Source organism: Hemitrygon akajei, chromosome 5, assembly GCF_048418815.1.
Source record: "Hemitrygon akajei chromosome 5, sHemAka1.3, whole genome shotgun sequence".
Taxonomy (NCBI): Eukaryota; Metazoa; Chordata; class Chondrichthyes; order Myliobatiformes; family Dasyatidae; genus Hemitrygon; species Hemitrygon akajei.
The window spans coordinates 55,318,093-55,390,181 of record NC_133128.1 but is presented as its reverse complement, the minus strand read 5'-3'; the positions used below and the strand labels follow the sequence as shown (position 1 = coordinate 55,390,181).

The following is a 72,089-nucleotide window of genomic DNA, read 5'->3' as shown; positions in this document are numbered from 1 at the left end:
TTGTCTCTTGGAGAAGGAATTGTGTATTGAGTACTGTACTATTCATTGAAACCTCTCGGGACAACCAGAGTGGTCTGGTTGAGGGATTGCATCATCCCAACCTGATTGACATCTGAGACCCCGTGAGTAAAGATAAAAGAGGGGTCTGGGGAACACCCCTTTAGACGCATCAGGAGAAACACTAGAAATCCCGTGACAGCGTTTTATAGCGAAAGCCGGTGGGAGCTCGTGTGTGTCCTCCCTTGCCGGGGTGGCGGGCTCACCACGGAAGAACGGTTTAGCTAAAGGAGAGGTCACACTTGAATGGCCACGGCAACGAGACACCTGACGGATCGAAATCATAAAGGAGAGCCGGCAAGTTTTTCTCTCTCTCTCTCTCTCTCCAACAATTGTAACAGCGACAATCAAAAGATGGCAGCTTGTGGAACTGCAGTGAACTTTATATTTCCATCGGACAATACATTATCCCCTAGACAATGATAGAGCTTATTTCTTATTGATTATTATTATACCCGCACTTTTAGGTTTAGTATTGACGACGTATATTATCTGTATATTTGCATTGATATTATTTTTGTGTATTTTTACTAATAAATACTGTTTAAAAATAGTATCATCAGACTTCAACAGACATCTCTATCTTTGCTGGTAAGTCACCCAGTTACGGGGTTCGTAACAACGTGGGGCCTCATCTCGAGATTTGATACCAAATTGGAGGGCCAGTAAATCGGGCTTTTAAGTCCAAACTTGGATCTGGTTGTGTGGGTAACCAGACGGGAAACCAGCAAAGATGGACATAGACGAATTTATAAAAAATCCAACTCTGGAGGCACTAGAGGCTGCCACAAAGTCAGAATTGATAAATATTGCGAAAGGACTAAATCTCGCAGAGGTGAGGTTGTCAATGAAAAAGCGGGAGGGGCGGAGGGCCATAACTCAGTATTATATTGTGAAGAATGTGTTTTTGGCTGAGGTATTGGAAAATATCCCTGAAAAGGTACCAGCTAGTGGGACGGCTCAGTTAGAGTTGGAAAAATTAAGGTTGGAACATGAAATTAAGTTAAAACAGCTGGAAGCAACTGAAAAGGAGAAGGAAAGAGCCAAAAAGCAAAGGGAGTATGAGCTCCAGCTAAAGGAGTTAGAGGTGAAAAGGGAGAAGGAAAGAGCTGAAAAGGAGCAGGAAAGAGCTGAAAAGCAGAGGGAGCATGAAATTAAGTTAAAACAGCTGGAAGCAGCTGAAAAAGAGAAGGAAAGAGCTGAAAAGGAGAGGGAGTATGAAGAGAAGGAGAAACAGAGGAAACATGAGCTGGACATGGAGAAGTTCAGGCAAGAGTGAAGAGCTCAAGGGCCAGACCGAGAGGAGAGATTTAATGTTAGTAGGGAGTTTAGGTTAGTACCTCCGTTCGAGGAGACGGATGTTGATGGTTATTTCTTGCATTTTGAAAAGGTGGCAGTGAGTCAGAAGTGGGCCCAGAGATCAGTGGGTGGCGTTGTTACAAAGTGTGTTAAAAGGGAAGGCACAACGGGCATATGTGGCATTGTGGAGGAGGAGGAGTCTGAGAATTATGAGAAAGTAAAGGAGGCCATTCTTCGGGCCTACAAATTGGTACCTGAGGCCTATAGACAAAAGTTCAGAAATTTAAAGAAAGGGTGGAATCAGACGTATGCAGAGTTTGCCTATGAGAAGGGTGTGCTCTTGGATCGTTGGTGTGCAGCAGAAATGGTGGAAGAAGATTTTCGGCATTTAAGGGAGTTAATTCTGATTGAGGAATTTAAAGGTTGTGTTTCAGATGATATCCGGATGTATTTGAAAGAGAAGCCGAATAAGTCCATATCCGAATTTGCCAGGTTCGCAGATGAATATGCCCTAACCCACAAGACAAAGTTTTCCTCGAATAAAAGTTACCAGAGAGACCGTGGGAACGGTAGAGAAAGCCCGCGGCTGAGGCAGAGATCCCGCCGGGAGCTAGTGGTAAAATTAAGGAGGAGGAAAGGCAAGATGGCAGGAGGGGTCCTGGATTGACCTGTTTTAATTGTGGAAGGGTGGGTCATATTGCATCTAAGTGCTTTGCTCCGAGGAAGGAGACAGGAAAAGGGAAAGCAGCAGTCCCTACAGGGTGTATTGTGGTGTTCAGTAAATCGACGAGAAAGCCCCAGGTAGATAGAATATGAGAGGGGCCTGAGAAATTTATTTCAGAAGGAACCGTGTCTGTGAAAGAGGGAGACACACCAGTTCCAGTGCGGATCTGGAGAGACACTGGAGCTGAGCTGTCATTGATTCGCAGTAAGGTACTAGATTTTGGTCCCAAGACTGGAGAGGTAGCTTTGAGAGGCATAGGAAAAGGGACAAAAGCGGTGCCTTTGCATAGGATCATTATAAATTGTGAGCTGGTATCTGGATCAGTTGAAATAGGGGTATGATCAGAATTTCCGAGAACTGACATAGACATCCTTCTGGGTAACGATTTAGCTGGTGGTGAAGTTTGGTCGGCCATGGAGCTGACGAGCCAGCCTGTGAGTGTTGAGGACCCGCCCCTAGGTTCCAAGATCTATCCCGCATGCGCGATCACTCGCAGCATGTCGAGAAAGGCATCTGAGAAAGAGACCAGTTTAATTCACGCCAGTATCAATTTGGCTGAGATGTTTTTACCGACCCTGTACCAAGAGGGGTTAGAGGGTGGTGAAACGGAGAATAGGGAGGTGAAAGAGAGTAAGGGAGAGGAGGAAGACCTACCCTTAGCCAGGAGGAAATTTATGGAGGCACGGAGTAAAAATAAGAAACAGATAAGGCTGTTAGAAGGTCCAGGGTTGGACATAGATGATCCGTCTGGCTTGACATAACTATTTGAAGAAGTTGAAAATTTTAAAGGTGTTCCCGATAATGAAATGAGGGCAGTCCTAGATGAAAAGGATGCCATTACCTTGAAGGAGTCTGCTGGGTTGGCAGATGAGGTTGTTTCAGCCCGCAGGGTTGAGTTTACTCCGGAAGGGAGTTGCCCAGAGAGTAATTGGGAGGATCAGGGGAACTTAGAATTTGAAAAGTGGATGGGTATTGAAAGCCTGGAAGAGGCAGATGTCCCATTTGAGTGTGTTCAAGATGTGGATGCACGTGGTATTGAGCCTAGTAATGAAACTCAGGGAAAGTCTGAGGTATTTGATTTAGTTAAAAAGGAATGCAGTCCTTGTGGGTCAGATGGACTTGGTTCAGTGGAGAAAGGGTTAACCTTGGTACTAGTGGGAAGTGAGAATTCCCAGTTGTTTGTGTTCGAAGGCATGTTAAACGTTAGTGAGGAGATAAAAGGTGGTGAGGTGAATATTATTATTGAAGGGAAAGGGAAAAGTGTAGTTCTTAAATTGAATGAAGAAAATTTTAAGTCTGGATTGGTGTCAGAAGCAGTAACCAGGCTGAAGGGACAATGGCTTGTTAACACGGTGCCTGTGAATTAATTACAGTTTGATTTGGAATGTAAAGGTGCCCCACGCGCTATTGTTATTCAAGAGTGTGCTGTGAAGAGACAGAATTTGAAATGTTGTTTGGACAAAGAGAGATCGCTTGCAGATATTAAACTGACAACTAATAGAATGAAGGGTCCTGAAGATAAAACTAATGACTTGCTTAAAAATGAAGAATTGTGTGACGTTCAGAAAATGGGCTACGTTTGGAAAACATTGTTGATAAAATAACTCCTATGAAAGGAGCATGCAAAAGCCTATTCCACACTAGGAAGCAAGCTGACCACGTGGGAGTTAACTGAAAAAGGGGCGAGGGTTGACGGGATGCCACTTTAAATAACAGGATCCGGTTTTAATGGATTTCGACAAAGCATGTAACTAATAAAGACAACCCCATGGAAGGTTGACTGTTAAGTTTGAAAGTAAAATAAAGATTAGCATTTGCATGAACTTTTGTAATATACACGAAAGCTAAGATCACAACTCTTTAGTTTTGTTTGCTGAAGAAAAGGAATAAAAATAAGTGGTTATTAAATTGGAGTCTGATGCTACAGGAATTTATTAAGGTGCAAGATATTAAGATATTAAAGGAAGTGACAATGTAATCGCTAACTGTTTAGATGCTGGATTGATTGTATAACTGTATTACTCTGTAGTGAAAAAAAACTCTTTTGTATTGTGTTAGATTCTGAAATTCTGTAAGACTCTGTATTAATTAATTTTTACCTGTGGCAAAAATCCTTAGAAGGAAGGGGGTGTTACGAAGGTGAAGCAACTCTGAGGGGCCGAAGGGTACAAAGTCACCCCTTCCTTTTTGAGAATCACAAGATCGCTATTATTTCGGGTCTGAGACCCAGGAAATGAAAGGGATACACATCATGAGAGAGAGAGACACACACAGAATACACAAGGTTTGGAATGTCTCCTGACATCCACGGAACGGAACCACTGACTACTGCTATTGTCTCTTGGAGAAGGAATTGTGTACTGAGTACTGTACTATTCATTGAAACCCCTCAGGGGACAACCAGAGTGGTCTGGTTGAGGGATTGCATCATCTCAACCTGATTGACATCTGAGACCCCGTGAGTAAGGAAAAAAGAGGGGTCTGGGGAACAACCCTTTTAGACGCACCAGGAGAAATGCTAGAAATCCCGTGACAGCGTTATTCTCCCTCTACACCAATGACTGCACCTCCTCCAACCCCTATGTGAAGCTTTTGAAGTTTGCAGATGACACTATCGTCATCGGACTCATCCAGAATAGTGATGAGTCTGCATATCGACAGCAGGTGGACCAACTGGCGGTCTGGTGCAGTCGGAACAATCTGGAGCTGAACACGCTCAAGACAAAGGAGATGATAGTGGATTTCAGGAGACATCCCTCCGCTACGTCTCCCCTCACAGTCCTCAGCAGCCCTGTGTCCACTGTGGAGAACTTCAGGTTCCTGGGAACCACCATCTCTCAGGATCTGAAGTGGGAGCAAAACATCAGCTCCATCCTGAAGAAGGCCCAGCAGCGGATGTATTTCCTGCGGCTCTTGAGGAAATACGGTCTGCCTCAGGAATTGCTGCTGCAGTTCTGCACTGCAGTCATTGAGTCTGTCCTGTGCACCTCCATCATTGTGTGGTTTAGAGCCGCCACCAAGCAGGATAGAACCAGACTACAGCGCACAGTGAGGACTGCCGAGTACATCATTGGAGCCTCCCTGCCCTCTATTGTGGACCTGTACTCTTCCAGGTTGAAGAAGAGGGCGGGGAACATCATAAAGGACATCTCCCATCCTGCGCACGGACTGTTTGATCTGCTTCCGTCTGGTAGGCACTTCAGATCCCTCCAGACTAAGACTAATAGGCACTGGAGAAGTTTTTTCCCTACTGCGGTCACTTTGCTGAACAGTTAACTGCCGGTTAATATATAAATTAACCGATAAATATAAATGAAAATATAGATTATACATACAGGTAGTGCAATCCAAGTAATAGTTAGCTAACTATTACTTGGATTGCACTACCTGTATGTATAATCTATATTTTCATTTATATTTATCATTATTATTGTTATGAGCAGAGAGACAACATCTGCCGGAAGTAAATTCCTTGTATGTGCATAGGTACTTGGCAATTAAAGTCTGATTCTGATTCTGATTCTCTCTCTCTCTCCCCCCAACAATTGTAACACAGCGACAACCAAAAGACGGCAGCTTGTGGAACTGCAGTGAACTTTATATTTCCGTCGGACAATACATTATCCCCTAGACAACGATAGAGCTTATTTCTTATTGATTATTATTATACCCGCACTTTTAGGTTTAGTATTGATGACGTATATTATCTGTATATTTGCATTGATATTATTTTTGTGTATTTTTACTAATAAATACTGTTAAAAATAGTATCATCAGACTTCAACGGAGGTCTCTATCTTTGCTGGTAAGTCACCCAGTTACGGGGTTCGTAACATTTGAAACTGTAAAAGATGGAAATAAAAAAGTAATCTTACTTAAAATATTAAAGAAATGTGTCTTATTTAACTTTATGCCTTTTGAAAATCAGGTCACCTTTTACTCACTTAGCTATTCACAGTAACAGAAATTTTTGACTGGGGTGCCCAAACTTTTGCATGGCACTGTATATTGTAATCCTCTTGAAATGAATGCTAACATTGCATTTGTCTTCCTCACCACCAACACAACCTGCAAGTGAACCATTAGTGAATCCTGCATGAGGATTCTTATGTTCTTTTGCATCTCTGATGTTTGAATTTTTGCCCCGTTAAGAAAATAGTCTACACCCTTATTCCTTCTACCAAAGTGCATGACCATACACTTCCCTACACTAAATTTCATCTGCCACTTCCACTTCTTTACCCTGTTATGAAACCAGTAACTGGTTTCACTTACCAGCAAAGATAGATATGTCAGTTGAAGTCCAATGGTACTATTTTCAAAAGTTTTATTAATAAAGGGGCACAAAAATTAAGGTTAATACAAACATTCAGATAACATGCGTCAATACTCAATCTAAAACGCAGGTACATTAATAATCACTCAGAAATAAGCTCTTTCGTTGTCTAGGGTATAATACTGAGTCCAATTGGAAATATAAAGAGTCACTCTGAAGTCTGCAGGCTTTTCCCTTTTTGGTTTCACGTGTTGGAGAGAGAGAGAGATAAACGGAAAAACTTGCCCAAAACATCCGTGGAATCAGGGGAGCGATCTTCCCCGTTGTTAGTTAAAAGCGATCTTCCGTTGGTTCTAGCCACAAACCCCGCATTCGGAATTTAACGCACGTGGCTTCCTTCAAAATGGCTTCCCGTTCCCACGGGAAGCGGTATCGTGCTTCTTGGTGTCTCCTTGGTGCGTCTGAGGGTCGTCCTCTTTCAGACCCTTCTTTATACTGCCTCACGGGATCTCAGGTGTCAATCAGGTTGCAGGTGATGCAATCTCTCTCTCAACCAGCCCACTTTGCCCGAGGGCTTTACAATGTCCCTGCGAGTTGGCACGTCTGCAGTTCCCAGGTGTCTCCTGAGAACAATGCCACAGTCTCCAGCTTTTGTCCCAGTGGAATGCGGTACCCAGCACGTCGCTGTCTTTCCATTTCCTGTGTCCATTCGGCCTGTCTCTCTCTCTCTCTTGCTCTCTCTCTCGGGTCATTGACCCCCCTTTCACTAGGGCTCTTGCAATTCTCACAAAGGAGGGGGCTGGTATCATAACAACCCATTCTCCCAATCTGCCTAAATCTTTCTGCAGACTTCCTCAACACAACCTTCCCCTCCACCTATTTTCATACAGTCTGCAAACCTGGCCACAAAGCCATCAATTCCAACATCCAAATCATTGGCATATGACATCCAGTACACTCCGAGATGAGAAGCCAAAGACTCATGGTTTTTTTAAAATCAAGTTTGCCACAGCTCTGTGGAAATCACTGGATTAGGACTAATTAGGAATATTTAGGATTATTAGTGAAATTGTATTTTTGTACATGTTTCCTTTTATTAGAAAGCTGAGGAAGATCAAGCCTCTTCTCAACAGCTTTGTTTTCAGATGAGATCCGGGTATGTGTTTGATTATTGTGAGTGAAAACTATATACAGAATTCTGTGTGTGTAAAACAAAGCAACTTGGTCTATGGCACATAGGTAAGAAATAGGGATTTTTTTTGAGTTGAGTAAAGAGTTGCCAAAAGTCAGCACACACTATAGTTTCTTGCTTCGATTAACATGGCAGTTTCTAAAATAATTAACTTGTCTCAGTTTTTCTAACATGTCCTGAAAGCTAAGCAAATGTTAGAAAGTAATGTCGTTTTCCTTTCTGCAGTGTTAAAATCCTCTATGATACGTATATCAAACAAATTGAGATTGTGTTATCACAACCAAAGTGTGGTCATAATTGCAACCAACACAAGGTAAAATTTGATTGAGTAAGCATCTTTACAATTTGGTCCACTGTAAAGTAGTAATATATAAAGAAAATTATGTAAAACATTTTAAATTAATGTAAATGTTTACTAATTATGTTGAAGCATTTAAAATTGTTGCCGCCTTTTTCCTCTGATTCTGACCGTCTTACAGACTTATAGTGGGTGTTAGAAGAATAGCGGGTAACTGTTCACGACTTAGATAAGAAGGATGAATAAACAATGACAGTTATGCAAAAGGATACATGTATGGACAAGGCTGTCTATAACAGAAGATGGATATGAAAGGGAATTTAAAGACCACATTAATGGAAATAAAGCTACTCATGGGTTCCAAGGTAAAAACCCATAACGTATGTGCCAAGAAACACAGAACCCACTCACTTCCCACTTTAACAATTTGGCCCAAAGTGATTACTAACTAAAGATATATAAAGAACATTATAGCCATCTGGGGGAGCTAATTATGAAATGATATCATGCATTTCATATTCATCTTAGATGGAGCAAACCCAACCAGATTAAACATTCTGACTTTTTGAAATCCCCATTGTTTCCATTTTAATTACTCCCCTTTCTTAGTTTTGCATTTATCAGCTAGATTATCAGTACATTTTATGGGCTTTGTCTAAAATGTGAACTAACCAATATTATTTAGAATGCAATTATTAGGCTGGGCCAAATGCTAAATAAAATTAAGTTATAACAAAACTAAATGCAATTGAATGAATACTAATTAATTAAAAGATTGCTCAAATTTGACATTTTATCCAGCCCAAAATAATGCTTAATACAGGTAGTCCCCAAGTTACAAACGTCCAACTTACAAACAACTCGTACTTACGAACCGAGGAAGGAGAACACTGTCTGCCATTTTAAGTCAGATTGTGACACTGTCCGCCACTTTAAGTTGTTGCCGTTGACACTCAGTTGAGTGTGTAACTTTGTATTTGGCTTAAATTTTTCTTAGCAAGATTCACCCTGACCCTGCCCCCCCCCCCCCCAGGCCTTTTCCAGTCGGCTGGTGGCGCAGTGAGATCAGCGCCAGGCTCGAGAATAGAGGTTCCCAAGTTCAATCCAGTGACAGACCGCTCCCGAGCATGCCGGGTTGATGTCGAGCTCGCAACTCGTAAAATAAACAACACTGGCACCTCCAGTTTAAATTCCCACGCGGACTATTGAGGAGGATCAAATACCCAAACCCAGCCCAGCCCTCACATATCCCATTTAACCTGTCTCAGTGCGGTGGACTTTAGGAGCTGGGGAATTCAGTGCGGTGGTCCTTAGGACCCAGCGGACCTCGAGAGTTGGCGGAGCTCAGGACCCACCGCCCGCAGTGTTTCTGTTCAGTTGACGAGAAGTGATCACGATTGAAAATAAAGTGGAAATAATAATGCATTTGGAAAGAGATGAAACGTCATTAGAAAAGTGTTAGGCTACAGTCAGTCAACAATCAGAACAATTTTAAAGGATAAAGTGAGAATAATGGAGCATGTGGAAGGCCCTGCCCCGATGAAAGTTACAATTATTACTAAGCAATGAAGTGGTTTAATTATTGGAATACTTATGTTTCTTAAGTGTTTTATCCATGAAAATTATCAAATTACTTGACTACGACATACTTGAAAAGCGAGAAATAGATTTAAATCAGTCTATTGAATTCAGAAGACATAATACATCTGAAGATTGGAAAATGATTTCAAATGGCATGACAATTAAACCATGAGCAACAATTAAGGTGCTACATTTTGGTAGGAATAATCCAAATAGGACATACATGGTAAATGGTAGGGCATTGAGGAATGCAGTAGAACAGAGTGATCTAGGAATAATGGTGCATAGTTCCCTGAAGGTGGAATCTCATGTGAATAGGGTGGTGAAGAAAGCTTTTGGTATGCTGGCCTTTATAAATCAGAGCATTGAGTATAGGAGTTGGGATGTAATGTTAAAATTGTACAAGGCATTGGTAAGGCCAAATTTGGAGTATTGCGTACAGTTCTGGTCACTGAATTATAGGAAAGATGTCAACAAAATAGAGAGAGTACAGAAAAGATTTACTAGAATGTTACCTACGTTTCAGCATCTAAGTTACAGAGAAAGGTTGAACAAGTTAGGTCTTTATTCTTTGGAGTGTAGAAGGTTGAGGGGGGACTTGATAGAGGTATTTAAAATTATGAGGGGGATAGATAGAGTTGACATGGATAAGCTTTTTCCATTGACAGTAGGGAAGATTCAAACAAGAGGACGTGAGTTGAGAGTTAAGGGACAAAAGTTTAGGCGTAACACGAGGGGGAACTTCTTTACTCAGAGAGTGGTAGCTGTGTGGAATAAGCTTCCAGTAGAAGTGGTAGAGGCAGGTTCGGTATTGTCATTTAAAGCAAAATTAGATAGGTATATGGACAGGAAAAGAATGGAGGGTTAAGGGCTGAGTGCGGGTCAGTGGGATTAGGTGAGAGTAAGCGTTCAGCACGGACTAGAAGTGCTGAGATGGCCTGTTTCTGTGCTGAAACTGTTATATGGTTATATGATTATTAAAGCATGAATACATAAATTCAGGCTAAAATGAACAGAAAAAGTGATCCAGCCTTGGCTACCAAGAAAAATTAGAGATAGTATTAGTTTTTTAAAAAATTGTATGTCTGTGAATTCATAAAATTTTGAAAGTCAACAAATGGGATCTACCGTAGGTATTGAAAAGAAAAAGTACTGTAGAATGCAAGCGTAGTGTGAAATGTAAAACAGGCTGGAGGATTTCTGCAGATAAGTGGAAAGGTTAGTGTGGTCCTACAGAAACTGGTGCTAGAGCAGCAGATGTTGACAATTTGTAGTAATAATATAGTTCTGAGGAACCAAGTGTACTTTATCCAGGTTTGCTGATAATGCAAAGCTAGGTGGCAGTATGAACTGTGCAAAAGGTTCAGTGAATTATCAGTTAATAAATGAGCAATGGCACAGCAGAATAAAAATAATGTAACAAAATGTGTTGGCCATTTTGTTAGAGGAAAACCAGAAACTGTGAGAATTTTAAAGCGAAGCTATTTGTGAATAATGTGAATGACATTTGAGTTACATCTGTTTCAATGCAAGGAGTATTGTAGATAAGGGAGATGAGGTAAGAGCATGGATCATCATATGGAATTATGACATTATAGCCATTAGTGAGACTTGTTGCGGGAGGGGCAGAATCTGCAGCTCAGTATTCCAGAGTTCCTTTGTTTTAATCATGATAGGACAGGAGGGATTAAAGGTAAAAGGGTGGCATTAATTGTCAGGAAAAATGTTGATGGCAGTACTCAGACAGGACACATTGGAGAGCTCATCTACTAAGGCTATATGGGTAGAGTTAAGAAATAAGAAAGGGATGATCACATTAATGAGATTGTATCATTGAACACCCGATACGTAACAGGATTTAGAAGAATAAATATGTAGAGAGATTGCAGACTGTTGCAAGCAACATGAAGTTGTGATTGTAGGTGATTTTAACTTCACATATATTGTCTGGAACTTCCATGCTCTAAAAGGACTGGATAAGAGTGAGTTGGTCAAGTATGTTCAGGAAAATTTCCTTAATCAATGTATGGAAGTCCCAACCAGAAAGAGGGTGTGATACTGGATCTCCTATTATGGAACAAGACAGGGAAGTTGACAGAAGTGTGTGTAGCTAATACTTTGGATCTACTGATCATAATTACATCAGGCAAGGTAGGTTTAGGTTTCAATTTTTCCTGCTAGTTGAGGAAAGGGGGAAGTATAAGTGTGAGGCAACTTGTTGTTCTCGGATGTGGGAGGTCCTGGCATCTCCTAGCCTCCCGGACGTCCACGTCTATGCCAGGTGTGCTTAGCTGCAGTTCCTAAGGGACCGTGTTAGGGAACTGGAGCTGCAGCTCGATGACCTTCGTCTGGTCAGGGAGAGTGAGGAGTTGATAGAGAGGAGTTACAGGCAGGTGGTCACACCGGGGCCACGGGAGGCAGACAAAAGGGTCACAGGAGGGGGAAGGGGAAGAGTCAGGTACTAGAGAGTACCCCTGTGGCTGTACCCCTTGACAATCAGTACTCCTGTTTGAGTACTGTTGGGAGACAGCCTGCCTGGGGGAAGCAACAGTGGCCATGCCTCCAGCACAGAGTCCGGCCCTGTAGCTCAGAAGGGTAGGGAAAGGAAGAGGAAGGCTGTAGTAATAGGGGACTCAATAGTTACGGGGTCAGATAGGTGATTCTGTGGACGCAGTCAGGAGACCCAGATGGTAGTTTGCCTCCCTGGTGCCAGGGTCCGGGATGTTTCTGATAGCGTCCAAGATATCCTGAAGTGGGAGGGTGAGGAGCCAGAGGTTGTGGTGCATATAGGTATCAATGACATAGGTAGAAAAAGAGAAGAGGTCCTGAAAGGAGAATATAGGGAGTTAGGAAGGGAGTTGAGAAGAAGGACCACAAAGGTAGTAATCTCAGGATTACTGCCTGTGCCACGCGACAGTGAGAGTAGGAATGGGGTGGAGGATAAATGCGTGGCTGAGGGATTGGAGCAGGGGGCAGGGATTCAAGTTTCTGGATCATTGGGACCCCTTTTGGGGCAGGTGTGACCTGTACAAAAAGGACGGGTTGCACCTGAATCCTAGGGGGACCAATATCCTGGCAGGGAGATTTGCGAAGGCTACTGGACAGACTTTAAACTAGAATGGTTGGGGGGTGGGAATCAAATTGAAGAGACTAGGGGAGAGGAGGTTGGCTCACAAATAGAGAAAGCTAGTAGACAGTGTGTGAGGGAGGATAGGCAGGTGACAGAGAAGGGGAGCGCTCAGACCGAAGATGTAGGGGAGAAGGAAGAAAAAGATAATAAAGTTTTTTGCACCATTAAGGATAAACAGAGTAAGAGGTGGAAAGTTTCTTAAATGCATCTATTTTAATGCTAGGATCATTGTAAGAAAGGTGGATGAGCTTAGAGCATGAATTGATACCTGGAAATATGATGTTGTAGCTATTAGTGAAACATGGTTGCAGGAGGGGTATGATTGGCAACTAAATATTCCTGGATTTCATTGCTTCAGGTGTGATAGAATAGGAGGGGCAAGAGGGGGAGTGGTTGCATTACTTGTCAGAGAAAATATTACAGTGGTGCTTTGGCAGGATAGATTAGAGGCCTCGTCTAGGGAGACTATTTGGGTGGAATTGAGGAATGGGAAAGGTGTAGTAAAGCTTATAGGGGTGTATTATAGACCATCTAATGGGGAGTGAGAATTAGAGGAGCAAATTTGTAAGGAGATTGCAGATATTTGTAGTAAGCACAAGGTTGTGGTTGTGGGAGATTTTAATTTTCCACACATAGACTGGGAAGCCCATTCTGTAAAAGGGCTGGATGGTTTGGAGTTTGGAAAATGTGTGCAGGATAGTTTTTTCCAGCAATACATAAAGGTACCAACTAGAGAAGGGGCAGTGTTGGATCTCCTGTTAGGAAATGAGATAGGTCAGGTGTCGGAGGTATGTGTTGGGAAGCACTTCAGTTCCAGTGATCACAATTCCCTTAGTTTCAATAAAATTATGGAGAAGGATAGGACTGGACCCAGGGTTGAACTTTTTGATTGGAGATAGGCTAGTTTTGAGGAGATGTGAAAGGATTTAGAAGGAGTGGATTGGGACAATTTGTTTTATGGGAAGGATGTAATAGAGAAATGGAGATCATTTGAAGGTGAAATTTTGAGGGTACAGAATCTTTATGTTCCTGTTAGGTTGAAAGGAAAGTTTAAAAGTTTGAGAGAGCCATAGTTTTCAAGGGATATTGGAAACTTGGTTCGGAAAAAGAGGGATGTCTACATAAATATAGACAGCATTGAGTAAATGAGGTGCTCAAGGAATACAAAGAATGTAAAAAGAATCTTAAGAAATTAGAAAAGCTAAAAGAAGATATGAGGTTGCTTTGGCAAGTAAGATGAAAATAAATCCAAAGGGTTTCTACAGTTATATTAATAGCAAAAGGATAGTGAGGGATAACATTGGTCCCTTAGAGAAACAGAGTGGACAGCTATGTGCGGAGCCAAAAGAGATGGGGGAGATTTTGAACAATTTCTTTTCTTCAGTATTCACTAAGAAGGAGGATATTGAATTGTGTAAGGTAAGGGAAACAAGTAGGGTAGTTATGGAAACTATGATGATTAAAGAAGAGGAAGTACTGGTGCTTTTAAAGAATATAAAAGTGGATAAGTCTCCGGGTCCTGACTGGATATTCACAAGGACCTTGAGGGAAGTTAGTGTAGAAATAGCAGGGGCTCTGACAGAAATATTTCAAATGTCATTAGAAACGGGGATGGTGCCAGAGGATTGGTGTATTGCTCATGTGGTTCCATTGTTTAAAAAGGGTTCTAAGAGTAAACCTAGCAATTATTGGCCTGTAAGTTTGACGTCAGTGGTAGATAAATTAATGGAAAGTATTCTCAGAGATGGTATATATAATTATCTGGATAGACAGGGTCTGATTAGGAACAGTTAACATGGCTTTGTGTGTGGAAGGTCATGTTTGACAAATCTTATTGAATTTTTTGAAGAGGTTACTAGGAAAATTGACGAGGGTAAAGCAGTGGATGTTTTCTATATGGACTTCAGTAAGGCCTTTGACAAGGTTCCACATGGAAGGTTAGTTAGGAAGGTTCAATCGTTAGGTATTAATATTGAAGTAGTAAAATGGATTCAACAGTGGCTGGATGGGAGATGCCAGAGAATAGTGGGGGATAACTGTTTGTCAGTTTGGAGGCCGGTGATTAGTGGTGTGCCTCAGGGATCTGTACTGGGTCCAATGTTAATGATCTGGATGATGGGGTGGTAAATTATATTAGTAAGTATGCAGATGATACTAAGATAGGTGACGTTGTGGATAATGAAGTAGGTTTTCAAAGCTTGCAGAGAGATTTAGGCCAGTTAGAAGAGTGGGCTGAAAGATGGCAGATGGAATTTAATGTTGATAAGTGTGAGGTGCTACACTTTGGTAGGACTAATCAAAATGGGACGTACATGGTAAATGGTAGGGCATTGAGAAATACAGTAGAACAAAGTGATCTAGGAATAATGGTGCATAGTTCTCTGAAGGTGGAATCTCATGTGGATAGGGTGGTGAAGAAAGCTTTTGGTATGCTGGCCTTTATAAATCAGAGCATTGAGTATAGGAGTTGGGATGTAATGTTAAAATTGTACAAGGCATTGGTGAGGCCAAATTTGGAGTATTGTGTACAGGTCTGGGCACCGAATTATAGGAAAGATGCCAACAAAATAGAGAGAGTACAGAGGAGATTTACTAGAATGTTACCTAGGTTTCAGCATCTAAGTTACAGAGAAAGGTTGAACAAATTAGGTCTTTATTCTTTGGAGCATAGTAGGTTGAGGAGGGCTTGATAGAGGTATTTAAAATTATGAGGGGGATAGATAGAGTTGACGTGGAGAGGCTTTTTCCATTGAGAGTAGGGGAGATTCAAACAAGAGGACATGAGTTGAGAGTTAAGGGACAAAAGTTTAGGCATAACATGAGGGGGAGCTTCTTTACTCAGAGTGGTAGCTGTGTGGAACGAGCTTCCAGTAGAAGTGGTACAGACAGGTTCGATTTTGTCATTTAAAAAAAATTTGAATAGGTATATATACAGGAAAGGAATGGAGGGTTATGGGCTGAGTGCAGGTAGGTGGGACTAGGTGAGAGTAAGCATTCGGCACAGACTAGTAGGGCCGAGATGGCCTGTTTCTGTGCTGTAATTGTTATATGGTTATATGTTATAGTTTCAAGATAATTATGGAGAAGGATAGGCTTGATCCTTGGGGTGAGATTCTAGATTGGACAAAGGTCTATTTTGATGGCATCAGAAATGATATGGCAAATGTGGATTGGAATAGATTGTTTTCTGGCAAATGCATGCTTAGTAAGAGTGAGACTTCCAAAAGAGAACTTTTGGAAGTACAGAGTGTGTATGTTTCTGTAAGAATAAATGGTAAGGCTAATTGGTGCAGGGAACCTTGGGCTTTGAGAGATATTGAGGTCCCAGTTAAGAAAAAGAAGGAAGTACATAGCAGATATAAGCAGCAAGGAACAAACAAAGTACTTGAGGACTATAAGAAATTAAGAAAACACAAGAGGGAAATCAGGAGGGCTAAAGAAAGACAAGGTGATGGAGAAACAGATATATCTACTAAGAGGAAAAGGATAACAAGGGACAACATTGGTCTCCCTGACGATCAGCATGGCAATCTATGTATGGAGAAGGAAGACGTAGGGGAGGTCTTAAATGGATTTTTCACATCTGTATCCACTTGGGCGATGGACCTAGAGTCTATATAACTGAAACAAAACAACAGTGGATCTTATGGATTACAGAGGAAGAGGCGATTGTGTCTTAACATCAATTAGCATGGATAAGTCCCTAAAGCCAGACAATGAGTACTCTCTAACCTTGTGGGTTACTACTGCAGAAATTGCAGGGGCCCTAGCAGAGGAATGTAAAATATTCTAAGACACAGATAAGGTGATGGAGGGTTGGAAGAGTTGTTGCATTGTTTAAGAACAGCTCTAAGAGTATGTCAGGAAATCATAGGCCACTGAGTCTGATGTCAGTAGTGCATACATTATTGGGCAGTATTCAAAGACACTGCATATATAAGTAGTTGGATAGACAGGGACTGACCACAGCACCAGTCGTGAACACCAATAAGCCAATCTCAAGAGAGTTGGAGGAGCACGTATAGGACTGCTTTAAATTAGCAGATTTGACAATGTTCAGGAATTCATCTCAAGTCTGAATGAATATGCCAGAGTAGTCATCAACTTCATCAAGTCCTGTGTGGATAAAGTATCATTGAGAACATACCAGACACACCCAAACAAAAAGCTGTTGATGAACCAGGAGATTCGTAATCTGCTGAGGGCAAAACTATGGTATTCAAGACCAGTGATCTAGGCCTATGCAAGAAGTCCAGGTCCTACCTATGGAAGGTTATTTTAAGAGCAGAAGACAATTCCAATTGAGGTTAGAGATGGAATCAGGCACACAGCAGCTCTGGCAGGGTTTGCAGGCCATTATTTCCTGCAAAGTGAAGCCTAATATCATGAATGGTTGTGATGCTTTAAGAATAGCTCAATGCCTTTCAGATACACTTTCAAGGGGAGAATGAAGCCGCATCTGTGTGAATCTGTGCAGCATCTGGTGACCCTGTGATCTCTGTCTCAGAGGCTGACATTAGAACATATTTCAAGAGGTTGAACCCTCACAAGCCATAAGGCCCAGATGACGTACATTGAAGGGCAGTGGAAATCTGTGCAAATCCGCTGGTGGGAGTTTTCAAGGGCATACATAGAGCATAGAAATTTACAGCACATTACAGGCCCTTTGGCCCACAATGTTGTGCTGACCATGTAACCTGCTCTAGAGACTGCCTAGAATTTCCCTAGTGCATAGCCCTCTATTTTCCAAGATCCATGTATCTATCTTAGAGGCTTTTAAAAGACCCTGTTGTATTCGCCTCCACCACCATTACCAGCAGTGCATTCCACACATCTACCACTCTGTATGAAAAACTTACCCCTGACATTTGCTCCGTACCGATTTCCAAGCACCTTAAAACAATGTCCCCTCGTGTTAGCCGTTTCAGCTCTGGGAAAAAAACCTCTGGCTATCCACACGATCAATGTCTCTCATCATTTTATACACCTCTATCAGGTCATCTCTCATCCTCCATCACTCCAAGGAGAAAAGGCCAAGTACACCAACCTATTCTCATAAGATACGCCCTCCAATCCAGGCAACATCCTTGTAAATCTCCTTTGCACTCTCTCCATAGTATCCACATCCTTCCTGTAGTGAGGTGACCAGAACTGAACGCAATACTCCAAGTGGGGTCTGACCAAGGTCTTATATAGCTGTAACATTAACTCAGGGCTCTTGAACTAAATCCCATGGTTGATGAATGCTAACATACCATACGCCTTCTTAACAACACTGTCAACCTGCACAGCAGCTTTGAGTGTCCTGTCGACACTGACCCCAAGATCTCTCAAATCCTCCACACTGCCAAGAGTCTTACCATTTATATTAAATTCTGTCTTCATATTGGACCTACCAAAAACAGACAGACATACTTTATTGATCCCGAGGGGAATTGGGTTTCATTACAGTCGCACCAACCAAGAATAGTGTAGAAATATAACAATATAAAACCACAAATAATTAAATAATAATAAGTAAATCATGCCAAGTGGAAATAAGTCCAGGACCAGCCTATTGGCTCAGGGTGTCTGACACTCCGAGGGAGGAGTTGTAAAGTTTGATGGCCACAGGCAGGAATGACTTCCTATGACGCTCAGTGTTCCATCTCGGTGGAATGAGTCTCTGGCTGAATGTACTCCTGTGCCTAACCAGTACATTATGGAGTGGATGGGAGACATTGTCCAAGATGGCGTGCAACTTGGACAGCATCCTCTTTTCAGACACCACCGTCAGAGAGTCCAGTTCCACCCCCACAACATCACTGGCCTAATTAATGAGTTTGTTGATTCTGTTGGTGTCTGCTACCCTCAGCCTGCTGCCCCAGCACACAACAGCAAACATGATAGCACTGGCCACCACAGACTCCTAGAACATCCTCAGCATTGTCCAGCAGATGTTAAAGGACCTCAGGAAGTAGAGACGGCTCTGACCCTTCTTGTAGACAGCCTCAGTGTTCTTTGACCAGTCCAGTTATTGTCAATTCATATCCCCAGGTATTTGTAATTGTCCACCATGTCCACATTGACCCCTTGGATGGAAACAGGGGTCACTGGTGCCTTAGCCCTCCTCAGGTCCACCACCAGCTCCTTAATCTTTTCACATTAAGCTGCAGATGATTCTGCTCACACCATGTGACAAAAATGAACCACTTCACACTTATCTGGGTTGAAGTCCATCTGCCACTTCTCAGCCCAGTCCTGCATCCTATTGATGTCCCGCTGTAACCTCTGACAATCCTCCAGACTATCCACCACATCCCCAACCTTTGTGTCATCAGCAAACTTACTAACCCACCCTTCTACTTCTTCATCCAGGTCATTTATAAAAATCCCAAAGAGAAGGGGTCCCAGAACAGACCCCTGCAGAACACCACTGGTCACCGATTTCCATGCAGAAAATAAATCATATACAACCACCCTTTGCCTTCGGTGGGCAAGCCAATTCTGGAATTCCAAACAAAGTCTTCATGGATCCCATGCCTCCTTACTTTCTGAAGGAGTCTTGCATGGGAAACCTTATCAAATGCTTTACTGAAATCCAAATACAGTACATCCACTGTTCTACCTTCATCAATGTGTTTTGTTACTTCCTCAAAGAATTCAATCAGGCTCAAAAAGCATGACCTGCTCTTGACAAAGCCACGTTGACTATCCCTAATCAGATTATGTCTCTCCAAATGCTCATAAATCCTGCTCTCAGGATCTTCTCCAACAACTTGCTCACCACTGAAGTCAGACTCTTTATAATATCCTGGGCCATCTCTGCTCCCGTTCTTGAACAAGGGAATGGCATTTGCAACCCTCCAATCCTCTGGTACTTCTCCTGTCTCTATTGATGATGCAAAGATCATCACTCACTGACATCTTCAATCTCTCACTGCTGCAGTTGAAGGTATCCACCTGCTGCAAAAGGGCGACAATTATACCAGTGCCCAAGAAGAGTAGGGTGATCTGCCTTGATGACTATCGCTCAGTGGCACTCACATCTACTCTGAAGAGCTTTGAAAGGTTGGTGTCATAAGGTGGGTGTTGGGAGCGGACCCAAAAGCAAGACACAGACACTGAACTACCAGGAACAGGACCAGGCATGAGAAAAAAGCAAGGAAAGTGGGGAAGAAAGAACGCTGGACATAACACAGGCCCTGGGCAAGACAAAGATTCCGGGCCTGGCCTAGGACTTGACTAGGATAGCGGAACCAGGACATGGAACTGGGAACTAGGAGCCTGGACTAGGACTCTGAGCCAGAGACTGGACAAGGACCCAAAAGCTGGGTCTTGACTCGGGCTCGGACTCCAGAACTAGGTGAGGACAAGGTGTGGCTACAGGACAAGGAGAGGCAACAGGACTGGACTTGAAACTCATGGACAGGACAATGGAACCCCAGCACAGGACGAGTGAACCCCAGCACAGGACGAGTGAACCCCAGCACCAGGCTGGGCAAGGTACTCCTGTGCTGGGCGAGGCACGTGGACAAGACGAGAACACAAAGCCAAGGCTTGGACAGGACAAGGTTCTTGGACGTGGCTAGGACTGGACAAGACCCTGAAGCCTTGACTTGGTCGAGGAAGAGACAGGAACTGGAACACAGAGCCGGGACCCCTCCTTGGGTACAGGACATAGGGCCGGGGCTCATACACAGAATGCAGAATACGACAAGACGGTTCCTAACACAAGGTAGCAGCAGACAGCTGGACCTACCTAGTGAAGGTGTGGACACAGACAGTTCCCAACACTAGGTAGCAACAAATGGCTGGACCTACCTAGCGAAGGCGAGGACACAAAAATGGTTCCCAACACTAGGTAGTGGCAAACAGCCAGACCTAACTAGCAAAGGCATGGACACAGACAGTTCAAAACAATGAAAGACAGTTCCTTATCTTGCTCCAGTGGTTGAACTTGACAGCGGTGAAGGCAAGGCTCCAGGCCAGGCCAGGTGAGGTGAGGCAAGGCTCCAAGAGGAAGATGAAGAGAAGGGATACAGACAGGGGGTTTGGACAGGAACAATCCAACAGCCAGAGGCTGAATCCTGAAGCTATTTATGAAGCCAGCTCAACCAAGAATCAGCTGCCTCAACAGAAACTGGGGAAAACCAGAAAACCTGGATTAAGGAACATGGACCGGACCATGAACCAGAATGCGGATCTCATGGACCGGACCATGACAGCTGGTCATGGTTGGAATCAAATCCTGCTTAATCAAGGACTTGGAACTGCTGCAATTTTCCTATCACCACAATAAGTCTATAGTGAATACAACTCACTGGCTCTCCACTTGGCCTTGTATCACCTGGACAATAGTCATACCTACTTCAGGTTGCTATTTATTGATTACAGCTCAGCGTTCAACATGATCATACCCTCAGTTCTAATCAACAAGCTCCAAATCCTTGGCCTCTGCACTTCCCTTTGCAACTGGATCCACGACTTCCTCTTCGAGAGACTACAGTCTGTGTGGATTGGAATTAACATCTCCTCCTCACTAATAATCAAAACTGGCACACTCTGTGATATGTGCTTATTCCACTGCTCTACTCTCTCTACACACAATTGTGTGGATAGGCACAGCTCGAACACCATCTATTGTTAGCAGAACTTCAGATGGTGATGAGAAGGCATACAGGAGAGAGGTAGATCCGTTGGTTGAGTGGTTCTGCAACAACAACCTTGCGCTCAACATCAGTAAGACCAAAGAATTGAGTATGGACTTCAGGAAGGGGAAGTCAAGGGAACACACACCAATGATGGATCAGCAGAAGAGAGGATAAAGAGTTTCAAGTTCCTGGGTGTCATCATCTCTGAAGACCTATCCTGGGTTAAATATATTGATGCAATTACAAAGAATGCATGACAGCAGCTACCGTGGAAAACATTCTAACTGGTTTCATCACCACCTCATATGGAGAGGCCACTGCACAAGATCAGATAAAGCTGCAGAAAGTTGTAAACTGAACAAGCTCCATCATGCTCAACATTTCGGGAACAGCTTCCTCCCTCCACTGTCAAATTTCAGAATTGACAATGAATCCATGCACACTATGCATTACTTTTCCTCTCTTTTTGCACTACTTATTTAAATATATATAATTCTTTCTGTATTTTTTAATTATGTATTGCAATGTACTGCTGCCACAAGACAACAAATCTCATGATGTACATATATTAGAGACATTAAACCTGATTCTGATTCTGATTAGGGGTAGTCAACATTGCTGTGTGCATAGTTGATCATATCTAACCAATCTTACAGAGTCTTTTGAAGAGGTTACCAGGAACATTGATGAAGAAAAGGCAGTGTACAGTATGTTGTTCATATTCCCTTTAACACCATGTTTGATGAAGCCCATCATAGGAGGCTAATCAAGAAGATTGAGATGCAAAGGGCCTGCTGCAACTTGGCTGGTTGGATTAAGAACTGGCTTGCTCAGAAGACAGAGGGTAGTGATTAAAGGGATTTATCCGAGCTGAAGGTCAGTAAGTAGTAGTGTTCCACAGGGATCTGTGCTGGGAACTCTGCTGTTTGTGACGTATAAAAATGACCTGGATGAAAACGTGGATGGGTGGGTTAGTAAATATGCAGATGATACCAAGATTGGTGGAGTTATAGATAGTGTAGAAGATTGGCTAGAATACAGCACGATACAGATCAGTTGTAGATTGAGATAGAGATATGGCAGATGGAACTTAACCCAGATAAATGTGAGGTGTTGCACCTTGATATGGCAAATGCAGGGAGACAGTACACTAACAAGGGCAAGGTCCTTAATAGTGACCTAATAATGCTGAACAGAGAGATCTTGGGATCCAAGTTCATAGCTCCTTGAAAGTGGCTACACAGGTCACTAAAGTGCTTAACAAGACTTGTAGAATGCTTGTTTTTATTAATTGATGCATTGAGTTCAAAAGTCAAGAAGTTTTGTTACAACTATATAAAACTCCCATTAGGCTACATCTGGAATATTGCACACACTTCTGCTCACTCCACTGTAGAAAGGATGTTGAGGCCTTGGAGAGGGCGCAGAAGAGGTTTACCAGGATGCTGCCTGGTTTAGAGGGCACGTGCTATTATGAAAAGCTGAAAAACATGGGTTGTCTTCTCTGGAGCGCTGGAGGCTAAGGGGAGATCTGATAGAGGTTTATTAGATTATGAGTGGCATAGATAGAGTAGACAGGGAATATCTGTTTCCCAGGGTTGAAACGTCTAAAACTAGAGGGAATGCATTGAAGGGGAAAGTGGGTAGGTTCAAGGGGGATGTGATGGCAAATACTCAGAGATTTGTGGATGCCTGGTAATGTGCTGCCTGGCATGGTGTAGAAGCAAATATATCAGAGACTTTTAAGAGGTGTTTGGATGGGCATATGGATGTAAGGAAGATGGAGGTGATGGAGTAAAAGGATAGGTAAATAGGGGTATAGATTAGAAAGGATTAAAAGACAATGATTAGCAAATGATCAATTACCTTATAGGTACCTTATGTTGGTTGCTGTACAGCCAAAAAGGGAACCTTACCCAGCAACAAATGATGTACCAGACAACACACACAAAATGCTGGTGGAACACAGCAGGCCAGGCAGCATCTATAGGAAGAAGCACTGTCGACGTTTCGGGCCGAGACCCTTTGTCAGGACACATGATGACAGATGAGTTAGGACAGATGAGTCCTGACGAAGGGTTTCGGCCCAAAACATCGACAGTGCTTCTTCCTATAGATGCCGTCTGGCCTGCTGCGTTCCATCAGCATTTTGTGTGTGTTGTTGGAATTTCCAGCATCTGCAGATTTCCTAATGATGTACCAGATATTGTTCCCTAATAGCGTTAGACATAGGTCTAAATAAAGAATTATCTGGTCGCACAAAGTATTTTTGAGGTATAACATAACTAAATAGGAGAAGGACAGCATGGGGGGGGGGGGTAGAATGTTGGAGAGTAGAAGCAGGTGTCAACATAAGGAACTGAGATTGTATCCATGCTGGTCTTGGCAGAAATAATTATAACTAAGCAATAATGATTTTACATCTAATTGTATCTTACCATGTGATCGAAACTATTCTAAAACTGTATTAACTCGTGTAATTATAATATTTCCTGTAATGATTGCTGTTATAAATTGTGTGGAATTATGTTCGGGGGTGGGAAGTGTCGGACTGTCTCTTTGGGAGATCAGTCTGTAACTTCCTCCTTAGCATGCTATGAATACAAAGTGAAGTTTGACGAAGTATCGCTTGTTTTATGGTTTTATTGAATTTGTGGTACCTTGCGTTATTGCATCGGGTCGATCCGCCTTTGACAGAGGGACATCAATATTGTGTAGGTAGGGGGAGATTAGTGTTTGGGTATTTTTGATTTGATTTTTAGCTGGTTTGGCACAACATTGAGGGCCAAATATTCTGTTCCTGTGCTGCACTGTTCTATGTTCTAGAACTCTGGTGAAGTTTAATCTGGACTGTTGTGTGCAGTTCCGGTCACCTACTTACAGGAAAGATATCAATAAGATTGAAAGAGCATGGAGAAAATTCACAAGGATATCACTGTGACTTGACAATCTGAGTTATAGGAAAAGGTTGAATACATTAGGACAGGGGTGTCAAACTCATTTTAGGTCACGGGCCGGATTGAGCAAAATGCAGCTTCATGCGGGCCGGATCAGTCGGACACGTGCGAACGCAGCTTTCGTTGCCTCCGTTTTTTCAGCCTGCTCTCATGTGTCTCAGTCTCTGCTATAACTACAAAGTGTTTCACTTTACAAATTCCATTTCTTATGAAGAAGACTGCCGAGCAAGACTGCCGAATAAACACTAAAAACCCTGAAAACCTGGTACCTGAATAAACTCAGCATTAGCCATATCATACGCCATAGGCGCTTCGATTACTGGGGCCAGCTTTAATAGTAATTAGATATTATCTCGCGGGCCAAAGATAATTCCACCACGGGCCGGATTTGGCCCGCGGGCCTTGAGTTTGACATATATGCATTAGGATTTTATTTCCTGGAGCAAAAGAGTATGAGGGGAGATTGGATACAGGTATACAGAATTATGTGGGGTATAGATAGGCTTTTTCTACTAAGGTTGGATGAAATTATAACTAGAGGTTATGGGTTAAGGGTGAAAAATCGAATGCTTAAAGGGAATGGTGGGGGAGTTGGGGTGTCACTTTGCTGCTGCTTGTGCGTGGGGGGGGGAGCTGGGGAGCTTTGGGGTTCTACCGTTTAACTGTCGTTCATTCTTTAGGGTACTCCTCTGTTTTCATGGATGTTTGCGAAGAAAAATAATTTCAGAATGTATATTGTATACATTTCTCTGACATTAAGTGTACCTATTGAACCTTTCGAACATGAGGGGGAGTTTTTTCACTGAGAGGGTGATGTGAGTGTGGAATGAAAGTGAAAGTGATGGACAAGGATTTAATTGCAGCACCTCAGAGAAGTTTGGATAAGTGCATGATGGGAGGGTTAGGATTCTGATGCAGGTAGATGGGACTGGGCAAAAGAAAAGTTTGGCATGTGCCCGATAGGCTGAAGAGCATGTTTTTTTGGTCTCTATGACTCTAAATGACCCCTGTCGGGAATCCATGACAGGATCATTTATGTTGAAATCTTTAAAATGTCTGTGTGAAGATACCAAACTTGTATAAGTATCCCACTATTCTCCACCAACATGCTACGAGGTCCTCAGGGTGCCCCAGAAAGGGGAAGCTCATCCAAGAGAAACTTAGTTGATTATGCAGGTAAACGAGGGAACTGCTCAAAGTGTCTCTTGCAGATCTTGACCTCTCCTGTTACCTCTGTGCCCTGGCTTGTGCGTTTTCCGTCCTCGCCCTTTAAAGCTCCGTTGCTTAAGTCAACTCTGATAAGCGTTGATCTGATAACACTGAGTGCTGTGTTGCGACTTCTTGTCGAAGTTCAAAAGGTGAAACGTGTCTAGTGCAGTTCAACTGGTAACACTGTGCGTGAGACTTTTTCAATCAGATCATAGTTTCTGACTTAGACCTTGGAACAATTGGTCAGAAAAATCTGTAATCGTTTCATCGACAATTACAGTTATCTGCCGGGTTCCAATCCTTGGTACCAGGACTTCCTCCGTTCCACGACCGTGATAATCCGATCGTAGCTAATATTCTTATTCCAGATTGACAGTTTAATATCAGCGATTAAAGAGAACAATACATTGAGAAAGGGTAAGTTTTGGAATATGCATGTGTGGATGTTAGATATTTGAAATATAATTCCCTTTACATATATTGGTTTGCGTGATCCATTTTATGATTTTCATTTTATAATGCACAGAATTTACACATTTCTCACTCGGAAATGTCAAATACCCAGACTTCGTAATTGCATTAAATTTGCCTGAATGATAGAATATATCGTTAGGCAATTGAACCTGTTTTCCGTTTTCATCGGTAGCCATTATTACTATGCCATTGCATCTTTAACGGAATCAAATGGGTTAATCATGTTCAAATTACTGAAATAAATTCGAGCGACTGAATTTATGTAGCGTTCTTATGTGTACTGTATTTCTTCTTCGGAAGCGGCAAATGAACAGACTCTGGTTCACAATTACCTTTGTCTTTTCATAGTGGGAATTGCTCATCAGAACTTTGCACGCTGCTCCTTTCTTGTATATCTGTGGCCACATTAGGGTTTGTTCGGTAATTCGTTTACTCTCGTGTCATGCAATAGAGCTGATTAATCCTACGTCTGCTAGTTCAGATGCAAAGATTATGGTAAGTGTACAGAACATATTGTGAATTAATTCTAATGCATCGGCCGTTCAAGAAACTGGATAAGTTAGTAATTTTAGTTATTTATCAGCCGGTCCGCTATTTTCACACCCTGTTTTCCCATGGATTGTTTGGGTTCGCACTTCTAGAGTTACCTAACAATTACGAGATGGGAAGCTGTCAGTCAATATTCGAAATTAATACAGAAGAGACAGTTGCGTTGAATCCAACTGGACTCATCTTGAACTGGAACTGTGGTGTTTTTTAAGTAAATACTGGAAATACTCAATAGGTCTGTGGAGAGAGAAACAAAGAACTTTTCATGTCGATGACCCTCCGGCAGAAAGGAGCTGAGATCAAGTTATTAAGCTGAAATATTGGATCTGTTTCTCCCACATGCTGAGTATTCCCTCATTTATTTTTGCTCTCCACTATCTGCGCAATGCTTTTACATTTCAATTCCAGTTTCCAGTTGGTGCCCAGTTACTTCTTAAATTGGTGCTTCTCAAATTGACGCAGTACTTTTTTAAATTCCCGACGGCTCAAATTAACATATGTATCAAATGCAAACTCTTAAATTAATTTCTGATCATTTTCGGATCATTTCCGACGTTTTCTAATTGTCCTGCAGAGTCAGGTGGAGTTATATCTTCCTGCCTTCCGTCTGAGAAACAGAAATTGCAGTTAAACATTGTAAATACATCCTTAAGGATGATTTTCATTGTTGATGGTGATATGAATGAAGTATTTACAGCACATTGCATCTCCCAGTGGATCTAAGGGGAATAAGCCGCAGGCAATTCTAAAGGCGAACTCTTCTCTAGTTTTGAATATTCATGCTGCTTGACCTAACCAATAATTTTCTTTCTTTGCAGATGCTACCTGTTCTACTGAATGTTTCTCGCACTTTTCCCGTTTTTCTTCTATAACAACTCGTCTTGATTTTGAATAAGCATAAACTCCTAGAATTGAGTTTTTATTATTCTAATTCAGGTTGTTTTAAGGAAATCGCCGATTGCAATTTCGATTGCGGCATCATAAGAAATGTGATGTTCTTTCAGACAATACATACAAAATGCTGGAGGAACTTAGCAGGCCAGGCAACATCACTGGAAAAGTGTAAACAGTTGACATATCGGGTCGAGACCCTTCATCAGAACTCCTGTTTGTGATGTTCTTTCAGAATTCGCCACCCCAATTTTTAACCCCAGATGTGGAGGGACGAATTTAGAGATTCGGCTGCATTTCTACCGAGTCCCGACGCTCTGATGCAATTGTATTCCACTCACTGAATAAATCTAAATCCACTGGATATTATCTAGGCTTGCTTCCCCGTAGGAGCGATATTGTCTAGGCTTACACAAGTACACTGCAGATGCTGTGGTCAAATCAACACGTTAGTGTTGAATTGTCTAGATTTGCTTCCCCGTGCGAGCGATATTGCAATCTGATTGCCTTTCGTGCAATCGCTGGCTAAGCCTTTAATATTTCCCCTGCAGACTGACATTTAAGTTCCGTGATTCGCCCTTTCTTTTACCCGAGCAGAGGCGAGAATTAGTTGCTGATGCTACGGGACTGCACCAGCTGTATTGACGCGACGAACTGAGGGTACTGAGGCTCAACGATGGAGTGGTCTGGAAAGTCCAAGATGATGACATTCTGCAGTTGTTGGCTACAAGGTAAGCCATGGCCGATACACTGGTCACCTTTGTCTCTTTTTTTTTCCATACTCGGTTGGGGTATTAATCAGTTTTTTTTTAATCCTGTGCCCGGTTATTTACAGTTGTACTGCAAGTGGCAGTCATCGAAACGAGCGCTAACGTTTTAAACGGAACGGTCACTGGGAATATATTCTTGCCGGTAGTCACGGGCATTACTGAACAGATACAGACAGTGGAATGGAAGTATTCGAATGGGATAAGTTGGAGCAACGTCGGCAAGTTGATATTGGATGCAGGCAATTGGAGCACTTTTCTCTTCAACTATTCACACCGGGCTTCTTTGTACCCGAACGGCTCACTCTCGCTCAGAAATATGCAGATGAGTGATTCTGGAACGTATTCCTGCACTGTCACGGGTCAGAATGGAGAAGAGTTCATCCAGTCGACCGAAGTGAACGTGTTCAGTGAGTTTGTCGATATGTGCTGTTAGACTATTTAGATGGTTAATAAACATATCTGTTTCATTATTTTAATAAAATAAAGCTATTGGGGGGAAAATAAAATACTAAAGCGGATAATGCTGGAAATGCTCAGCTAGTTAATTAGTATTTGTGGAGCTAGAAACACAGTTTAACGCTTCAGATTGATGGCCTTTCATTAGAGAAGGGAATAATACACAAGTATTAATAAATTATCTCAATAAATTAGAGAGAGTGCAGAGACGATTTACTAGGATGTTACCTGGGTTTCAGCACTTAAGTTACAGAGAAAGGTTGAACAAGTTAGGTCTCTATTCATTGGAGCGTAGAAGGTTGAGGGGGGATTTGATCGAGGTATTTAAAATTTTGAGAGGGATAGATAGAGTTGACGTGAATAGGCTGTTTCCATTGAGAGTAGGGGAGATTCAAACGAGAGGACATGATTTGAGAGTTAGGGGGCAAAAGTTTAAGGGAAACACGAGGGGGTATTTCTTTACTTAGAGAGTGATAGCTGTGTGGAATGAGCTTCCTGTAGAAGTAGTAGAGGCCAGTTCAGTTGTGTCATTTAAGGTAAAATTGGATAGGTATATGGACAGGAAAGGAGTGGAGGGTTATGGGCTGAGTGCGGCTAGGTGGGACTAGGTGAGATTAAGAGTTCGGCACGGACTAGGAGGGCCGGAATGGCCTGTTTCCGTGCTGTGATTGTTATATGGATATATGGTTATTAGGGTCCAGAGCGTGGGCGGGTGGGTAGGGCAGCACGGTCTGTGTTAAGGTGGAAGCTAGGAAAAGCTGAACAATGATAGTGGTGCTGGGTTAAAGGTGGTGGTAAAGATTAGTGACAAACTGGAGGGGTATTGGGGAGTACACAAAATCAGGAAAACTAGTTAAATCTGAAATCAGAGATGCACAGTTGTAATCTGTGTTGTAACGCTTTCTTTTGCTGGGGGGGGGCGGACAGTTGTAAGAAGTATGCAAAGTACCAACACTTAAGCAAAGAGGCAAGAAGGTGACAGTAAACAATGTGAAGTTGTTCACTTCAGCGTGAAAAATAGACAAGCAATGTTTTAACCAGTGAGAAATTAGTCGGTCGCACACACAAAATGCTGGTGAAACGCAGCAGGCCAGGCAGCATTTATAGGGAGAAGTACAGTCGACGTTTCGGGTTGAGACCCTTCATCCTGACGGCCCGAAACGTCGACTGTGCTTCTTCCTATAGATGCTGCCTGGCCTGCTGCGTTTCACCAGCATTTTGTGTGTGTTGCTTGAATTTCCAGCATCTGCAGATTTCCTGGTGTTTGCCAGAAGTTAGTAGGTGTTGGTGCATAACGGGATCTGGACATGATGGCACATGAGCAGCAGAGAGAATCCCTGCTGTGCAGAAGGCACCTGGTAAACTGGTATTTGTTGCAAGGGCAATTGAATATAAAATTGCAAGAGCAAACACCAGGAAATCTGCAGATGCTGGAAATTCAAGCCACACACACAAAATGCTGGTGGAACACAGCAGGCCAGGACCTTCGTCCTGCCGAAGGGTCTCGGCCCGAAACGTCGACAGCGCTTCTCCCTATAGATGCTGACTGGCCTGCTGTGTCCCACCAGCATTTTGTGTGTGTTGTATAAAATTGCAAGAGCCTTGCTGCAGTTGTACAAACTGCATCTGTTTTGCTGGGACTTTAAGGCTCCACTGATGATAAAGGATATACCTGCTTTGGAATCAAAATAAAACTAGATTGAACACTGGGATGAACGGTTTCTTCCATAAGGAGAGGGAATACAAGATGTCAGGTGATAGGTGAAACCAGGTGAGGGGAAGGTAGGTGGCTGGGGGGAGGAGGAATGAATTAAGAAGTTGGGAGGGGATAAGTGGAAGAGCTAGGATCTCCCATTCAATTGGACTTCCCATTTCTGATCAATCATGTCTGTCCATGGCCTCCTCTGCTGCCACAATGAAGCCACTCTCAGGTAAGAGAGAGAACACCTCATATTCTGCCTGGGTAGTCTCCAAACCAATGGCATGAACATTGATTTCTCTAATTTCCAGTAATTTTTCCACCCTCCCCACTTCTCTCCTTCCCTTTCTTCATTCTGGTTCCCCATTTAATTACCCTTTCTCCTCTTCTCCCATCCCACCTGCCCATCACCACATCTGATTTCCCTCTTCCATGCTCCACTATCCTCTCCTATTAATTTCCTTCTTCTTTAGCCTGTAACCTCTTCCACCAATCATCTTCCAGCTTCTCATCCCTCTCACCCACCCACTTTTCCCCTCACCTGGTCTCACCTATCACCTGACAGCACGTAATCCTTCATCTCCCCCACCTTCTTATTCTGGCACATGCCCCTTTCCTTTCATGTCCTGAAACGCTGACTATTTATTCTGCCATATCTTCTGCCTGACCTCCTGGGTTCAACCAACATTTTTGTGTGTTGCTTAAGATTTTCGGCATCTGCAGAACCTCTTGAATTGATGGTTTGCCCAACAAGGACAGGCTGAGTAGGAAGGACCGCTATCCTGGAGCTTAGAAGAATGAAAGGTGTCCTCATTGAACTGGTGGCAGGATCAGGATAAATTCTGAGAGACTGTTTCCTTGGACCAGAGTCTAGAATTAAGGAGCATAGCCTCAGAATTTGTGCAACTTGCCTAAACGCTGTTAGACTGCACTGCAGCACCATGTGCAGTTCTGGTTGCTACAGTATAAGAAGGATGTGGTTGCTTTGGAGATAGCATGAAAGAAATTCACAAGGAAGCTGCCTAGGTCAAGAGGGCTTTAGCTATGTGGAACGATTTGATAGACTGGACCCATTTTCCTTGCAGAAATGATGTTGTGGAGATGATCTGATAGAGGAATAATTTGCAAGAGACATGGATAGGATAGATAGTCAAGGTATCTTCCCCACGGTAGTGGACAATATCAAGAGGACATAGCTTTAAGATGAGGGGAAGGGGTGTTAAAGAGAATTTGAAAGCAGGATCTCCCAGTGGCCACACATTTTAATTCCATTTCCCATTCCCATTCGGATATGTCTATCCATGAGATCCTCTACTTTCAAGATGAAGCCACACTCAGGTTGGAGGAACAGCACCTATATACCGTCTGGGTAGCCTCCAATCTGATGGCATGAACACTGACTTCTCTAACTTCCGTTAATGCCCCTCCTCCCCTTCTTACCCCATCCCTGATTTATTTATTTTCCCCCTCCCCCTTTTTTTCTCTCTCTGCCCCTCTCACAATCACTCCTTGCCTGTTCTCCATCTCCCTCTGGTGCTCCCTTCCCTCTTTCTTTCTCCCTAGGCCTCCCATCCCATGATCCTTTCCATTCTCCAGCTCTGTATCTCTTTTGCCAATCACCTTTCCGGCTCTTAGCTTCACCCTACCCCCTTCGTTCTTCTCTTATCAGTTTGCATTTCCCCCTCTCCCTCCTACTTTCAAATCTCTTGCTATCTTTTCTTTCAGTTAGTCCTGACAAAGGGTCTCGGCCCGAAATGCCGACAGCGCTTCTGCCTATAGATGCTGCCTGGCCTGCTGCGTTCCACCAGCATTTTGTGTGTGTTGGTTGAATTTCCAGCATCTGCAGATTTCCTCATGTTTGAGGAGGGCGTCTTTTTTGTTACTGCATGCAGATTTGGAAGGTGCTGACAGGGGAAGTGGTAGAATCACATATAATCCCTACAGTGATATTTAGGCAGGTAATTAAATATACAAGGCATCAAAGGATCCAAGCCTATTTTGGGCAAATGTGTTGACATGGAAAAATGTCAGCATTGACATGAAAACCACAGGGCTATTTCTGTGCTGTACAGTTCTATGCTGTGATAAGAGGTTAGCAATTTGGGTATGAGAAGTTATAAATCTTTACAATACCCTCTTCAAAGGTTGTGGAAGCTCAGAACATAAATCTATTCAAGACGTGAGACTGAAGAATTTCTGGATGGTAATGGAATCAGGCAAGATGGGAAGTGGGCTGAACATGGGATGATATATGTGATCAGCCATGATTTTAATGAGCAGCAGAGGAAACTCCTGATGTCACAGAGAATATTCATTTTATTTCTTCTGTATTCATGCAGGTTAACAGTAGACCCTCGTGGGAGCAGTGACATCAATAGTTAGAGCATGCCTTATGCACATTACCCTATGCTTTTGAACATCAAGCTTGTGCACATTGATTCGTCTATCAGTCTCAACAATTAATCCATTCTGAAATCATTATTTTAAATAATCTTTCCTCAACACACCTTAGCTTGTATTTCATATGTATTTCCTTTTCAAGTTGCTTTTTAGCAGACTATTTTTTCGGAGGGTCTCAGTGGAATCAATTGGCCAAGATGACACTCATAGTATTTTACTTTAGAATTCTTCTAGCATACAGTAATGTTCAGGTATATTCCAGGACCAGCATTATGACTGAAAGGGTTTATGCCAGATATGATCCCTATTCTCAGGCTGATCGGGAGCCTCCCTGACTCAGCACTGGGTCCTGCTGCAGGGTAGCACGTCACTTGCACTGACCAGTGTAGTCAGTACTTCGGTGTCACAACATGAATAATAAAAAGTGCTGATCTATGGGTAAAACATACCTTGTACTTCTCTTTTATGAAATTCCAAATAATAGTAAGTATAATCCAAAACACGCCTGGCCTGCTTGAATGACTCCCCTTGTGGCTGACCTGTGTGCTTTAACTGTTACATCTGATAGGATGAGTCCCTGGGAAATGGGTAGTGTAGCCCAGCGATGAGTCACACCCAGCTGCAAACTTGACTCATCTTCCTAACCGTATTTTTTCAGAGCTTTGCAAGTCTTCTCATTCACATTCCGCAGCCCGTCATGCAGAGTTTCTCCACTGTTCTGGAGCAGGTAGCAAAGATGTGGGAGAATAACTAATCATGCTCAACATATGACCATGTCCTAATTAGAACACAGAGAAAGGGCTTTCACACAATGTTGGGCTAAACTAATTAAGCTAAAGTTACCAAATTAAACTAATCTGTTCTTTTCTGCTCATGATCCATATCCCTCTTTTCTTTGCCTGTGCTATCACTCTGGGCAGCATTTTCTAGCAACCCGCCACTCTGGGTAACAATAAACTTTCCTGTGCATAGAGTCATAGAGTACTCGAGCACAGAAACAGACTCTTTGGCATATCTAGTCCATGCTGAACTATTAATTTGCTGAGTCGTATCAGCCTACAATCTAGGTCGTAGGCCCTAGATCATTGCCCTTGATACCCCTCCCATCCATGTACCTATCCAAATTACTCTTAAATGTTGAAATCTAACTCACATCCGCCACTTCCACTGGCAGCTCATTCCACACTGTCACTACCCTCTGAGTGTAGAAGCTCCCCTTCATGTTCTCTTTAAACATTTCACCTTTCACCTTTAACCCATGACCTCAAATTCTAGTCTCACCCAACCGCACCCAAGCGTATCCAACCTGCTTTCAGTTACCCTATCTATACCCCTCAAAATGTTGCATACATTTGCTGTCATAATGTTGCTATCAAATCTTCTCTCATTTTTCTACACTCTAGGGAATAAAGTCCTAACCTATTCAACCTTTCCTTATTACTCAGGTCCTCAAGTCCTGGCAACAGTTTTCTAAATTTTCTCTGCACTCTTTCAATCTTATTGACGTCTTTCCTGGTAGTAGGTGACCAATACTGTACACAATACTCCAAATTAGGCCTAACCAATATCTTAATACAACTTCAACATAACATCCCATCTCCTGTACTCAACAATTTGATCTATGAAAGTCAACAGGCCAAAAGATTTCTTTATGACCCTATCTACCTGTCACACTATATTGAAAGAATTCTGGATCAGTATTCCCGGACCCCTTTGTTCCACCGCACTCCTCAGTGCCCTACCACCCACTGTGGTACCCTGGTCCTACCCTGGTTTTTCTTCCCAAATTACCTCACAATTGTCTAATTTAAATTCCATCTACCATTTTTCCCCAGCTTCCCTGGAAGAGTGCCTGATGATCATGCATCATCTCCAGTGATCATCCTATTTCTGGCCTCACTAGCACATGGCACGGATAGCAATCCTGAGATCACAATTCTTGATGTCCTATCATTTCACTTAGCACATAGCTCCTTGAAATCACTTTACAGGGCCTTATCACCCTTCCTACCTATGTCATTGATATTGAAGTGGACCACAACATCTGGCTGCTCACTGTCTCAATTAAGAATGTGACTATGAGCACATCTCATTTGAATTTTCGCACACTCACCTTAAAATGCATCTCTTGAAAATCTACATGAATAATATAATGCCCATTCATGTTTCTCATTAATTTCTCAAAGGAGGTGATGATTTTGAGAGAACAAAGACAGAAGATAAAGAATGGAGTACAGAAGCAAAGTTCAATCTAAGCCACCATCTCAAAAACAATGGGACTAAAGGTAAAAATGATAGGTTTCAAAGAGATCCTCACTCATTCTACAGAACCCCAGTGAGTAAAGGCCCAGAGCCATCAAGCACTCCTCATATGATAAGCCTTTCAATCCCAGAATCATTTTGTGAACTTCCTTTGAACCCTCTCCAATGCAGGCACATCTTTTCTTAGATAAGGGGCCCAAACTACTCACAATACTCCAAGTCAGGCCTCATCAGTGCTTTATAAAGCCTCAACGTTACATCCTTACTTTTATATTCTAGTCCTCTTAAAGTGAATGCTAACATTCCATGTGCCTTCTTTACCACTGACTCAATATCCTAATCTTTAGGGAATCTTGCATGAGGACTCCCAAGTCCCTTTGCACCTCAGATGCCAAAGTGCATGGCAGTACACTCCATCTGCCACTTCTTTGCCCATTCTCCTAGTCTAAGTCCTTCTGTAGTCTCTCTGCTTCCTCAATTCTACCTGGTCCACCACCTATCTTTTTATTGTCTGCAAACTTGGCCACCAAGCCAACAATTCCATCACCCAAACCATTGATATATAATGTTAAATGTAGTGGTCCCAACACAGACCACAGTGGAATACCTCTAGTCACTATCAACCATCCAGAAAAGGTTCCCTTTATTCCCACTCTTTGCCTCCTGCCCATCAGCCAATGTTCTGGTTCACGCTAATATCTTTCCTATAATGCCATAGGTTCTTATCTTGTTAAGCAGCCTCCTGTGTCGCACTTAACATCTGAAATCCAAGTTCACAACATCCTTTGTCTATCCTGCTTGTTATTTCTTCAAAGAATTCTGACAGATTTTTCAGGCAATATTTTCCCAATATTTCCATGCTAACTTCAGCCTATTTTAGCATGTGCCTTAATATACCCCGAAACCACATCCTTAACAATTGACTCCAATAACTTTCCACCCACTGACAACAAACTAACTGGCCTATAATTTTCTTTCTTCTGCCTCTCTCCCTTCTTGAAGAGTGGAGTGACAATTGCAATTTTCCGGTCCTCTGGAACCATGCCAGAATTTAGAGATTCTTGAAAGATCATTACTAATGCCTTCACAATCTCTTCAGCCTTGTCTTCTGAACCCTGGGATGTAGACCATCTGGTCCAGGAGACTTATCAAATTTCAGAACTTTCAGTTTCCCAAGCACCTTCTCCTTAGTAATGGCAACTTCACTCACCTCTGCCCCCCGACACTCTCGCACTTCCAGCATACTGTTTGCTTCTTCCACAGGGAAGACTGATCCAAAAATACTTATTCAGTTTATCTGTAATTTCTTTCTCCTCCTTTACTTCCTCCCCAGCATAATTTTCCAGAAGTTGATACCTACTCTCACCTCTCTTTTACATTTTATATACTGTATCTGAAGAAGCCTTTGGTTTCCCCTTTAATTTTGTTGGCTAGCTTGCCCTTGTATTCCATCTTTACTTTCTTTATGACTTTCTTAGTTGCCTTCTGTTGGTTTTTAAAAGTTTCCAAATCCTCGAACTTCTGACTAATTTTTGCTTTATTTCATGCTCTCTCTTTGGCTTTTATGTTAGCTTTGACTTCTCTTGTCAGCCATAGATGCATCATTGTGCCTATAGAATACTCCTTTCTTTGGGATGTATCCATCTTGTGCCTTTTGAATTGCTCCCAGAAATTTCAGCCATTGCTGCTCTGCCATCATCCCTGTTAGTGTTCCCTTCCAATCAATTTTGGCCATCTCCTCTCACATGCATTTGTAATTCCCTTTGCTCCACTTTAATTCTGATACATCTGACTTTAGCTTCTCCTTCTTAAATTGCAGGGTGAATTCTATCATATTATGATCACTGTCTCCTAAGGGTTCCTTTACCTTAAGCACTCTAATCAATTCTAGTTCATTGCACAATTCCCAATCCCAATCCAGAACAGCTGCTCCCCTAGTGGGATGAACCATGAGCTGCTTTAAAAAGCCGCATTGTAGGCATTCTACAAGTCACCACTCTTCGGACCAGCATCAACCTGATTTCCCCAACTTACCTGCATATTGAAATCCCCCATGACTATTGTAACATTGCCCTTTTGACCTGCATTTTTTTTTATCTCCCATTGTAACCTGTAGACCACATATTTGCTGCTGTTTGGTTGTCTGTGTACAACTTCCATCAGGTTCTGTTTACCCTTGCAGATTCTTAACTCTACCCATAATGATTCTACACTTTCTGATCTTACGTCACTTATTTACAATGATTTGATTTCTATTTCTTTTTAATCATCTGAGCCACACCACCCCCTCTGCCTACCTGTCTATCCTTTCAGTACATTGTGTAATCTTGGACTTCAAGCTCCCAGCTAAAATCTTCTTCCGGCCACAATTCAGTGATGCCTACAATGTCATACATTTCAATCTGTAACTGTGCTGGAAGTTCCTTATTCTGTATACAGTATGCATTCAAATATAACACCTTCAGTCCTGTATTCAACACCCTTTTTGATTTTGTCACACTTTTATGTTGCAACTCTTCCCATTGATTGCAATTTTGCCCTATCATCATCCTGTCCTACTGAGCAGTCTCATTACATACTGCCTCTGTTTGTAAACCAACTACCCCTTCCTCAGTCCTATCACTCTGGTTCCTATCCCCTGTCAAATTAGTTTAAATTCTCCTGAACAGCTCTAGCAAACCTGCCTGAAAGGACATTGGTCCCCCTCAGGTTCAGGTGTAACCTATCCCCTTTGTACGGCTTGTACCTTCCTTCGAGAAGATCCCAATGATCCAGAAATCTGAACCTCTGCCCCTGCACTAATCCCTCAGCCACACATTCATCTGCCAAATTGTCCTATCCTTACCCTCACTGGTGCATGACACAGGCAGCAATTCAGTGATTACTACCCAGGAAGTCCTGCTTTCTACCTGGCTCTGTAAAATCGCTCATCTTCAACCGGGAGAGGAATTTGGGGAGATAAATTTGAAGAGATATTGTGGGTATTCTACCACACCTGTGTGATGCTCAGTGCTACTGTGTTAAGAGTAGAACTCCAACAACCTGCTGTTTCCCACACTCCCTTTAAATTTACCGAGGGACTCATTTTCAGCGACAGGTTACTATCGATGCAATGCTCCTCAGACAGGATGAAGAGGTCAATACTCCCCAATGCCATTAGGCTTTACAATTCTACCGCCAGGACTTAAGAACTTTTTAAAAGCTATTATTAATGCTTTTTGAGATAGTGATTTAGATGCATATCATATTTTTTACTGAGTTAAGTATTGTATGTAATTAGTTTTGCTACAACAAGTGTATGGAACATTGGAAAAAAGTTGAATTTCCCCATGGGGATGAATAAAGTATCTATCTATCTATCTATCTATCTATCTATTTCCCATGATCCCTTTAAATCTACCAGGATCCTGTGCTCCCTTTAAACTACCACTCAGTTTCCCATGCTCCCTAGAAACTCAAAAATTCACTGGAAAATTTATACTACCATGTAACAGCTGAACAGTGTGAATAATGTATACTGGGGTTTTAATGGGAATGTCAATCAGGTCTCTGAACAGTCCACAAACTCATGAACACAAAGTTATTCCCCCTTTGAACTATTTATTTGTTTTATGTTTTTATTGCAAAATATAGTAACATTTTAATGTCCTGCATGGTACTGCTGCCACAAACAATAAATTTCACAACATGCAACAGTGTTTCTGATTTTGATTTAACTTCCAATAGTCCAGAAAGTCTGCCAATTCAATGCAACCAAAATTGAGAGTGTCAGATTGCCAGAGCTGTATTTAATCTCTTGAATGAATTTTTTACTGATATGATGTATTTTAATCAAAATTTTTCATCAATTATCTTCTTTCATAGGTCACACTTCGGCAAATTGTGTTTACATCGGTATACTTGTTGGAATGGCAATAGGACTGCTGATCATCATTTTAGTGTGGGCTGTTCTGAAGTGTTATAAGACAAGGTCAAGCAGGCAAGGTAAAATAAAAGCCATGTTACTCTGTTATTAAGAGAAAGATTGATTCTATACTAAATACAAACTAGAGACTCAGCAATACATAAAGGATCAATTACATCCAGATTTAAAAATAAAATAGAAATGCAAAAAAAATTGCTATCAGTGAAACACATTCTAGTGGTAGATTTCTGTAAGAATTCATCAAGTTCACTAACGTCCTTCATTGAAAAAAACCAGTTACTCACATCTGGCCTGTAAGAATTCCAGCGTAGGCCCTTAACGGGCCCTTGTAGTGAACTGGCAAGGCAGTGCATCTAACAGATGATGAAATAGTTGAGGAGAAACCCCAGTCCCATTATCCTGTAAGAATTAATAACAACTACGGTCTGATGTTCAGGTTTTAGGATAAATTAAATAAATGGTCTGCAAATTAGTAATATAATTTCTGCCTTAATATAAACAATTTAACCCTAAGACCACACTTTTCACTTTATTCCTAAGCAGTCGGTTATAATTAGTTTGATGTACCAACGAAGATTTTTATTTATTTAGAGATACAGCTCAGCAACAGGCCAAACCACCCAATTACACCCACCTGACCAATTAACCTTCTAACCTGTATGTCTTTGGAATGTGGGAGGAAACTGGAGCATCACAGGAAACCCACATGGCCACAGGGAGAATGTTGAAACTCCTTATAGACAGCGGTGGGAATTGAACCCTGGTCATTGATGGTGCAATAGCGTTACACTAACCTCAACACTACTTTGCTGCCATGAAAGGCGGTTTCCTGAAATGGTTTAAACATGAATAACTGGGTCATGAGATTTTTTTTTTAACTGTTCTCTTAACATGGGTGGAAAATTTGTGGAAAAGTCCCCAGGAGATAACATCTCAATGTTTAAAAGAAACAAATGTGCTTCTATTTAGTAGGAATATCCTACTTTCTCTGTGTCAGTTTTTGGGTCTCGATAACAATTATATGATAAAAGTGCTAAATAGAAGCATATTTGTTTCTTTTAAACATTGAGATGTTATCTCCTGGGGACTTTTCCACAAACTTTCCTCCTATGTTAGGAGAACAGTAAATAAGGTGGAAAAAGTGACATTAAATCAATAAATGCATTAGATTGAAAGAAATTATATTCAGATCAGATATTTAACTGTTAGCAAAATCATTTTGACAATAGACAGGTGTGATTGCATTGGGATGAATGAACAGTGGTGCCTTTAAAATCAAAGATCAAATAAATGCAAATGCTAGAAATGAAAGCAAAAATATGATGATAACAATCAACTCTTCAGGTTTTAATGAAGTGTCTTTGACCTGAGATAGTAATACTGGTTTTCTTTTCCAAGCGTGGCCTGACCTACTTATGGTTTCCAGCATTGTCTTTTTTCATTACCACTTTAGTAGATGTGTGAGAATGTCATTGTTGGTTATGTCTACCCAATCTAACTTCATGGAGAATCCAGCAACATTTTAGCATATCCCAGTAACCATTAAAGATAACTGGAGATGCTATTGACTTTGAAAACTGAAACAAAGGTTTCTAATTTTGATCCTGCAAAATTTTATATTATTAACAAGTACATCAGTAATGAATTAGAAGTAATAGTCACTTCAGTTTATTGATAATAAGGTTGGTTGTTGTGTAATATTGGAAAATATAGAACACATCATAGATTTCAACCACAGACATCTCTTGGGCGGAAAAACCACAAGGCCGTTCAACGTTTATTTTTACGTGATATTCTTTACATTGCTGTGCAGCTATGGAAGTCTAGCAACGACCCCACATCTATACAAAGGAATGGACTATAAAGGATGGCGTGCAATACAGAAGTCAATTCTGTGAATGATTCATACAGAGAATATGAAATAACTCATTCTATCAATTTCTGAACAAGTAAATGTCATAAACAAAATTTAGGCAACACCAGTATGTGAACCAGTATCAGTGCTAAAGACAAAACCATTTCCTTTGAATAAATACAGCTTAAATTATGTACATTCTTGGCACTCCTACTAACCTAATATAATGTAAACAATATATTTACTTCAAGAAGCATAGCATTTCTGGAACACCTTTATAAGTTACACAAGCACAGTCAGACTTATTGTCCCTGAAGCTCCAAGCTGTTAAAGGTTTAACATGCCTAACTAAACAAATTGCCTCTGCCTACACAACGTCCATATCCTTCTATTTTCTCCACATTCATGTGCCTACCCAAGAGCATCTTGAACATCTCTGTTGTATTTGCCTTTACCACCACCACTATTACCTCACACCATTGTAAAAATAACTTACCCCACCCATCCCCTTTGAATTTACCCTTTCTCACCTTAAATGAGTGACCTCTGGTATTAAAGATATCAACCTGAGAAAAATATACCAGCTCTATATCTATGTCTCTCAAGCTTATCTACGTTTAGCCAAGGTCCCAGTACAGATCCCTGCAGAACACCACTAGTCACAGAACTCTACCGAATAAATCACATCAGCCACTGACTTGCCCTTAATAAAACCATGCTGATTATATCTAATTCAGTCATGGTTTTCCAATTACTCATAGATACTACCCTGAAGAATCATTTCAGTAACTTCCTTACCACTGACGTGAGACTCATCAGTCTATAGTTTCCAGGATTAACCCCATTTCCCTTAAATAATGGAACAACATTAGTGACTTGCCAGTCCTCTGGGGCCTTGCCTGTAGTTAGACAGAACAAAAGTATTGGTCAAAGCCCCAGAGGTGTCTTCTCTTGCTCTTTCAATAACCAGGGATATATTCCAATAGGCTCTGGAGACTTATCTGCCTTAATGCTATTAAGAGACCCAACACTACATCCTTTATCTTGAAACGCCTTAGCAAGTTAGCACACCCCATACAGCTCACTCTATCCTCCACATCCTTCTCCTTGATAAATACTGATGCAAAGTACTCTTTTAGGACCTCACCCACATCCTCCTCCTCCAAGCACACGTTCCCTCCTTTATCCTTGTGTGATCCTACCCACACCCTCTTTAGCCTCTTGCTCTTGATGTATAGAATGTTGTGGGACTGTCTTTAATCTAACTTACCAAGGACCTTTCATGGCCTCGCTTGGCTTTCTTAGTTATCTTTTCTGGCTTTGTTATAATCCTCAATGGTTCTGTTTGGAATTTAGCTACCCAACCCGTACATGTGCTTCCTTTCTCTTCCACTAGGCCATGTGGAAGAGGCTACCATTATGCCCCTTTGAATGCAGCTGTGCTATTGCCCCTGATTAATAGCATTGTTTCCCTGCCATCCACTCCCCACATGCCCCACTTTCTACTCCCACATCTATCTTTTCTAAAACATTGAAACCCTGGAACATTAGGCATCCATTGATCTCCCTCTCTCAACCAAGTTTCTGCTACAGCCACAACATCAGTTCCATGTACTGATCCATGTTCTAAATTCATTACCCTTGCTCATAATATTTCCAGCAGCAAAATGTACAAAATTGCAACCCATCTGTCCAATTGTGTCTATTACTCTGCTCCTGCCTCTTCCTGACATCTACCTTTCTCGCAGTTCTTCTACTTTCTGATCTGATGCTCTGCTTTCCACCCTTGTCAAAGTAGTTTAAGTCCCTCCAAGGAGCACAGATGAACCTCCCAGTCAGGATATTGACTTCCATGCAGTTAAGGTGCAGTCTATCTCTCTTATAAAGGTCACCCCTGCCCCTGAGGAGGTTCCAATAATCCAAGGACATTCTAGACTGCAGCATCCAGGAGGCAACGCATGCCATGCTGTCTCTTTCACAGCCACAGAGTGAGTGAGTGAGTGAGTCTGTCCCCTTAACAAGTCTTCTATCACTATTGCCCCAAAATGGCCACTCCACTTATGCTAGCTTCTTTTACTGTCTCCTGCTAATTACCTTATTAGCCAATCAAGTATTAACTATCAATTTACAAATGTGCCTCTTTTTGGGTCCTTTTAAGCAAGTCCTGAGACCTACTTCTTTTAAAGTGATACAACTGAAATTGACCAGAAGGTAGATACCCTGGAATCTTCAGGCAGAATCTACTTTCATTCTTTACCGCGTATAGCAAGCCACTGACACGGTGTTCCAAGGCTATTGAGGGAAACAGATATTAGGAATGAACACTCATAGATACGCTTCTGGAGCTTTAACAAATAAAATTGGTCCAGGGCAGATATCAAAGCATCAAAATCTTGGACTATATTGTCACTGAAATGGAAATTTAGAAAGCAAGCTGGATAAGAGCTTAAGAGGGGCTACTCTGACTGAGTTTCAATGTCAAATAGTAATGATAATAATTCACCCGCAGCCAAGCTACAGCAGTTGCCAAAACAACCATCTTACCCGAGTTATGATTAGTTATTTGGATTTTTTTGTTTTGATATTCTTTTGATTTTCAAATATTCGACATTGGCATTTATTTTTTTTAAACAAATACTTCACATTTGGTCTTTTTTTTTGTAAGTTTTCCAGACAGTACATCTTCAAGTGTCATACCTAGGCACTCTTTGTATTCCCCCATTGGTATGAAGGCTCCCACCAGATAATTTCTCACATCTCCAAATTTCAGTGGTTTCCACTATCAGATCAAGACCCAACTCCCAGATTTAAACACAGTTTTCACATTGAGCTAAGCAGACATAAAATGAAATTGAAAGTGTTAAGGATTAGTCTGAGAAACGGTCCTCATTTTTTAACCACACCCCTCTCTCAGCTGATGGAAAGAGAAGACAGGAAAAGACCTGATGATCTGATGCCAAGAACAAGGAGTTGCCCACTTAAGGTAAAGATGAACAGGAATTTCTTTTCTTAGAAAGCTGTAAATCTTTGGACTTCTCAGCACCAGAGAGTAGTGGGGGTTGACAAGCTGTTTGCTCTTTACTAAGCTGTTGTCAGTGCCACGGCAAATTAGTACTATCTGCACTTTAAAAAAAACTAATGGACTTGCTGATGGCACTTCCTTTAAGATAACACAGCCAATATACATATAGATTTATAAAAACATAAGAAGTGTAATAGGATTAAGCCACATAGCCCTGTGACCTGCTTGACCTTTCAGTAGAGTATTGACATCAGATCTCTGCCTGTTCACCATTGCTCAAAGGCCAGTAACCTCTCCAGCTCAAACTCCAATATATTCAATCTTCACTGCTCTCACTGGGGGAGAGAATTTGCAAGATTTTCAGCACTTCAGGAGAGGACATTTAACACTTTTAACCTTGTTCTGGAAGTTTACAAGTTTTAGATTTCCACACAAAGAAAAACACCCCAAGCAAAGATACCTTTTTAAATATGGAAAGCAAAACTAGAAGTAGTGCTCCAGGCATGGTCTTTCAAGCACCCAGTGGAATTTCAACAAAAATTCCCTACCTTTACATTCCATTCGCTTTGCAATAAAGATTAACTTTCCATTGCCTTCCTAATCACTTCCTGTACCTACAAGTTAATTTTGTAGAATAGCCAAGTCCCTATGAAGAGTGATGCTCTGGGTTCTATTTAAACAGTAATATTCTGCAAAAATGAACAACCATGTCATACAAACTTTTGCTGACTCATTCATCCCAGCATTTATCTTTGCAGACTCTTTGCATCCCTTTATCCAAGACATTATTAAAAATTACAAATAGATGAGACCCCAGCAATTAACTCTGTGGCAGATGCTTTTAGTTAAAGTTTTCAAAGCTGGTACTGAAGTGATGATTCATTTGTCCACTCTTTCTACTTTGTGTTGAGTCAACGTTCTATTACCCTGCTGCAGTCTTGTTCCCACTTCCATAATTTCTCATTTTGTGCAGTTGAGGTTGACAACTATTTGCTCTTTGCTAAGCTGTTGTCAGTGCCATGTCAAATTATTAGAATCTGCACTTCCAAACAAAAACTAATGGACTTACATTACGATAACACAACCAATAAACTTTGTATATATACTCTTGGAAACATATGCAGCAACCATATAAGAAGCACAAAAAATTATTTTACATCTATTTGTTCCAATTAATCTACTCTGCTTATTGTATTCACAAAGTCTAAATGGATTGCAACATCTTCCCAAAGATGGATGTGACCATATGTCTTGAAGTCCAGTGCTGATGCCACTACTCCACCAGCTGGCTGCTATATTGTGTCATTTCCAATCAGTTGGAACAGTTCCAGAATTAGCTATGTGCTTTTAGTAATTAAATTACTGGCCAAGCATCAAGATTTAAAGGCTTGAAATTGAATCCATAATACAGGTGTAGAATTCAAATGCAAGTAATTAACCAAATCTTCTTGAAAACAGTATCAGAAGTGGTGGCTGTGAAAGTACCAGACTGAAATAAAAATGCTTCTGGTTCACTGGTGACCTCGAGGAAATTAAATCTGCCATCCTTACCGTCTTACCCAGATGTTAAATTCCTCTTCAATTTAGAGTAATTAAGGGTGCACTGTACATGTTGCTCATCGTGGTGAGGTTATATGCCTTGAATTAATAAATTTTAGGAAAATTTGGGAATTTTGGAAGAATAATTTTGATACTGCAGCTTTTCATTTAGTCCACTCTGTCCATGCGAACTAATAAGTATTCAGCTCTACTATTCCCAATTACCAGCACTTAGTCCATGAATTTCTATGTGTTGATGATTTAAATCAATGGTTCCATATCGCCTTACCCCAGGGGTATTGGGAGTTTCTATGGGGATGTTGAAGAAAAAGGGTCAGTGGAGGGGTGCTTGGTAGCAAAGGGGGTAGCTGAGAGATTACAGGCTTAATTTAAGCAAGGAAATACTTACTATAAGCACTTGAACCTCAGTGTCTCATAATTGATTACAATAATCACCGCGGCTCTTGCTAACCCACTGCTCTCTTGTACTTTGCTCGAAGTGTGTTCTAGTTGTTGAAAAACAATGTGACACTTCAGTATTTGGCATATCTAGACTGAAGAAATCATGTTATTTCTGGGCCCAGCCCACCTATCATTGCTGTTCTCTACTTTAGTAGTGTTATGTAATACGATTCCCATTCTGTAATCACACAGAGGCACAAACCCTGTGAAATAATATATGGCATTGAATCTGCTCCAGCTCACAGCCAACCAAAATATTGCTGCCCCACTTTATGTACCTTCAGTTAGAGTGTCAGGATTTGCCTGAGCTATGTGCAGTCATAACTTTCCCCTTTATTGATCCTAGCACTTGACGTTGGATTTAAACAATAGGTGATTGACCATGGTCGTTAATCCATAACAAAAATGGCAGAAGCAGATCAAACAATAAAGAATTGTACACAGTATGGTGTGCAGTATCTGAAATCATAGATTTATACCAGCACAAAGCAACCAGCAGTGGCCAATGTGTCTGTGGTGTGAAAAAGTTTCTTCAGACGAAGCAATGAAACCAGCTAGGTTATTTTACCGTTTGAAGAGAATATACTCTGATAGAGCAAACAGGAACTTGGTTTATTTTCAGACACTTCATGAAAAATTTCAGAAGAGGAAAGCATTTCACAACATGCTTGTCAGAACATCACAACAAACCAGTAATGGTTTGCATGCTTCATACAACATTTTATTGCTCTTTGCTAAATCTGGAAAACCTCATACAATTGGAGAAGAGCTGATTCATCCAGCAGTAAGAGTTTCTGAGTACAGTTAACCCTATTTAAGTGGACCTTTTCCAATTTCCAAGCCTCTCTCTGTTGGAAGAGAAAGAAAGAATACCAGAAGATGATTTTCAAGTATACTGTGTCCACTTGGGTGAACCGTATAAAGACATGTTAGAGAGATTTCAGAGTTTTCTCTCAATCCAAATTCCTGATTGGGTAACAAATGCCATCCTGAGCACTTGTAATGAGGAATTAACAGGAAGAATAGAGGAAGAACTGATCTCACTACAGAATGACTTTGAGCTGAAGTAAGGGTTCAAAAAAAATCATGTCAAGACTTCTGCTTGCAGAAAGAAGATGGTGCCAGCAACCCATGTGACCAATGACGATATGCTGCAAACAGCTACTTCTACACCTTTTTTTAAAAATTTTTTTATTAGTTTTTCAAAACATTTTACAAAATTAAAAACCCCAAATCCCAATGAGGAGCATTAATACAGAGCAAGGTTAAGCATACAATAACAATATGCTACAAAGGAAGAGAATTTAACAAAAAAGCACCTAAATTAAAGACAAGTGAGCTTAGTGTCCTCCCCAAACCCCACAACACAAGAAAAAAAACAATTCCAGACCAACCACCGCACAATATAGAGTATAAGTCCAGACAGTCAAACTCCCAGACTGTGAATACACTTAGCAACAGAGGATAATAATGCCTACTACCAGAAAAAAAAGGGAGCTGAAAGCAAGGGACCGAAAAGAAAAAAAAAACCCTAGTCAAGAGGAAGGTTATGAAAGTACTCGATAAAAGGCCCTCAGACCTTATGGAACTTTAAATCCGAATTGAGAACTGAATAATGAATTTTTTCGAGGTCCAAGCAGGCCATAATGTCGTTAAGCCATTGCGCATGAGTGGGCGGGGCAACATCTCTCCATCTAAGGAGGATCAAGCGTCTCGCCAGGAGAGAGGCAAAGGATAGTATTCGGCATTTGGTCGGACCCAGACATAAATCTGTCTCACCCCAAAAACCGAACAGAGCAATTAAGGGGTTAGGTTCTAGGTGCTGATTCAGAATACCCGATAATGTAGTGAAGACATCTTTCCAGAATTTCTCCAAGCTAGGACAGAACCAGTACATATGGATGAGAGAGGCCACGCCCCTCTTGCATTTATCACAGAGCAGTCTAATGCCAGGGTAGAATTGAGATAGTTTAGATTTAGACATATGGGCTCTATGAACAATCTTAAACTGTAAGAGACAATGGCGAGCACAAAGAGAGGTTGAGTTAACCGATTTGAGAACTGAGTCCCAGCTCTCCTCGGTTAAGGAGATATTTAAATCCTGCTCCCAGGCCATTTTAATTTTATCCACAGGGGCCTGTCATAAGGCTGCTAGTTTATCTTGGATAATTGAAATTAAACCTTTACCTAGTGGATTAATGGAAAGAAATAGGTCCATAGCATTTTTCGCAGGCATTTCAGGAAAGTTAGGAATTAAAGGAGCAGTAAAGTGTTGGATTTGGAGATATCTGAAAAAGTGAGCATTAGGCAGGTTGAACTTAACAGAGAGCTGTTGAAAAGAAGCAAAGCGATTATCAATGAAGAGATCTTCAAAATGTCTAATGCCCTTCCTGTACCAAACATGGAATGCTGAATCGAACGTGGTAGGTAAAAAAAGGTGATTATGTGCGACAGGGCTAGAAACGGAAAACCCCTGGAAACCATAGCATTTCCTGAACTGAGCCCATATACGCAAAGTGTGTCTAACCAGAGGATTAGCTATTGATCTGGGCAGACTGCTAGGGAGTGCAGAGCCAAGAAGTGCAGATATAGATAATTCTTTAGTGGAGCTCAACTCCATTGCCACCCAGTTAGGGCACTCAGGTTGACCGTGGAAGAAAGACCAGAAGGCAGCACAACGTATATTAGCTGCCCAGTAATATAAGCGAAAGTTAGGTAAGGCCATGCCACCCTCTTTTTTAGATTTTTGGAGGTGGGTTTTATTAATTCTAGAGCGCTTATTCTGCCACAGATATGACAAAATAATAGAGTCTAAGGAATCAAAAAAAGATTTAGGAATAAAAATTGGGATAGATTGAAATAAGTATAAAAATTTGGGGAGAACATACATTTTGACAACATTGATACGACCTACCAAGGACATAGATAGAGGTGACCATTGTACCAGACTCTGTTTTGTAGCATATGAAAGATTGACAAAGTTTTCACGAAAGATACACCTTCTTCTTTTAAATATGCTTCTTTTCTGCACTGCGATCAATTGTGGTCTGTAGTTCCAATGTTCCTCCGTGTTTTTGGGCCAACTGAGCAATCTGGCACTCTTCCTGTTTCCTGGGGAATTTGGCGAGGTTGGGAGGAGAGTGTGCAGCCATCATTTCTCTATGGCGAAATGCAAACCCATGGCCAGCTCTATTACTCCTTGCCAATTAAAAGGTCAAGCAAGATTGAAATCAACAATAATGAGAGTGGAAGATGAGTGGGTGTTCAGCATTTAACTAGTCTCCCTCTTGTTGCTGCTGGAGGAAGGTGTATGCTTGAAAGCCTCGGTGCCATGGTTCGTGGCTGTGGGGCGTTTTTAGGCAACTTTGTGGTTTGATGTTTGATGTCCTCAGCACTGAATGCACTCCGTGGTTGTGGACTTGTTTTGCAGGACTTTGCAATTCATGTTCCATGAGTTTCTGTTGTTTTGTACTTTTTTTGTTATTTGCGCAATTTGATCTAAGTGCTTTTGGCGTGGAACCAAGTTTAACACAGCTCTAATTTGAACTGACTCCACTCCTGGCTGGACCATTCTAGGGACTATGCAGATTGTGCTTAATATTCTGCATGCTATTTGCCTGCTTTTTTGCTGTTTGCATGATTTGTTCTTTTCTCATGAACTGGGTGTTTGATGTTTTCTTTAAATAGATTCCATGGTGTTTTTTTTCCCCTGGCTTTCTGTGGGAAGACAAGTCTCAGGGTTGAATACTAAATACGTATTTTGATAATAAATATACTTCGAAACCTTGTTTCTTTGAAATCTGTAACTCTGAACACAATCCTGCACTGTGGAAAAAGGGTAAGGTGTTCTTTATTGCCTTTCCAACGTCACATTGAGTGGAGCACAATTTCAATGCAGTTGCCCAACTTCTTTCAAAGCAATGAAATGGAATGCAAACTACTGAGTATGGGGATCTGAGACTCCTTCTGAGTGCTATTTAACCTGATGTTGAGTAGCTGATATCACAGTGCCAGGCCCATTGAAAAGCAATGAAGTAGTTAATGGTTGGACTACTACTGCACGTTCTAAAATTGTTGATGAAAATAGTTTTTACTGCAAATGAATACAGAAATAATGTTATTTGTAGCTTTTAGTAGATTTGATAATTTTTCCAATTATTTGCCACAACTTTAAATTTGCAGTTCATCCTATTTTCTTTCACAGTGCATCGTAAATCAAAATTCTTTATAGATTTTATGTAATGGCCAGAAAGGGGATGGTAACCCAAAAACGTTTGGGAGCCGTTGATTTAAGTAGTCTTCTAGATACTTCTTAAATGCAGTGAGATTAGCACCCTCTCAGACACTGCATTCCAAGCTCCAATCACCTTCTGGGAGAAAATAAATTCTTCCTTGTATTCCACTAAACCTGTTAGTTTTTACCTAAGTCTATGCTCTCTGGTTATAAATGCTATGTTGTGTGACAAGGTTTACCACTACAGTATCTACCCGATCTATTTTCTCACAATTTTGTACATTTCGATGAGGTCCCCCTATTCCCCATTTCAGGAGAAGTAATCCCAGCCTGCTAAATCTCTCCACCTAACTGAGACATTTCATTCTTTTTTACTGGGTGTCTCTAGAAAAGCGGCTTGTTAGCCCCTCGCTACCAGCCGCTTGACTCCATGGCGAGAAACCCACCTTTCTCAAGCTCCACACGTCAAGGGTGCATACGACTTTGGTCCTGTCAAACCCAAGAGGTGGGGATGCCTCGCCTACCCACATGCTGGCTTGTGTGAATACTGCGTGATTTAATGCCCCATGCAATCACCCACCAGCAAGAAATAACAGATTGTACGCTGCATAGAGTATATTTATGAATGTTAACTTAACCATAGAGTTATTCAAGAAAAGAAAGAAAAAAATAAAAAAGGACCCATTATAACTAAACAGTCAAATGTGCACAGGTGGAGCTCAAATCTTCCAAAAGCCATTGTGTCTGACGTGTACTCACTGCACCAACTCATATTCGCTGCTCCCCAGTAGAAGTTCCCCTCTTGGGTTCCGTCAGATCGCATGTTCCCACTGAATCAAATCCTACAGCCAGTTCTCTCCAGCTTCTTCTCTCTCCATCTCTCCCATCTGCTCCCCCAGCGTTCTCTCAAATCTTCTCCCAGTTCCACCCTCCTGATTGAATGACACACACATTCCGAAGCATTGCTTATCTTTAACGATAACCCAAGCACTGCTGGTGGAACATACTGCTTCTACAGAAAAACCATTACATGAGATTCCCTGCAACATTAGCAGTAAAACCTTCACGAGGGCATTACACTCTCCTCCCACCAAAAATTTATCAACCACTCATTGATAATACAGTTTTCAAAGGAATTTTGCGAGTGCCCCATCTCCAGCTTAATTACAACTTTTTTGCATGAACATAATAATCCTAATATGTTCTAATTAATAATTTTTACAAATAACTGCAATGTGACATCCTAACTCATGTATTCAAGAGGCAGGTATGCCTTACACTTTTTTCATCACCCTGTCCTAATGTGTTGTATGTTCAGGGAACTATGCATGTGTACCCCCAGGTCTCCGTTCAATAACACTCCCCAGGACCCTGCCATTCACCGTGCAAGTCCTGTCCTGGTTTAACTTACCAAAATACATTGTTTTACACCTGTGTGAATTAAACTTTATCTGTCATTTCGTCTGCCCACTTTCCCAATTGTCCAAATCCTGTTGTAACAAACAACCTTCTTCCTTATCCACTACACCACAAATGTTGGTGTCATCCACAAACTTAAGAATTATGCCATGTACTTTTTCATCCATATCATTAATGTAAGGCCATAAGTCCATAAAATATATTTCTGACAAGCAACAGTGGACCCGACACTGATCCCTGTGGCACACCACTTATGGCTGACACGAGAGGGCACAGTTTTAGGGTGCTTGGAAGTAGGTTCAGAGGAGATGTCAGGGGTAAGTTTTTTATGCAGAGAGTGGTGAATGTGTGGAATTGGCTGTCGGCAACAGTGGTGGAGGCAGATACAATGGGGTCTTTTAAGAGTCTCCTGGATAGGTACATGGAGCTTAGAAAAATAGAAGGTTATGGGTAACACTAATTTCTAAAGTAAGTACATATTCAGCACAGCATTGTGGGCTGAAGGGCCTGTATTGTGCTGTAGGTTTTCTATGTTTCTAAGTCAGGACTGGCAATCCATTTGTAAATGGTAGTGACATATCTCACGCGGGGGATAGGAGTAACACTTTGTTCCCCTGGCACAACATATGCCAGCCTGTCTGGAGGTTTCCTGACTCCTTATCACATCATCTACTTGTTCAGTCTCAGACACTGCTTGGAATCCTTCCTGTCTACTTGGAGAGGCCTCGCCCTGTCCAGTTCTCATGCCATCTGGTGACTCAGCTCCCCCATCACTCAACTGATCTCAGCTTCATCCCCAAATACTTTGGGGCCCAGTTTCCCTTCATTGTCCAACTGCAAGCCTGCCTGTTCACTGCCTAGTTCCCCAGCTACATCCACAACAGCGTGGGGAGGTTCAGGAATCTCTTTATCAATTATTGGGGAGTTTGTATAAGGTAACATATTACATATCCCCATTTCCTCATCTTCTGAGTCTGTATATCATTCAGTTGTTAAGTCCCCTTTGGGTCTCTCCACTGATTATCTTTCTGTTCTCCCACATTGGTGCCAAGTCCTCCTACTAGGCGTAGGGTCCATGTCAAGCTCTGGGTCAAAAAGTATCTCTTGTCCTAGAGGTAGAAGGCGGGTCCAGTGGAGAATTTTGACAGGTCCATTCCCGTCTTCTGGCTTCACCCAGAAAACTGGCACATTTAGCATCTGACTCTCCACCACATAAGGTACAGCCACCTAGTGGTCAGCAAACTTATGCTTCCCTGTTAGCCCCAAATTTGTTATGAAAACTCTGTCTCCAGGCATCAGTTGGAAGAACCTAATCTTTTGGCCATGTCTCCTCTTATTTCCATGATTCTGCTTGGTAGCAGAGACCTCTGCTAGATCATATGCCTTTTGCAATTTCCTCCTCATGTCAGCCACATACTTAAGATTGGTCTTCTGTGGCAAATCTTCCACAGCAGTTTCAAAACAAAGGTTAACAGGCAATCGTCTTTGTGCCCAAACATCAAATAGTATGGCAAGCATCCAGTAGCTTCATTCTGTGTACAGTTGTAGCAGTGGAGCAGATGCCCAAAATGCTGATTCCATTTGTTCTTCTGGCATGTCTAGCAAAGTCTGTTTGAACCTCTCGGGCTGGGGATCACCTTGCAGGTGATGAAGCATAGTCTTCATCTTCTCAACTCCAAGCATGCTCAGTAAATCATGTATGAGCCAACTCTCAAAATCTCTTCCCTGATTTCTATGTATCCATCTGGGAAGGCCATAATGAACAAAATACTTCTCCCATAACACTTGGGCCAAAGTGGACCCTTTGTAGGGAAGGCTTGAGCATATCTGGTGTAGTGATCTGTAATAACCAAAGCATTCACCACGTCACTGGAATCAGGCACTAGGGAGAGGAAATCAATACATACCAGATCAGGTGGCCCCGTGCTCTGTAAATGGGATAAAGGAGAGGCAGCATCTTCCTCCAAATACATCGAGTACACGACCTACAGCACTCCTTGACCACAGGTTTCATTCGGGGTCAGTGGAACCAATCTCAGACCAATCCATAGGATCCATCAAATTACAAATGACCTGAATCATCATGAAGTGACTTCAGCACAATCCTCTGATACCTCTCAGACAAAATCAACTGGGAATGCCGTGGCCTGTCTGGAGGAGATGTGACTCAGTATAAAAACTGGTTCCTCAACTCCAATTTGTTCCATTCTCTCAGCAGCAGAGGTGTGCCAGGGTGTTTCGTCTTTTCAACTTGGGCCATATCGTCCATTTTTGATGGTTGACCAAATGGTACCTGTACAAGGGGCATCTCACTGAGCAGTAGCCACTTCCCCAGGACTCAATGCGGCCAACTGCTTCGTATTCAGAGCTGCCAGGTTGCAGACTTGTGAAATGGTGCAATCAGAAGCTCCCAAATGATCCACAGCTTGATTCAGCCCTGCCCTTGCCTCTGACTTCTCTGTGGTGGAAAATTGGCACATTGTTTTAACTCCATCGGCAGGAACGCTCTCCCACTCTCCGTCCACTTCCAGCCCTTCATGCACATGTCGGGACAATACATCTGCATCAATGTCCTGGCTCCCCGGCCAGTACTTCAGGCTGAAATCATAAGCAGACTACCCTGCCAGCAAACAAAGGCCTATAGCATCCAGCTTTGCCAAGGTCAGGATATAAGTCAATGGATTGTTGTCAGTCCTCATCTCGAACTTGGCACCATATAAATAATCATATAACTTAACTTCTGGCCCATTTCAATGCCAGAAACTCCAATTTGTGCATGGGGTAGTTTCGCTCAGTGGGTGACAGACTCCAGCTGACAACAGCAACAGGTCTCAACCCTGTGCCCTGATTCTGATAGAGAATGCCACCTAAGACCTCTCTGTTGATGTCTGTATGCAATACATAAGACAATTGGGAGTTCGCAAAAGCCAGTACAGCTGCTTTCATTAGTAACTGCTTCTGCAACTGAAAGGCCTCTTTGCATTTTGCATCCCATCTTACCCCAAAGGGCTATAATAAACCTTACCATCTTCTCTTTTCATCCTCCTCCCTTTCTTCTCCAAGAACTGCACAGAAGCTGAATCAAAGGGTGACTGACTTTGGAATAGTCCTTCACGAACCTGTCATAGTACCCACAGAATCCAAGGAACGATCATAGAGCACTCATGTTCTTGGCCCATAGCATGTGATCACTGTCTCTACCTTTGACGGACCACGGTTATGCACCCAACATAGTTGACATAACTGGCACTTGTCCTATGACAGTTTTAACCCTTCAGCTTTCAGGTGGCCTAGCACCTTCAGTAGCCTCACCTCGTGCTCTTCCAAGGTGGATCTGAACACCATGAGATCATCCAGGAAAACCAGCATCTCAAGCAAGTTTATATCCCCTACAGTTTTATCCACGACATGCTGGAAAGCAGTTGGTGCTCTTGATATGGTCTGCATCCTTTCAAACTGAAAGAATCCAAATGAACATATGGATGCCTTCTTCTCCTTGTCAGTCTCACTCATGGATATCTGATAATACCCACTCCTTAGGCCCAGCACACTGAACCATTTCACTCCACTCAGTCAGGCCAGCGTGTCCTCAATCCTTGAAACTGTGTTCTAGTTGGAGACTGAGCATTGGTTCAGTCTCCAATTGCCAACACACATTTGTACCTTCCCATTCCTCTTACTCAGCACCACTACGGATGACACATAGGCACTGCTGGACTCAGTGGTAATCCCAATTTCTGCAGATGCTGCTGAACATCCTCCACCCCTGGGTATGTGCCACTCACCGAGTCCTTTCTCTGAAAGGGGTGTCCTTTGTCACTTTCATGGTGGGGCGAGTACTCTTGGAACAACCCACATCAAACTCATCAGTAGAAAAAAACATCTTCAAACTTTAACACCTTCTCTGTCCGTCTTTTTTTCCAAGCTCCAGGCACCGGGGAGTCACCAAAGTTGAATGACTTGGCTGTCCACTTTCCCATTCCAGGAGATGGTCTCTCTCCTGCTTTTCTCACAGGAAAACTAGACATTACAGTCACTGGGGAACGCAGTTCCTCATTTCTGCTCACCATCCAGCTTAGGATGGGCTTTCACTTCTTCAAATCCAGCTCTGAGCACCAGGTGAATGGACAAGGTTTTCAGAATACTCTCTCCCAATCTCCCCTTGCAGGCTCCTCGCTATAGGAGTATTTCTTCCCACAAGAATTGAAGCTTCACCCTTCTCGTCTGGGTCTGGACAGACAAACACTAACATATCAAGTAGCCCTTGGAGGTAGCAAAGGGGTTCTCTGCCATCTAGGACCGCAGTACTTCAGCAGACGGACCTTTCAGACTCTCTACCAGTTGCTGTCTTTTCACATTATCAGAGCACCGCCACTCATCCAGCATCTGAGAGGTCTGCTCCACCCAAGTCTCATATTCCTCCTTCCCCTCAGGGGTGGGTTTCACTCCTGAGAACTTTCTCAGCTATTGAGAACTTTGACTCTCTGCCGATGCTCTTTCCACTTATCCACCAGGAACATAAGGGGCGATACCAGTTGAGAAGTTTAACCTCTCACTGGAGGGCTCATTTGGCCTTCAACATCAGACAACTCCTTCCCCTCACTCTACAGAAACAAGAGCAACTTGTCTTTATAGTCTCTGCCCTCTACGGGAAACTCAGCTTCCAATTCAGCACTCTTGCCTACACTCCCCTCTCTCTGAAAGTATGGACAGCCCAAGGCCCTGCCTCTCTGGGTACAGGTGCCCCCCCCTTTACAAAGGCAGAGTGTTCCTATGAAACCTTTCTTAAGCCAAAATGGCGTAAAGCGAAGAACCATTGATTTGTATGGGAAAAATTTTCGTAAAAGCAAAAATCCACTTTGTAATGCGGAAACAGGTTACTAATGTAGGTCTTTTGTAAAAGCGAAGCGGCGTAAAGCGAACATTCATAAAGCAGGCGACATCTGTATTCTTATGGGTAACAGCCAGATCCATTGATGTCACATCAGAGCTAGTCTGAACTAACACCACATCTTTCCCTGCTGTTCGGTCAAACTGCTACTCCCTGACCATGACTTTCCCTAATGCTCTAAAAGTACTTAAAACCCTAAACAACAATTTATCTGCGCTGCAGATATCTACCTAGCTCAGAACACAAGCGTTAGTTACAAGTAAGCAAATCACAAAAAAGAGAAAATCTCTGGATGCTGCAAATCCGAGCAACACACTCAAAATGCTGGAGAAACTCAGCAGGCCAGGCAGCATCTATGGAATAAAGAACAATCGACATTTCGGGCCAAGACCTTTGGCAGGACTGAGATAGGTGGAAAATGAGTCCAGCCAAAGGGTCTCGGCCCGAAACGTCGACAGCGCTTCTCCTTATAGATGCTGCCTGGCCTGCTGTGTTCCACCAGCACTTTGTGTGTGTTGTTGTTTGAATTTCCAGCATCTGCAGATTTCCTCGTGTTCCCACTTCATCAATTCTTAGGGCAATCACACAGCATTCCACAAATTCAATACTGGAAAATAGCCTCCACAATGAAACACCTTTTTACAGGGCATCTCTAGAAATGTGGATTGTTAGCCCCTTGCTGACAGCCACTTGACTCCTTGGAAAGAAACCCACCTTTTTTAGGCTCTGCGTGTGTAGGGTGTATACGAGCAACACACACAAAATGCTGCCAGGCCTACTGAGTTCCTCCAACATTTTGTTTGTGTGTTGCTCGGATTTCCAGCATCTGCAGATTTTCCCTTGTTTGTGATAGGGTGTATGCACCTTTGGTCCCAGCTTACCCATAAGGTTGGGATGCATCACCCACCCCAAACCCCGGTTTGTGCGAATACTACTTGATTTAATGCCCCATGCAATCACCTGTCAGCAAGAAATAACAGATCGTATACTGCGTACAATTATATAGAGTATATATATGTGAATGTTAACTTAGTCGAAGAGTTATTAAAGAAAGAAAAAACAAAAGGGCCCACTATAATTAAACAATTAAATGTGCACAGGTGGAGCTCAAATCTTCAAAAAGATTTGAAGAAGACTGTGTCTGACGTGTACTCACTGCACCAACTCATATTCGCTGCTCCTCAGTAGAAGTTCCCCTCTTAGGCTCCGTCAGATCGCATGTTCCCACTGGATCAAATCCTACAGCCAGTTCTCTCCAGCTCCTTGTCTCTCCATCTCCTACTGAAAAAGACCTCGACCTGCACCAGTGTCTGCACACACATTCTGCAGCATCCCTTATCTTTAACTGTAACCCAAGCACTGCCGGTGGAATACACTGCTTCTATAGAAAAACCATTACATGAAATACACTGCAAGGTCATCAATAAAACCTTTACCAGGGCATTACCTAGGCAACAGCCTGATGAATCTCCTCTGCAGTTTTTCCAGAGTTATCACATACTTTCTATACTGTGATAACTGAAACTGCACTCAACATTCTAGACACAGCCTCACCAATGTTTCATAAAGCTGTAAGGTAATGTCCCTGCTCTTATATCCCATGCTATGTCTGATGAAGGTAAGCACTCCAAGTGTCTTCTTCTTCAGCCTGTCTCCCAATTCTTTCACCTTTAGAGTTGCATGGACTTGCATTCCTAGCTCCTTCTGTTCATCAAAACCCCCTGTGACCCTCCTGTTTACTGTGTACACTCTATCAATATTTAACCTCCTAAAATGCGTCGCTTGGCATTTATCTAGATTGGATTTCATCTGTGTTGCTTTGCCCAATTTACCAGCTGATCAATACTTTCTGTTGCCTGAGACTATCCTCCTCACTATTCACAATGCTGACCTATTAATAACACTTCCCATATTGCTGTACATAACAAACAAAAAGCTCTGTCTTTTTTATTTTTTATTTTTTCCCTGCTAGTTTACTTTCACAATTCATGCTATCTTTCTTTATTACTTGTCAGTCATTCTTTGCTGGTTTCTAAAGGTCTCTCCGTGTTCAAACCTATCACGAACCAAGCACGCACATTATATGCATTTCCTTTCAATTTGATACTGAGTTTGAATTCTTTGGTGGGCCACTTTTGCATCATCCTAATTGTCTTTATCTCTCATTGAAGTATTATGTATTTCAGGGTCGTCCCACTTCTTGCCTACCATTTTACCTTTTCCATTTATCTTCTAAATCCATTTTAGCCATCTTGTTAATTGCACATTGCTGTTTGCTTTCTGAAAATATAATCCACTAGGTTCTGACAAAAGAGTTTCACTGTTAAACCCCAAAGTGTTTTTTTAATTATTTAAATATCAATAGTTTATTTTAGAATTATTAGTTAATCCTGTTTCAATGCATATGACAGCATCTTTAATGACTTTTCCCCTTAGCGGCTTCCACAACATTCAGGCATGGGCTGACACGTGGTGTAAATAGCAATCATACCATGAAAGTGCCAGGTAACAATCAAAAGAGAATCTAACCAGCAGCAACTTCTGTCCTTTATTAGTTCTTATCTTTACCCAAACTGACTCTACATTATGATCATTGGGACAAGGTGATTTTACGTTTCTCATCTGATCTGATCCTTTACTAAAGGGCAACAGCACCTCTATTATTTGTTTTGTTTCCATTGTGGGGTGACGTGATCATGTGACTGTTAGTGCAATCACTTTACAGCGCCAGGAATCACAATTAGTGTTCAATTCCCAATGTTGTCTGTAAGTAGTTTGCACATTCTTCCCATGGCAGTATGGTTTTCTTCCAGGTGCTCCAGTTTCCTCCCACATTCCAGGAAGATATACTGTTAGGGTGAGTGAGTAGTGGCATGATACATTGGTGCCAGAAAAATGCTAACACTTGCGGGCTGCCCCCAGCACAATCCTCAGATTCTCTTGGTCATTGACGCATTTCATTGTAGGTTTTAACATTTCAGTATACATGTCACAAATAAAGCTAATCTTAGATCGTAATTTTACCAAATACTCTGCCATATTCAACCCTGGACCTTAGAAGCTGGCATGTGACAGCTATTAGATCATATCCAGTTATTTCTATTTGTGACATCAGTTCATCCACCTTGTTATGAATGCTATATGTACAGATATAATGAGCTTGGAGATTTATCTTTTGATTATCTTCCCATATTGATTCTATTGGAGCCACAGATTGTGTTTGTACATAGTACACTCATAGCCAATTGCTAGCATTGTGGCCTATTTATATCCTGTGGGAGGGCAAAATCCAATTGTTCCTTTATTATGCAGGCTTCCCATTACACACGATTTTCCATTTGGAAAGATTACAAACCTTGTAGTCTTAAAATTGAAATATAATTCAAAATTACTATTTTAATCTATAGCCCTCTGTTTCACTTGCAGGATAGTTCTAATACTTGTTAAATTGAAACCAGTTTTCAGTGATCCTCAATTCATCTCTGTAACTAAGCGTGTAAAAGCATGACACTCATAATTACTTACAATTGCTCACCAATCAAGGTATTGAATCGCCTCCAGAAGAATTTGTACTTTGCACTTTATAATCTAAGTTCATTGTATAAATGTATATATGGTTTTGTCCATTTTGTTTGAAAAGAGTAATTTTGTGGTACAATGTTGTCCAAGCAGGTGAAAGAAACAAGACTGAACAATCAGATGGAATCAGAAGAAGTATGAATGATGACATCTATGTAAAAATGGGGAAAGTGCCAGATTTGTAAATGTGAATATATAGATATGGAAGTTTAACTGTGAAATATGAAAAGAAATGACATTGTGCAGATGAAAATTATTTTCAAGTGTATACATTGGCTTTGTGCATATTTCTGTGTGAGTTCATGCTTTTGGTTAATATGGTGGGTACTGGACGATGTGAGATTTTGTTGTAAACTGGCGCTTTTTTTTTAGGCATCCAGCTCGCCCAAATAACATCAAACCTAGTGGAATGCTCAAAATTTGTTTCACTTGTTATTTTTAACCATATTAGTATGAACCACAACAGGTTGTGTTTAGTCACAGAAAGCAGATTCTGTTAATACTGAAGTCTCAAGATCAGTGCAACTTTAATGGTCAGACACGTCTCCTGCAATTTTAGTCAAACTGCACCACTTAGATGGTTTGACAGTTAGTTTCAATAAAATCTCCTTCAAAATCAAGTGGCCAGAGATGTTAGTCAAAATCTTACAGTAAGAGACACAACTCCATTATATCAGATCAGAAATGAGTAAAAGAATAGGATTTCCCTGACTTTGACCATAAAGGTTGTGCAAGCATTTACATTTCTGAATAGACACAGATAGTAACCTCTCTCAAAATCAGGGCAACCTTCACTTTCAAAAACTTTGCCTCAGGATATTTCCAGACATCTCTGCCGAGACTTCTACATGTGACATTTCCCATCTCAATGAACCTTGTAGAAATCCAAATTGGCAATCTTTCATTTTAATAAGAATTTTCGATTTTGTTCAGTGGGCGTTTGTGTCTTCTTGGCAATTTCCACCCACATGTTGTCTTTGCACAAGGAAACCTGTTTCCTATTCTGCCCTATAACTGAAACTGTTGGTGGTGTTGTACTCTGACCCTCAAAGAGACACTACCTGAGGTGAGATCTGTGAGAAATGGTGCAAATAAGATGGAAATGTTAACCCTATCAAATGCTGCTTTGAAATAGAGCAGGATGTTGCATTACATGAGAAACTGCACCACAGCTATTTTGGAACTGGTAAAAATGAATTATGTTTTGTATTTAAAAATTTCATGAAACTTTGATGAAGTTGCTGATACCATTATAGCAGCAAGAAAATAGTACAGTTGAACTTCAATCTTAGAAATTCTCAGAAGCATATAATGAGGTCAGTTATGCCAACATATTTAATTTTGTTTTAATCAGTTCTTTAGTAAGCCCCATCTACACACTCCTGTTATGTTTCAGATTAAGTGCCATAATTCAGCTTGGGAATGAGATATTGTAGGTCCTAACATAACTCCGGAAACCATGGTATGTTTGTTTTGGCAGAGTTTCCAAACATTACCTCTTATAAAAGAGTAGCAGAGGGCAGCATCACCTGTGGAGGACAATTAATCCTATAGCCATGCCTGCATTCACTAGCCTGGTCTTGTAGCCAGCAGGGTATGTACATATGCATTGGCACCCACCAAGCCATGAAGCTCATGGCTTTACACTGAAATTGTAAAATTCACCATGGAATATGCTGTGGCCAGCAATAAGGTATCCTAAAATACCACCTGAAGAATTCCAGAGCATTAATTTGTACCTTGACCTTATCACACTGAATATTTATGTCCAGAAAAAAAGACTCATATATTAATTACCCAAATTCTGACAAAACTGATTTTTAGCAACTTAGAATTTTACAACGCTGAAAAAGAAATTTGCTCATTTCCACTTATGTATTTAAAAAACATACAGATTTTTTTCAAAAACTTAAATGTATTTTGCTCTTTTCTCTAGTACATGCAAGGCAAACAAATACATGATAATTTTACATACAGGACAAAACACAGCTTTTCTCTTGATCTGCTAATTACTGACTCATGAAGAACGGTTAGTCACTTTCTATATCAGCATTTTAAATGCCTAGCAGAGCATCTCTTTACCTGCTTTCTGTTAATTAAGTTTCAGGAACCGTGGTGAAATGTATTTACTGATCTAGATACTATTTGTTCATTTGCCTTTTATAAATAAAACCTTTTTGATGCAAAGTTCATGTCTTTGGATAATTTCTTATTAATTCTTTTCAGAGCGGAGGTTGAGCTACCAGCATAAGTTCCCGAACATAAATTCCCTATTTGCATAACATGTGAAGATAAGGAGGTGCAGAAAAGAGGTTGAAGAATAAATAGATGTTACAGGAATCAGGGGAGAAAGTGCATAAATTCCAAATTTTCATCAATGCTTCTGGTATTATTTGTCTACTCTGCATCAGAAGTAACGTAAGATACATTTTCCGATGTGGCTGGTGAATCCTGAACACTACCAAACAAAAATGCCTATAAAGGTATATGCAATAGTGTCCATTGTAACTTCAGGAAATATGGCCCTTGCTTATCCATCTTATGGATCTCCTTCCAAAGTTATAGCAAATGAACTGCATAGATATTTAACTACTTGATTTACCTTAAATAAGGTAATTGAGATGAAATTCATGAAACACTAAAATATCCAGATAAGAGCTTCTTAGGTTATCTGGTCAATGGGGGAAAGTTCTGCTCTTCCAGATGTTTCTTTAATAACAACCTGATCCCCCAGTTGCAGAAGGTCCACCATTCTCATTGTCATGCAGTTCCCTGGATGATAATAAATGAACATCAGTTTTGCTCTGAACCTTGGATATTTGATTACTCGTCTCTCACATATTTTGCCATTCGAACCAAATAATTTTGAGGCTTGGTTCTCATTCAACATGACAGAGCCATGGCAGTGGAACCATTTCTGTACTTAATGCAAATGGCCCAACCAATCCATTGTCCCTTTCTCCGTTAGGTCTGATTAATTGAAGGTGCTGGGGATCTGGTTTGGAGGAGCCAACAAGAATTGGCTGGAGCAGATTGGGAAGGCACAATAGAAACTGGGATGATAGGAGGACATTCCCGCTCAATAACTGGGAAGAAATTGGACATCAGGTGTGAAATCCTCTCAGGGATGCTTTACTTGGTGCGGGTGTGGTTGACCCTGCCAATCCCGCTTGAAAATCTCCCTAACTGTCTTCAAGTTCAGTTGGGAATTCAAAATGGAGCGAGTCAGATGGGCAATGATGCACAAGTCCCTGGATAACAGGGGCAAAAATGGACCTAATGTTTCCCTCGCGCTGATGACCACCTTCATGTGTGGCTGCATCAGGCACTATGTACCACTATGTGCTGAGATACAATCTGTCCCTGGTGTTGCGAAAAATGGGTCTGACCACATTGCCATGCAACATCCCAGACAGTTGAACACTGCCACACCATCTGTCCTTTGTGGAAAGTTCTCCTGGACCAACACCTTTGACCACAAGTCCGTCAGGTAGTGCTCGGCTCAAAACTTCCTGCAGATACTACAGGAGACGGTCTCAATGGACTCATTGGTGTGGTTCACTCAGCAGACTGTAGAAACCAAATGGAAAATGCCTCATCACCACACCTCACCGACAGGCAGCCAGACCTTGCTGGGCTGGCAGTGAGAGGGGCCCTCCTAGTCAGATCCATCCTGCATGCCTGGAGCATCACTGTCACTGCATATTGCCTGCAGGATGACTGAAAGTTTGAACAAGTTAGGTCTTTATTCTTTGGAGCTTAGAAGGTTGAGGGGGGACTTGATAGAGGTATTTAAAATAATGAGGCAGATAGATCAAGTTGACGTGGATAGGCTTTTTCCATTGAGAGTAGGGGAGATTCAAACAAGACATGATTTGAGAGTTAGGGGGCAAAAGTTTAAGGGTAACATGAGGGGGAATTTCTTTACTCAGAGAGTGGTAGCTGTGTGGAATGAGTTTCCAGTAGAAGTGGTAGAGGCAGGTTTGGTATTGTCATTTAAAGTAAAATTGGATAGGTATACGGACAGGAAAGTAATGGAGGGTTATGGGCTGAGTGCGGGCCAGTGGGACTAGGCCCGCATCGGCATGGGCTAGAAGGGCCGAGATGGCCTGTTTCCGTGCTGAAACTGTTATATGGTTATATGGTTATATGTAGTGGGTGTTGCTCACTTCTTTGTGAACTGTGAGTTTGTGAAGAGTATATGGAGATGTGTGAAAGATGCAAGGGCCTGTATCACACTTCATTCTGAGCAGCTGCACAAAAGCAGACTCTGTGATCTATGTGATGTTCCCAGGGGCACACAGAGAAACAGACATCAAGTGCTGCTGGAAAATCATCAGCTTGGCGAAAGTCACCTTTTGGTCTGCCTAAAGCCAAAAGGTTTCCCTGCATATTGTCAGTAGAAGTATGCTTCTGACTGGCACACTCCAGGCTGCAGGAGTATGTGCTGCGGAACACACTGAGGCTCGGTGTAAGGCCACTGTGGGGAAGGACCACAGACTGAGTGTCAAAGGAATAACACTATTAACTACCACTACATCTCCCCTTTTTGAAAAAAAAGCAAAACTAGGAATGAACACGAAGAAATCTGCAGATGCTGGAAATTCAAACAACACACACAAAATGCTGGTGGAACACAGCAGGCCAGGCAGCATCTGTAGGCAGAAGCGCTGTCGACTTTTCGGGCCGAGACCCTTCGCCAGGACTAACTGAAAGGAAAGATACTAAGAGATTTGAAAGTAGGAGGGGGAGGGGGAAATGCAAAATGATAGGAGAAGACCAGAGGGGGTGGGATGAAGCTAAGAACTGGAAAGGTGATTGGCAAAAGTGATACAGAGCTGGAGAAGGGAAAGGATCATGGGACGGGAGGCCTAGGGAGAAAGGAGAGGGAGATGGAGAACAGGCAGACTGATGGGCAGAGAGAGAGAGAAAAAAAGAAACTACTAAATATGTCAGGAATGGGGTAAGAAGGGGAGGAGGGGCATTAACGGAAGTTAGAGAAGTCAATGTTCATGCCATCAGGTTGGAGGCTACCCAGCTGGTATATAAGGTATATAAGATATATATAAACTAGGAATGTACTTCCTATCTAGAGAACTGCACTGAAATTATAGTCACTGAAATTGAGTGATTCAGTTCACTTTACCCACACATAAACATAAAAAAGAACTGTCGAGGATGTGGGGTTTCAAGATGGCGGTGTGGTGAAAAGTCTGCTTTGCTGAGCTCAGCACTGCAACCCCAGTAATTTTGCATATAAACCTCTCTGTTTCAACCTTTTTTAAAATGCTCAAGTGTCAGATTTAATAACATGAACATTGATGAGTATTTTTTTGAGCTGCTTCAACACCATGCCATCGAAAGGTACTAAATAGGCGGCCAAGATGGACTGCACAGAGGGCTCGCCCAGTGCTGAGGAGCTCGCTGCTGCTAGCAATGCTAACACGTTGGACCCTGCTTTTCGTCAAGTAATTCAGGAAGTTACTGAGAACATATCCAAAATGATGGACGAGAAGCTGTCTCCACTCTCTCTAGCACTCCAAATCCACACATTGGAGTTTAAAAATCTTGATACAAGAACGACTGAGTCCGAGGGCCGAGTCTCCGCGGTAGAGACTGTAGCTGATCAGGCCCAAAACTGCATCCGGGCACTGGAAAAGCAAGTTCAAAGCCTGTCTGACCATATTGATGATCTTCAGAACAGAGGTAGGAGGAAGATCATCGGTCTACCTGAAGGTATAGAAGGCAGCCAACCTGCGAAGAATTTTGAGGGCTGGCTTTATTTCACCTTTTCATTACTTGACAGCAAGATATCTTATAGGATGGGTAACATGTTTGTTTTGATTAATACAGTTTCATTATTTGTTTAAATTAGCAGTGCTGCTCCAGCCTGAAGGAGTTTAAACATGACGGTAACAAATTGGTGGATTAATAAATTATGCCTTTTTCATTTTTGACTATGTTAAATGCCATATTGGCAGTGGGCAGAATATGGGGTGCTAGAAGCTTCAGATATCCCCTTCAAGTGTGGGGTAAATCCTCTTGTTCAGCGCTATTGGCGCTTTGTTTCTGTGTGTGGTTTTTTTTATTTACTTACCGCTGCTCAGCTGATCTTAAGTCGGGTTTCTTCTCCTCCGGAGTCACATGATTGTTATAAAGGGTTATGACCAGTAATATATTGAAATTGTGCACTTGGAACGTTAAGGGGAGTCATCCACCAATTAAGAGAAAGAAAATCCTACTAAACCTGAGAAAAGAAAGGGTGGATATAGCCTTATTGCAGGAGGCACATTTAAATGATAAAGAACATCTAAAACGGCAACAGAGTGGATTTAATCAAGTCTATTTTTCACCTTTTAATACCAGGAGTAGGGGAGGTGGCCATTTTAATTAGGAAGACCTTACCTTTTAAGTTATTAGACTGCATTAAGGTTAAGTATGGGAGATTTGTGATTGTTAAGGCTTCAATATATGGAGAGAAATATGGTATTCTCAATGTTTACTGCCCTCCAGCTCATCCTCTCAAATTCCTAACAGATGCTTTTTCCCAATTTACAAGCTTTTCAATACAAAACATTATTTCATGTGGGGATTTTAATTGTCTCATGGACAGAGTGCCTCATGGTCCCCCATTGCTGTCCTCACAGTCCAAACAAATCATGGGCTTACGTGGAGAACTAGGACTTGTGGATGTCTGGAGGTTGTTACATCCCTCAGTCAAAGACTTAACATTTATTTCTAATCCACACAAGTGTTACACCAGAATTGGCTTTTTTCTAACCCCCAAAATGCTCCTAGATTTAGTTGTATCCTGCACAATTGGAAATATCACTATTTCTGACCATGCAGCAGTATATTTAAATATTAAGCCCAAAGATAATTCAGCACGATCTAGACATTGGAGGCTGAATCCTTTTATTCTAAAAGATAACAAATTTATAGACTACTTCCGAATTCAAAACTTTCCTATCTATTAATTCCAAATCAGCTAGTAGTCCATCGATGCTCTGGGAAACTGCTAAGGCCTATGCAAGGGGATTAATTATCTCCTACTCTGCTAGTAAGAAGCGACAAGCTGCAGAACAGCAGCGCCTAGTGGAAGCAAGGCTTGCGGCAGCTGAAAAGGATTATATTAATAAGCCTTCTGCAGCCAAGTTACAGAAGATCACAGCTCTGCGCTATACACTGAACTCTTTACTTACACAAGCAGCCAAAAGAAAATTGACATTTGCTAAACAACGATTGTTTGAACATGGTGAAAAAATAGGTAGGTATTTGACATCTAGCTAGAAAGAAAAATGCCTCTCAGACTATTGCTTCAATTAGGGATGGGACAGGAGCCTTCACCAGTAATTCTAAAATGATTAATGTTGTGTTTAAGAATTTTTATTCTAAACTGTATCAATCTGAGCAATGTAATGATGGGCAATCTAGGATGGAGTCCTTTTTCAGGAATTTAGATCTCCTAGGCATTTCCTCTGAACAAGAGTCCCTCCTGAATGCTCCGTTATCTATACATGAGATACAGGAAGCTGTGAGACAGCTCCAAAGTGGGAAGACTCCTGGTCCTGATGGACTCACTAGTGAATTCTATAAAGAGTTCACAGGGTTATTATCAGAGTCTATGCTAAACATGTTCAATCATGCATTTAATTGTGGTCTCCTCCCACCATCATTGAGAGAAGCTAATATCTCCCTAATTCTTAAGAAAGGAAAGAGCCCTGAAGATTGTGCCTCCTACAGGCCCATATCATTGTTAAATGTTGACTTTAAAATCTTATCTAAAACCTTAGTGTTGCGATTAGAAACTGTGTTACCTTTTATCATAATAGATGATCAAACGTGTTTTGTAAAGGGCCGTAGATCATCTAACAATACGAGTAGATTACTTAATGTGATTCAGGTATGTCAGCAATAGGCAGTGGACAACTTGGTGGTTTCCTTAGATGCAGAAAAGGCCTTTGATCATGTCGAATGGCCGTATCTTTTTATCACTTTAGAACAAATTGGTTTGGGCAGTAATTTTACTAAGTGGGTGAAGGTTCTTTATAATGACCCTTTGGCTGCGATTCTCACTAATGGTATTAGGTCGGATAATTTTACTATTCTGAGGGGAAGCCGGCAGGGCTGCCCTTTATCACCACTACTTTTCACACTAGTGATCGAGCCATTGGCTGAGGCTTTTCGGCGAGACCCCAAAATATCTGTTCCAGGCATAGGACTAAAGTCACATAAAATTACATTGCATGTAGATGATGTTCTAATTTTCTTATCAAACCTTGCTATATCAGTTCACCACCTTATACAATGCATCAATTCATTTAGCATCTTTTCAGGTTATAAAAGCACCTTTACTAAATCAGAGGCTACGCCTCTGGGGAATCTGCAGCAGGTACCTGACACTCAGGGTGTTTTCCCCTTTAAATGGTTGCAGGCAGGTTTTGTTTACTTAGGCATATTTATCACTCCTACGTTTGATCAATCGTTGAAAGCTAACTTTACACAGTTATTTGACAAAATCAAACTGGATCTTGAGCGATGGAGCACTCTTCCCATTTCTTGACTTGGCTGAATATCCTTGCTCAAAATGAACATTCTTCCTCGTCTGCTCTACCCAATACGAATGATTCCAGTCATTTTTACCCAACAGATACTTAAAAAAATAAATGACTTGTTTCTTTCATCTGGAATCAAAAAAGACCCTGTATTAAAATGTCTAAGTTACAGCTTCCCAGTTGTCTAGGGGGTCTGGATTTTCCGGTGATCAAAAAATATCAATTAAGTTCCTTTTTATCTTATGTGGTTGACTGGGTTTGCAGAGAGCCCTCCTCAATTTGGCTAAACATTGAAGCTTCACAACCAAAATGCTCTCTTATTAATTTGCTTTTCCTCAACAAGATGAATTTGTCACAATCCAGTAACAATTAATACAGTCAGGGCTTGGAGGGCGGACGAAGGGTCTCGGCCCGAAACGTCGACAGTGCTTCTCCTATAGATGCTGCCTGGCCTGCTGTGTTCCACCAGCATTTTGTGTGTGTTGTATCTGAAAATTGAAAGTTTTGTTATGCTGAGCAAAAAATAAAAATAAAAATAATTTAAAAAAGAATTGTCAACATTATAACTGTCTTTCTCTTTGTTTTGTTTAATGCTCTCTCTCGCTCTGTTTTCCTTTTTTCCACTAATTCCTTTTTTTAAGAACAGACTAATTTTGTGAAATATTTTCAACATTATAACTCTTAAAAAAAAACACAAAATCTAAGGAAGGTCTGGCTAGACTACCTGAACACTCTCGCAAAGTGAGAGGGTTGTTTAATCAATTGCTCTAAGCTACTAGGCTACGGAGTATATCTCTGTGATGGGACAGATAGATGACCCAATAAGGTATAGAAAGCGTTGGTGCGGATGGCGATTCTTGAACAGGTGTCCACCTCAGGAAAGTGGTCCTCATCATAACAATCAGGCCACCCTTTTTCTTTCTCTACCTTTTGTGGACTTTGAAGGCACTCGAACGCACACCTGTTCCACCTTTGTTAAGTTGTCTCCATGCTGTGTTGTCTCTTAATTTCTCATTTTGTACAAGTCCAGTGTACGAGGTTAAAGAAGGGAAGGAAGAATTGGCAGGCTTGTTCCCGTTCTCTGGTCCATTGAGAGCTCTGATGGAATGTCACCATTCATAAGAGGTGTGGAGCGATAAGCTGGTAGTGCTTTGTTGAGTTCTTTTGCCTTCAGTAGGAAACTGTTAACAGTTTGCACTGCTCTTTCTGCTTTTCGATTTGCTTGTGGGTACTGTGGACTTCTTGTCTGGTGTTTGAACTCATAGTCCCTAGCAAAGGCTTTGAATTCTGAGCAGCTGAATTGTGGACTGTTGTCTGACACAAATGTCTCTGGTGAGTAATATAGCTTTCAGGTGCTGCACAACAGCTTCCGAGAATTTAGAGGACAGCCTGGACAACTCAACATTCCACGTGTAGTAATCCACAGTGAGAAGATATGTCTCTTTCCATCTTGAAAATGTCTGAGCCTGCAATTTTCCATGGAAAATCTGGGAATTCCTTTGGGCAGAGAGGCTCAGAAAGATTTTTGTGCCGTTTTCTGCATGCCTCACAGTGTTTGACATAATCTCCCAGCTGTGTGCTCAGACTGGACCATCACATGCAGTGCCTTGCTCTTAGATGGCATTTATCGATGCCTTGATGTCTTTGCTGGACTTGACTGGTGATCTTGGTGTTCATAGAATAGGAATGAGGAGTTTAGAGCCCCTTAGCAGTAAACCGTCAAGAATGGTGAGTGTGTCTCTTTTAAGCCAATGGTTTCTGGGTAGCTTCCAACCTGATGACATGAACATTAATTTCTTGAACTTTTGGTAGTTGCCTCCCTTTCACCATTCCCCATTCCTGTTTCTCTTTCTACCTTATCTCCTCACCTGCCTATCACCTCCCTCTGGTGCTCCTGCCCCTTCCCTTTCTTCCATGAGCTTCTGTCCTCTCCTATCAGATTCCCTCTTGTCCATCCTTCTTTCATCAATCAACTTCCCAACTCTTCACTTCGACCTCTCCCCCTCTCCCCTAGCACCTACCAGCTTGTACTTCCTCTCCTCCCCCCAACTTCTTACTCTGATTTCTTCTCTTCATTTCTAGTCCTGATGAAGGGTCTTGGCCTGAAAATTCGACTCTTTACTCTTTTCCATTGATGCTGTCTGGCATGCTGAGTTCCTCCAGCATTCCGTGCATCTTGTATAAGCCTCATTCTGAACCTTTGCAGACACGGAGGTAAGTCATCCAAGAGCTTCGAGCTGAGGAGGCTGACAAGTGGCTTGTGGTCTGTTTCAAGTAGGAATTTAGTGCCTATCAAATGGCTCTAGCTGAAATGTTCACAAGCCCACACAAAAGCCAGTATCTCCTGTTTGATCTGGGCATAAAGCTGTTCAGTAGGAGTCAGTGTTCTTGATGCATATGCCTCTGGTTTCCATACATTGCATGAGCACTCCCCCAGACCAAAAGATGAAGTGTCTGCTGAAACCTTGGTTGCTTTGTTCAGATCAAAGAATGCCACTGTGGGCAAAGAGATAAGCTCTGCTTTAAATGATGAGAATGACTTCTCCTGAGGTGCGTCCAAATATTCCTCTGAGAAACAAGGTCACATAATGGCTTTGTTTTCTCTGCCAAAATCTGGAATGAACTTTCCCAGCTGCTTCACCATACCAAGGAAACTGTGGATCTCTGATACATTTGTAGGTTGTTCCTTGTTCTGAACTCCTGCCAGTTTGTCTGAAACTGGGTGGACTCTATCTGAGGACAGTTTGTGCCTTCAGAACTCTAACTTTGAAATTTCACATTTCTATTTCTTCAGGGTGTTTCCAACCTGTTCCAATTTCTCCACTCTTTTGTCATGTTCCTCATTTGAGCCTCTGAAGATGAATATATCTTCCATGTAGCAAACTACTCTTTCCAGGTCCCTCCAGATGAGGATGAACCAAACTTTGAAAGAGTTCAAGGGCTGATAAGATGTCAAAAGGGAATCTCTTGAAGGCGTAGAGCCCATATGGTGTGATAAAGGTTATGGGTACTGTGACTCAGAAGCTAAATGGATCTGCCAGAACCCCTGAGTTTGCATCTAGTTTGTTGAAGAATTTTTCCCCACTTAGCATACCCAATGTGAGCTCAGGGGGCAGAATAAAATTTTCCCATCTCACTGCATTATTCAATCTTGCATTGAATAATGCAGAATTGTTTCATCTGGCTTTTGATCAGGAACAATGCCTGCATACTACTCAGTAGGTCCATTCATTCTAGTTATGGTATCATTGCCTCCAATCTCTCCAAGTTCAGCTTTGACTTTGTTCATCAATGGGACTGTTATATGCCTTGCTGTGGTTAGAGAGTAGGGTGTCACTCCTGGTCCCAGTTGGATAAGGTACTCTTCTTTCAGTAATCACAGGCCTGTGAATAGCTCCAGGTACTTGTTCTGCCTTGAACATTGTTTGAACCAATCCAACCTTGTAATGAGGTTTAGCTTCTTGATGGCATGTTGTCCAGTAGTGGTGAGAAGAGGTTCTGAACAAAATAGATATCCTCTTTTAACTGCTAATCATTTTTACAGATGGATAGTGAACCTTCCTTTCACACTGAGCTTATGTTTCCCTGGCCTCATGAGGACCTCCTTTGCTAAATTTAGCGTAAAGCCTGTTTTCTTCACCAGTTTTATGAACTGACATTTGGGGATGGCTGTAACATCTGCCTCAGTGTTTATTTTGAACGACACAGCCTCATTTTGCAACTGAACTATAGTACAACAGCCTTGTCTATT

General features: G+C 41.7%; 1 protein-coding gene across 2 annotated transcripts; it reads left to right on the top strand.

Annotated features, from left to right (window-relative positions):
- Positions 1 to 25,464: 25,464 nt before the first annotated feature.
- On the top strand, positions 25,465 to 61,792 carry LOC140727304 (uncharacterized). 2 transcript variants are annotated; one of them, XM_073044566.1, is made up of 6 exons: positions 25,465 to 25,773; positions 27,868 to 28,001; positions 28,106 to 28,447; positions 34,782 to 34,880; positions 38,722 to 38,841; positions 59,877 to 61,792. In XM_073044566.1, the coding sequence occupies exons 2-6, from the start codon at positions 27,947 to 27,949 to the stop codon at positions 59,966 to 59,968; spliced, it is 708 nt and encodes a 235-aa protein (XP_072900667.1). In that variant the 5' UTR covers positions 25,465 to 25,773; positions 27,868 to 27,946; the 3' UTR covers positions 59,969 to 61,792. The 2 variants fall into 2 exon arrangements, with proteins under 2 accessions (XP_072900667.1, XP_072900666.1); XM_073044565.1 differs by lacking the exon at positions 25,465 to 25,773 and having other exon boundaries at positions 27,701 to 28,001.
- The last annotated feature ends 10,297 nt before the right edge of the window (positions 61,793 to 72,089 follow it).

What these genes read in the sequence shown, in the direction of transcription:
- LOC140727304 (XM_073044566.1), top strand. Translation starts at nt 27,947, where the DNA reads ATGGAGTGGTCTGGAAAGTCCAAGATGATGACATTCTGCAGTTGTTGG. An exon ending in GACCGAAGTGAACGTGTTCA is followed by an intron (nt 28,448 to 34,781) that starts GTGAGTTTGTCG and finishes AATTTCTCAAAG; the next exon opens with GAGGTGATGATTTTGAGAGA. An exon ending in GACAAGGTCAAGCAGGCAAG is followed by an intron (nt 38,842 to 59,876) that starts GTAAAATAAAAG and finishes TTGTCCAAGCAG; the next exon opens with GTGAAAGAAACAAGACTGAA.